Genomic DNA, 72,089 nt, shown 5'->3' with positions numbered 1-72,089 from the left:
TATAATACACATTATACACAGTACAGCTGGGTGTATCCCCGTCACTCACATATAATACACATTATACACAGTACAGCTGGGTGTATCCCTGTCACTCACATATAATACACATTATACACAGTACAGCTGGGTGTATCCCTGTCACTCACATATAATACACATTATACACAGTACAGCTGGGTGTATCCCTGTCACTCACATATAATACACATTATACACAGTACAGCTGGGTATATCCCTGTCACTCACATATAATACACATTATACACAGTACAGCTGGGTATATCCCTGTCACTCACATATAATACACATTATACACAGTACAGCTGGGTATATCCCCGTCACTCACATATAATACACATTATACACAGTACAGCTGGGTGTATCCCTGTCACATATAATACACATTATACACAGTACAGCTGGGTGTATCCCTGTCACTCACATATAATACACATTATACACAGTACAGCTGGGTATATCCCTGTCACTCACATATAATACACATTATACACAGTACAGCTGGGTATATCCCCGTCACATATAATACACATTATACACAGTACAGCTGGGTAAATCCCTGTCACTCACATATAATACACATTATACACAGTACAGCTGGGTATATCCCCGTCACATATAATACACATTATACACAGTACAGCTGGGTGTATCCCTGTCACTCACATATAATACACATTATACACAGTACAGCTGGGTGTATCCCTGTCACATATAATACACATTATACACAGTACAGCTGGGTGTATCCCTGTCACTCACATATAATACACATTATACACAGTACAGCTGGGTGTATCCCTGTCACTCACATATAATACACATTATACACAGTACAGCTGGGTATATCCCTGTAACTCACATATAATACACATTATACACAGTACAGCTGGGTGTATCCCTGTCACTCACATATAATACACATTATACACAGTACAGCTGGGTGTATCCCTGTCACTCACATATAATACACATTATACACAGTACAGCTGGGTGTATCCCTGTCACTCACATATAATACACATTATACACAGTACAGCTGGGTGTATCCCCGTCACTCACATATAATACACATTATACACAGTACAGCTGGGTGTATTCCTGTCACTCACATATAATACACATTATACACAGTACAGCTGGGTATATCCCTGTCACTCACATATAATACACATTATACACAGTACAGCTGGGTATATCCCCGTCACTCACATATAATACACATTATACACAGTACAGCTGGGTGTATCCCTGTCACTCACATATAATACACATTATACACAGTACAACTGGGTGTATCCCTGTCACTCACATATAATACACATTATACACAGTACAGCTGGGTGTATCCCTGTCACTCACATATAATACACATTATACACAGTACAGCTGGGTGTATTCCTGTCACTCACATATAATACACATTATACACAGTACAGCTGGGTATATCCCTGTCACTCACATATAATACACATTATACACAGTACAGCTGGGTATATCCCCGTCACTCACATATAATACACATTATACACAGTACAGCTGGGTGTATCCCTGTCACTCACATATAATACACATTATACACAGTACAACTGGGTGTATCCCTGTCACTCACATATAATACACATTATACACAGTACAGCTGGGTGTATCCCTGTCACATATAATACACATTATACACAGTACAGCTGGGTATATCCCTGTCACATATAATACACATTATACACAGTACAGCTGGGTATATCCCTGTCACTCACATATAATACACATTATACACAGTACAGCTGGGTATATCCCCGTCACTCACATATAATACACATTATACACAGTACAGCTGGGTGTATCCCTGTCACTCACATATAATACACATTATACACAGTACAGCTGGGTGTATCCCTGTCACTCACATATAATACACATTATACACAGTACAGCTGGGTGTATCCCTGTCACATATAATACACATTATACACAGTACAGCTGGGTATATCCCTGTCACATATAATACAAATTATACACAGTACAGCTGGGTATATCCCTGTCACTCACATATAATACACATTATACACAGTACAGCTGGGTATATCCCCGTCACTCACATATAATACACATTATACACAGTACAGCTGGGTGTATCCCTGTCACTCACATATAATACACATTATACACAGTACAGCTGGGTGTATCCCTGTCACATATAATACACATTATACACAGTACAGCTGGGTGTATCCCCGTCACTCACATATAATACACATTATACACAGTACAGCTGGGTGTATCCCTGTCACATATAATACACATTATACACAGTACAGCTGGGTGTATCCCTGTCACTCACATATAATACACATTATACACAGTACAGCTGGGTATATCCCTGTCACTCACATATAATACACATTATACACAGTACAGCTGGGTGTATCCCTGTCACATATAATACACATTATACACAGTACAGCTGGGTATATCCCCGTCACTCACATATAATACACATTATACACAGTACAGCTGGGTATATCCCTGTCACTCACATATAATACACATTATACACAGTACAGCTGGGTGTATCCCTGTCACATATAATACACATTATACACAGTACAGCTGGGTGTATCCCCGTCACTCACATATAATACACATTATACACAGTACAGCTGGGTGTATCCCTGTCACTCACATATAATACACATTATACACAGTACAGCTGGGTATATCCCCGTCACATATAATACACATTATACACAGTACAGCTGGGTATATCCCTGTCACTCACATATAATACACATTATACACAGTACAGCTGGGTATATCCCTGTCACATATAATACACATTATACACAGTACAGCTGGGTGTATCCCTGTCACTCACATATAATACACATTATACACAGTACAGCTGGGTGTATCCCTGTCACTCACATATAATACACATTATACACAGTACAGCTGGGTGTATCCCTGTCACTCACATATAATACACATTATACACAGTACAGCTGGGTGTATCCCTGTCACATATAATACACATTATACACAGTACAGCTGGGTGTATCCCTGTCACTCACATATAATACACATTATACACAGTACAGCTGGGTGTATCCCTGTCACTCACATATTATACACATTATACACAGTACAGCTGGGTGTATTCCTGTCACATATAATACACATTATACACAGTACAGCTGGGTATATCCCCGTCACTCACATATAATACACATTATACACAGTACAGCTGGGTATATCCCTGTCACTCACATATAATACACATTATACACAGTACAGCTGGGTATATCCCTGTCACTCACATATAATACACATTATACACAGTACAGCTGGGTATATCCCTGTCACTCACATATAATACACATTATACACAGTACAGCTGGGTGTATCCCTGTCACATATAATACACATTATACACAGTACAGCTGGGTGTATCCCTGTCACTCACATATAATACACATTATACACAGTACAGCTGGGTATATCCCCGTCACTCACATATAATACACATTATACACAGTACAGCTGGGTGTATCCCCGTCACTCACATATAATACACATTATACACAGTACAGCTGGGTGTATCCCTGTCACTCACATATAATACACATTATACACAGTACAGCTGGGTATATCCCCGTCACATATAATACACATTATACACAGTACAGCTGGGTATATCCCTGTCACTCACATATAATACACATTATACACAGTACAGCTGGGTATATCCCTGTCACATATAATACACATTATACACAGTACAGCTGGGTGTATCCCTGTCACTCACATATAATACACATTATACACAGTACAGCTGGGTGTATCCCTGTCACTCACATATTATACACATTATACACAGTACAGCTGGGTGTATTCCTGTCACATATAATACACATTATACACAGTACAGCTGGGTATATCCCCGTCACTCACATATAATACACATTATACACAGTACAGCTGGGTATATCCCTGTCACTCACATATAATACACATTATACACAGTACAGCTGGGTATATCCCTGTCACTCACATATAATACACATTATACACAGTACAGCTGGGTATATCCCTGTCACTCACATATAATACACATTATACACAGTACAGCTGGGTGTATCCCTGTCACTCACATATAATACACATTATACACAGTACAGCTGGGTGTATCCCCGTCACATATAATACACATTATACACAGTACAGCTGGGTGTATCCCTGTCACTCACATATAATACACATTATACACAGTACAGCTGGGTGTATCCCTGTCACTCACATATTATACACATTATACACAGTACAGCTGGGTGTATTCCTGTCACATATAATACACATTATACACAGTACAGCTGGGTATATCCCCGTCACTCACATATAATACACATTATACACAGTACAGCTGGGTATATCCCTGTCACTCACATATAATACACATTATACACAGTACAGCTGGGTATATCCCTGTCACTCACATATAATACACATTATACACAGTACAGCTGGGTATATCCCTGTCACTCACATATAATACACATTATACACAGTACAGCTGGGTGTATCCCTGTCACTCACATATAATACACATTATACACAGTACAGCTGGGTATATCCCCGTCACTCACATATAATACACATTATACACAGTACAGCTGGGTGTATCCCTGTCACATATAATACACATTATACACAGTACAGCTGGGTGTATCCCTGTCACTCACATATAATACACATTATACACAGTACAGCTGGGTGTATCCCTGTCACATATAATACACATTATACACAGTACAGCTGGGTGTATCCCTGTCACTCACATATAATACACATTATACACAGTACAGCTGGGTGTATCCCTGTCACTCACATATAATACACATTATACACAGTACAGCTGGGTGTATCCCCGTCACATATAATACACATTATACACAGTACAGCTGGGTGTATCCCCGTCACATATAATACACATTATACACAGTACAGCTGGGTGTATCCCTGTCACATATAATACACATTATACACAGTACAGCTGGGTGTATCCCTGTCACTCACATATAATACACATTATACACAGTACAGCTGGGTGTATCCCTGTCACTCACATATAATACACATTATACACAGTACAGCTGGGTATATCCCCGTCACTCACATATAATACACATTATACACAGTACAGCTGGGTGTATCCCTGTCACTCACATATAATACACATTATACACAGTACAGCTGGGTATATCCCTGTCACATATAATACACATTATACACAGTACAGCTGGGTGTATCCCTGTCACTCACATATAATACACATTATACACAGTACAGCTGGGTGTATCCCTGTCACTCACATATAATACACATTATACACAGTACAGCTGGGTATATCCCTGTCACATATAATACACATTATACACAGTACAGCTGGGTGTATCCCTGTCACATATAATACACATTATACACAGTACAGCTGGTTATATCCCCGTCACTCACATATAATACACATTATACACAGTACAGCTGGGTATATCCCTGTCACATATAATACACATTATACACAGTACAGCTGGGTGTATCCCTGTCACATATAATACACATTATACACAGTACAGCTGGGTGTATCCCTGTCACTCACATATAATACACATTATACACAGTACAGCTGGGTGTATCCCTGTCACTCACATATAATACACATTATACACAGTACAGCTGGGTATATCCCTGTCACATATAATACACATTATACACAGTACAGCTGGCTATATCCCTGTCACTCACATATAATACACATTATACACAGTACAGCTGGGTATATCCCTGTCACATATAATACACATTATACACAGTACAGCTGGGTGTATCCCTGTCACTCACATATAATACACATTATACACAGTACAGCTGGGTGTATCCCTGTCACATATAATACACATTATACACAGTACAGCTGGGTGTATCCCTGTCACTCACATATAATACACATTATACACAGTACAGCTGGGTATATCCCTGTCACATATAATACACATTATACACAGTACAGCTGGGTATATCCCTGTCACTCACATATAATACACATTATACACAGTACAGCTGGGTGTATCCCTGTCACATATAATACACATTATACACAGTACAGCTGGGTGTATCCCTGTCACTCACATATAATACACATTATACACAGTACAGCTGGGTATATCCCTGTCACTAACATATAATACACATTATACACAGTACAGCTGGGTATATCCCTGTCACTCACATATAATACACATTATACACAGTACAGCTGGGTGTATCCCTGTCACATATAATACACATTATACACAGTACAGCTGGGTATATCCCTGTCACTCACATATAATACACACTATACACAGTACAGCTGGGTATATCCCTGTCACTCACATATAATACACATTATACACAGTACAGCTGGGTATATCCCTGTCACATATAATACAGATTATACACAGTACAGCTGGTTATATCCCCGTCACTCACATATAATACACATTATACACAGTACAGCTGGGTATATCCCCGTCACTCACATATAATACACATTATACACAGTACAGCTGGGTATATCCCTGTCACTCACATATAATACACATTATACACAGTACAGCTGGGTGTATCCCTGTCACATATACTACACATTATACACAGTACAGCTGGTTATATCCCCGTCACTCACATATAATACACATTATACACAGTACAGCTGGGTATATCCCCGTCACTCACATATAATACACATTATACACAGTACAGCTGGGTATATCCCTGTCACTCACATATAATACACATTATACACAGTACAGCTGGGTGTATCCCTGTCACATGTAATACACATTATACACAGTACAGCTGGGTATATCCCTGTCACTCACATATAATACACATTATACACAGTACAGCTGGGTGTATCCCTGTCACTCACATATAATACACATTATACACAGTACAGCTGGGTATATCCCTGTCACTCACATATAATACACATTATACACAGTACAGCTGGGTGTATCCCTGTCACTCACATATAATACACATTATACACAGTACAGCTGGGTATATCCCTGTCACTCACATATAATACACATTATACACAGTACAGCTGGGTGTATCCCTGTCACTCACATATAATACACATTATACACAGTACAGCTGGGTGTATCCCTGTCACTCACATATAATACACATTATACACAGTACAGCTGGGTGTATCCCTGTCACTCACATATAATACACATTATACACAGTACAGCTGGGTGTATCCCCGTCACTCACATATAATACACATTATACACAGTACAGCTGGGTGTATCCCTGTCACTCACATATAATACACATTATACACAGTACAGCTGGGTGTATCCCTGTCACTCACATATAATACACATTATACACAGTACAGCTGGGTGTATCCCTGTCACATATAATACACATTATACACAGTACAGCTGGGTGTATCCCTGTCACATATAATACACATTATACACAGTACAGCTGGGTATATCCCTGTCACATATAATACACATTATACACAGTACAGCTGGGTGTATCCCTGTCACTCACATATAATACACATTATACACAGTACAGCTGGGTGTATCCCTGTCACTCACATATAATACACATTATACACAGTACAGCTGGGTGTATCCCTGTCACATATAATACACATTATACACAGTACAGCTGGGTATATCCCTGTCACTCACATATAATACACATTATACACAGTACAGCTGGGTATATCCCTGTCACTCACATATAATACACATTATACACAGTACAGCTGGGTATATCCCCGTCACTCACATATAATACACATTATACACAGTACAGCTGGGTATATCCCCGTCACTCACATATAATACACATTATACACAGTACAGCTGGGTGTATCCCCGTCACTCACATATAATACACATTATACACAGTACAGCTGGGTATATCCCTGTCACATATAATACACATTATACACAGTACAGCTGGGTATATCCCCATCACTCACATATAATACACATTATACACAGCACAGCTGGGTGTATCCCTGTCACATATAATACACATTATACACAGTACAGCTGGGTATATCCCTGTCACATATAATACACATTATACACAGTACAGCTGGGTATATCCCCGTCACTCACATATAATACACATTATACACAGTACAGCTGGGTATATCCCTGTCACATATAATACACATTATACACAGTACAGCTGGGTATATCCCCGTCACTCACATATAATACACATTATACACAGTACAGCTGGGTATATCCCTGTCACATATAATACACATTATACACAGTACAGCTGGGTGTATCCCTGTCACATATAATACACATTATACACAGTACAGCTGGGTGTATCCCTGTCACTCACATATAATACACATTATACACAGTACAGCTGGGTGTATCCCTGTCACATATAATACACATTATACACAGTACAGCTGGGTGTATCCCCGTCACTCACATATAATACACATTATACACAGTACAGCTGGGTGTATCCCTGTCACATATAATACACATTATACACAGTACAGCTGGGTGTATCCCTGTCACTCACATATAATACACATTATACACAGTACAGCTGGGTATATCCCTGTCACACATATAATACACATTATACACAGTACAGCTGGGTGTATCCCTGTCACATATAATACACATTATACACAGTACAGCTGGGTATATCCCCGTCACTCACATATAATACACATTATACACAGTACAGCTGGGTGTATCCCTGTCACTCACATATAATACACATTATACACAGTACAGCTGGGTATATCCCTGTCACATACAATACACATTATACACAGTACAGCTGGGTATATCCCTGTCACTCACATACAATACACATTATACACAGTACAGCTGGGTATATCCCTGTCACTCACATATAATACACATTATACACAGTACAGCTGGGTGTATCCCTGTCACATATAATACACATTATACACAGTACAGCTGGGTGTATCCCTGTCACTCACATATAATACACATTATACACAGTACAGCTGGGTATATCCCCGTCACTCACATATAATACACATTATACACAGTACAGCTGGGTGTATCCCCGTCACTCACATATAATACACATTATACACAGTACAGCTGGGTGTATCCCTGTCACTCACATATAATACACATTATACACAGTACAGCTGGGTGTATCCCCGTCACTCACATATAATACACATTATACACAGTACAGCTGGGTGTATCCCTGTCACTCACATATAATACACATTATACACAGTACAGCTGGGTATATCCCCGTCACATATAATACACATTATACACAGTACAGCTGGGTATATCCCTGTCACTCACATATAATACACATTATACACAGTACAGCTGGGTGTATACCTGTCACTCACATATAATACACATTATACACAGTACAGCTGGGTATATCCCTGTCACATATAATACACATTATACACAGTACAGCTGGGTGTATCCCTGTCACTCACATATAATACACATTATACACAGTACAGCTGGGTGTATCCCTGTCACTCACATATAATACACATTATACACAGTACAGCTGGGTGTATCCCTGTCACTCACATATAATACACATTATACACAGTACAGCTGGGTGTATCCCTGTCACATATAATACACATTATACACAGTACAGCTGGGTGTATCCCTGTCACTCACATATAATACACATTATACACAGTACAGCTGGGTGTATTCCTGTCACATATAATACACATTATACACAGTACAGCTGGGTATATCCCCGTCACTCACATATAATACACATTATACACAGTACAGCTGGGTGTATCCCTGTCACTCACATATTATACACATTATACACAGTACAGCTGGGTGTATTCCTGTCACATATAATACACATTATACACAGTACAGCTGGGTATATCCCCGTCACTCACATATAATACACATTATACACAGTACAGCTGGGTATATCCCTGTCACTCACATATAATACACATTATACACAGTACAGCTGGGTATATCCCTGTCACATATAATACACATTATACACAGTACAGCTGGGTATATCCCTGTCACTCACATATAATACACATTATACACAGTACAGCTGGGTGTATCCCCGTCACATATAATACACATTATACACAGTACAGCTGGGTGTATCCCTGTCACATATAATACACATTATACACAGTACAGCTGGGTGTATCCCTGTCACTCACATATAATACACATTATACACAGTACAGCTGGGTGTATCCCTGTCACTCACATATAATACACATTATACACAGTACAGCTGGGTATATTCCTGTCACTCACATATAATACACATTATACACAGTACAGCTGGGTGTATCCCCGTCACATATAATACACATTATACACAGTACAGCTGGGTGTATCCCTGTCACTCACATATAATACACATTATACACAGTACAGCTGGGTGTATCCCCGTCACATATAATACACATTATACACAGTACAGCTGGGTATATCCCTGTCACTCACATATAATACACATTATACACAGTACAGCTGGGTGTATCCCCGTCACTCACATATAATACACATTATACACAGTACAGCTGGTTATATCCCCGTCACTCACATATAATACACATTATACACAGTACAGCTGGGTATATCCCTGTCACATATAATACACATTATACACAGTACAGCTGGGTGTATCCCTGTCACTCACATATAATACACATTATACACAGTACAGCTGGGTATATCCCTGTCACATATAATACACATTATACACAGTACAGCTGGGTGTATCCCTGTCACTCACATATAATACACATTATACACAGTACAGCTGGGTATATCCCTGTCACTCACATATAATACACATTATACACAGTACAGCTGGGTGTATCCCTGTCACTCACATATAATACACATTATACACAGTACAGCTGGGTGTATCCCTGTCACTCACATATAATACACATTATACACAGTACAGCTGGGTGTATCCCTGTCACTCACATATAATACACATTATACACAGTACAGCTGGGTGTATCCCTGTCACATATAATACACATTATACACAGTACAGCTGGGTATATCCCTGTCACTCACATATAATACACATTATACACAGTACAGCTGGGTGTATCCCCGTCACTCACATATAATACACATTATACACAGTACAGCTGGGTGTATCCCTGTCACTCACATATAATACACATTATACACAGTACAGCTGGGTGTATCCCTGTCACTCACATATAATACACATTATACACAGTACAGCTGGGTGTATCCCTGTCACTCACATATAATACACATTATACACAGTACAGCTGGGTATATCCCTGTCACTCACATATAATACACATTATACACAGTACAGCTGGGTATATCCCTGTCACTCACATATAATACACATTATACACAGTACAGCTGGGTATATCCCCGTCACTCACATATAATACACATTATACACAGTACAGCTGGGTGTATCCCTGTCACATATAATACACATTATACACAGTACAGCTGGGTGTATCCCTGTCACTCACATATAATACACATTATACACAGTACAGCTGGGTATATCCCTGTCACTCACATATAATACACATTATACACAGTACAGCTGGGTATATCCCCGTCACATATAATACACATTATACACAGTACAGCTGGGTAAATCCCTGTCACTCACATATAATACACATTATACACAGTACAGCTGGGTATATCCCCGTCACATATAATACACATTATACACAGTACAGCTGGGTGTATCCCTGTCACTCACATATAATACACATTATACACAGTACAGCTGGGTGTATCCCTGTCACATATAATACACATTATACACAGTACAGCTGGGTGTATCCCTGTCACTCACATATAATACACATTATACACAGTACAGCTGGGTGTATCCCTGTCACTCACATATAATACACATTATACACAGTACAGCTGGGTATATCCCTGTAACTCACATATAATACACATTATACACAGTACAGCTGGGTGTATCCCTGTCACTCACATATAATACACATTATACACAGTACAGCTGGGTGTATCCCTGTCACTCACATATAATACACATTATACACAGTACAGCTGGGTGTATCCCTGTCACTCACATATAATACACATTATACACAGTACAGCTGGGTGTATCCCCGTCACTCACATATAATACACATTATACACAGTACAGCTGGGTGTATTCCTGTCACTCACATATAATACACATTATACACAGTACAGCTGGGTATATCCCTGTCACTCACATATAATACACATTATACACAGTACAGCTGGGTATATCCCCGTCACTCACATATAATACACATTATACACAGTACAGCTGGGTGTATCCCTGTCACTCACATATAATACACATTATACACAGTACAGCTGGGTGTATCCCTGTCACTCACATATAATACACATTATACACAGTACAGCTGGGTGTATCCCTGTCACATATAATACACATTATACACAGTACAGCTGGGTATATCCCTGTCACTCACATATAATACACATTATACACAGTACAGCTGGGTATATCCCTGTCACTCACATATAATACACATTATACACAGTACAGCTGGGTATATCCCCGTCACTCACATATAATACACATTATACACAGTACAGCTGGGTGTATCCCTGTCACTCACATATAATACACATTATACACAGTACAGCTGGGTGTATCCCTGTCACTCACATATAATACACATTATACACAGTACAGCTGGGTGTATCCCCGTCACTCACATATAATACACATTATACACAGTACAGCTGGGTGTATCCCTGTCACATATAATACACATTATACACAGTACAGCTGGGTATATCCCTGTCACATATAATACACATTATACACAGTACAGCTGGGTATATCCCTGTCACTCACATATAATACACATTATACACAGTACAGCTGGGTATATCCCCGTCACTCACATATAATACACATTATACACAGTACAGCTGGGTGTATCCCTGTCACTCACATATAATACACATTATACACAGTACAGCTGGGTGTATCCCTGTCACATATAATACACATTATACACAGTACAGCTGGGTGTATCCCCGTCACTCACATATAATACACATTATACACAGTACAGCTGGGTGTATCCCTGTCACATATAATACACATTATACACAGTACAGCTGGGTGTATCCCTGTCACTCACATATAATACACATTATACACAGTACAGCTGGGTGTATCCCTGTCACTCACATATAATACACATTATACACAGTACAGCTGGGTGTATCCCTGTCACTCACATATAATACACATTATACACAGTACAGCTGGGTATATCCCTGTCACTCACATATAATACACATTATACACAGTACAGCTGGGTGTATCCCTGTCACATATAATACACATTATACACAGTACAGCTGGGTATATCCCTGTCACTCACATATAATACACATTATACACAGTACAGCTGGGTATATCCCTGTCACTCACATATAATACACATTATACACAGTACAGCTGGGTGTATCCCTGTCACATATAATACACATTATACACAGTACAGCTGGGTATATCCCCGTCACTCACATATAATACACATTATACACAGTACAGCTGGGTGTATCCCTGTCACTCACATATAATACACATTATACACAGTACAGCTGGGTATATCCCTGTCACATACAATACACATTATACACAGTACAGCTGGGTATATCCCTGTCACTCACATACAATACACATTATACACAGTACAGCTGGGTATATCCCTGTCACTCACATATAATACACATTATACACAGTACAGCTGGGTGTATCCCTGTCACATATAATACACATTATACACAGTACAGCTGGGTGTATCCCCGTCACTCACATATAATACACATTATACACAGTACAGCTGGGTGTATCCCTGTCACTCACATATAATACACATTATACACAGTACAGCTGGGTGTATCCCCGTCACATATAATACACATTATACACAGTACAGCTGGGTATATCCCTGTCACTCACATATAATACACATTATACACAGTACAGCTGGGTATATCCCCGTCACATATAATACACATTATACACAGTACAGCTGGGTATATCCCTGTCACTCACATATAATACACATTATACACAGTACAGCTGGGTATATCCCTGTCACATATAATACACATTATACACAGTACAGCTGGGTGTATCCCTGTCACTCACATATAATACACATTATACACAGTACAGCTGGGTGTATCCCTGTCACTCACATATAATACACATTATACACAGTACAGCTGGGTGTATCCCTGTCACTCACATATAATACACATTATACACAGTACAGCTGGGTGTATCCCTGTCACATATAATACACATTATACACAGTACAGCTGGGTGTATCCCTGTCACTCACATATAATACACATTATACACAGTACAGCTGGGTGTATCCCTGTCACTCACATATTATACACATTATACACAGTACAGCTGGGTGTATTCCTGTCACATATAATACACATTATACACAGTACAGCTGGGTATATCCCCGTCACTCACATATAATACACATTATACACAGTACAGCTGGGTATATCCCTGTCACTCACATATAATACACATTATACACAGTACAGCTGGGTATATCCCTGTCACTCACATATAATACACATTATACACAGTACAGCTGGGTATATCCCTGTCACTCACATATAATACACATTATACACAGTACAGCTGGGTGTATCCCTGTCACATATAATACACATTATACACAGTACAGCTGGGTGTATCCCTGTCACTCACATATAATACACATTATACACAGTACAGCTGGGTATATCCCCGTCACTCACATATAATACACATTATACACAGTACAGCTGGGTGTATCCCCGTCACTCACATATAATACACATTATACACAGTACAGCTGGGTGTATCCCTGTCACTCACATATAATACACATTATACACAGTACAGCTGGGTATATCCCCGTCACATATAATACACATTATACACAGTACAGCTGGGTATATCCCTGTCACTCACATATAATACACATTATACACAGTACAGCTGGGTATATCCCTGTCACATATAATACACATTATACACAGTACAGCTGGGTGTATCCCTGTCACTCACATATAATACACATTATACACAGTACAGCTGGGTGTATCCCTGTCACTCACATATAATACACATTATACACAGTACAGCTGGGTGTATCCCTGTCACTCACATATAATACACATTATACACAGTACAGCTGGGTGTATCCCTGTCACATATAATACACATTATACACAGTACAGCTGGGTGTATCCCTGTCACTCACATATAATACACATTATACACAGTACAGCTGGGTGTATCCCTGTCACTCACATATTATACACATTATACACAGTACAGCTGGGTGTATTCCTGTCACATATAATACACATTATACACAGTACAGCTGGGTATATCCCCATCACTCACATATAATACACATTATACACAGTACAGCTGGGTATATCCCTGTCACTCACATATAATACACATTATACACAGTACAGCTGGGTATATCCCTGTCACTCACATATAATACACATTATACACAGTACAGCTGGGTATATCCCTGTCACTCACATATAATACACATTATACACAGTACAGCTGGGTGTATCCCTGTCACTCACATATAATACACATTATACACAGTACAGCTGGGTATATCCCTGTCACTCACATATAATACACATTATACACAGTACAGCTGGGTATATCCCTGTCACTCACATATAATACACATTATACACAGTACAGCTGGGTGTATCCCTGTCACTCACATATAATACACATTATACACAGTACAGCTGGGTGTATCCCCGTCACATATAATACACATTATACACAGTACAGCTGGGTGTATCCCTGTCACATATAATACACATTATACACAGTACAGCTGGGTGTATCCCTGTCACTCACATATAATACACATTATACACAGTACAGCTGGGTGTATCCCTGTCACTCACATATAATACACATTATACACAGTACAGCTGGGTGTATCCCCGTCACATATAATACACATTATACACAGTACAGCTGGGTGTATCCCCGTCACATATAATACACATTATACACAGTACAGCTGGGTGTATCCCTGTCACTCACATATAATACACATTATACACAGTACAGCTGGGTGTATCCCCGTCACATATAATACACATTATACACAGTACAGCTGGGTATATCCCTGTCACTCACATATAATACACATTATACACAGTACAGCTGGGTGTATCCCCGTCACTCACATATAATACACATTATACACAGTACAGCTGGTTATATCCCTGTCACTCACATATAATAACATTATACACAGTACAGCTGGTTATATCCCCGTCACTCACATATAATACACATTATACACAGTACAGCTGGTTATATCCCCGTCACTCACATATAATACACATTATACACAGTACAGCTGGGTATATCCCTGTCACATATAATACACATTATACACAGTACAGCTGGGTGTATCCCTGTCACTCACATATAATACACATTATACACAGTACAGCTGGGTATATCCCTGTCACATATAATACACATTATACACAGTACAGCTGGGTGTATCCCTGTCACTCACATATAATACACATTATACACAGTACAGCTGGGTATATCCCTGTCACTCACATATAATACACATTATACACAGTACAGCTGGGTGTATCCCTGTCACATATAATACACATTATACACAGTACAGCTGGGTGTATCCCTGTCACATATAATACACATTATACACAGTACAGCTGGGTATATCCCTGTCACTCCCATATAATACACATTATACACAGTACAGCTGGGTGTATCCCTGTCACTCACATATAATACACATTATACACAGTACAGCTGGGTATATCCCCGTCACTCACATATAATACACATTATACACAGTACAGCTGGGTGTATCCCTGTCACTCACATATAATACACATTATACACAGTACAGCTGGGTGTATCCCTGTCACTCACATATAATACACATTATACACAGTACAGCTGGGTATATCCCTGTCACTCACATATAATACACATTATACACAGTACAGCTGGGTGTATCCCTGTCACTCACATATAATACACATTATACACAGTACAGCTGGGTATATCCCCGTCACTCACATATAATACACATTATACACAGTACAGCTGGGTGTATCCCTGTCACATATAATACACATTATACACAGTACAGCTGGGTGTATCCCTGTCACATATAATACACATTATACACAGTACAGCTGGGTGTATCCCTGTCACATATAATACACATTATACACAGTACAGCTGGGTGTATCCCCGTCACTCACATATAATACACATTATACACAGTACAGCTGGGTATATCCCTGTCACTCACATATAATACACATTATACACAGTACAGCTGGGTATATTCCCTGTCACTCACATATAATACACATTATACACAGTACAGCTGGGTGTATCCCTGTAACTCACATATAATACACATTATACACAGTACAGCTGGGTGTATCCCTGTCACATATAATACACATTATACACAGTACAGCTGGGTGTATCCCTGTCACATATAATACACATTATACACAGTACAGCTGGGTGTATCCCTGTCACTCACATATAATACACATTATACACAGTACAGCTGGGTATATCCCTGTCACATATAATACACATTATACACAGTACAGCTGGGTATATCCCTGTCACTCACATATAATACACATTATACACAGTACAGCTGGGTGTATCGCTGTCACTCACATATAATACACATTATACACAGTACAGCTGGGTGTATCCCTGTCACATATAATACACACTATACACAGTACAGCTGGGTGTATCCCTGTCACATATAATACACATTATACACAGTACAGCTGGGTGTATCCCTGTCACTCACATATAATACACATTATACACAGTACAGCTGGGTGTATCCCTGTCACATATAATACACATTATACACAGTACAGCTGGGTGTATCCCTGTCACATATAATACACATTATACACAGTACAGCTGGGTATATCCCTGTCACTCCCATATAATACACATTATACACAGTACAGCTGGGTGTATCCCTGTCACTCACATATAATACACATTATACACAGTACAGCTGGGTATATCCCCGTCACTCACATATAATACACATTATACACAGTACAGCTGGGTGTATCCCTGTCACTCACATATAATACACATTATACACAGTACAGCTGGGTGTATCCCTGTCACATATAATACACATTATACACAGTACAGCTGGGTGTATCCCTGTCACATATAATACACATTATACACAGTACAGCTGGGTGTATCCCTGTCACTCACATATAATACACATTATACACAGTACAGCTGGGTATATCCCTGTCACATATAATACACATTATACACAGTACAGCTGGGTATATCCCTGTCACTCACATATAATACACATTATACACAGTACAGCTGGGTGTATCCCTGTCACTCACATATAATACACATTATACACAGTACAGCTGGGTATATCCCTGTCACATATAATACACATTATACACAGTACAGCTGGGTATATCCCTGTCACTCACATATAATACACATTATACACAGTACAGCTGGGTGTATCCCTGTCACTCACATATAATACACATTATACACAGTACAGCTGGGTGTATCCCTGTCACATATAATACACACTATACACAGTACAGCTGGGTGTATCCCTGTCACATATAATACACATTATACACAGTACAGCTGGGTGTATCCCTGTCACATATAATACACATTATACACAGTACAGCTGGGTGTATCCCTGTCACATATAATACACATTATACACAGTACAGCTGGGTGTATCCCTGTCACATATAATACACATTATACACAGTACAGCTGGGTGTATCCCTGTCACATATAATACACATTATACACAGTACAGCTGGGTATATCCCTGTCACTCCCATATAATACACATTATACACAGTACAGCTGGGTGTATCCCTGTCACTCACATATAATACACATTATACACAGTACAGCTGGGTATATCCCCGTCACTCACATATAATACACATTATACACAGTACAGCTGGGTGTATCCCTGTCACTCACATATAATACACATTATACACAGTACAGCTGGGTGTATCCCTGTCACATATAATACACATTATACACAGTACAGCTGGGTGTATCCCTGTCACATATAATACACATTATACACAGTACAGCTGGGTGTATCCCTGTCACTCACATATAATACACATTATACACAGTACAGCTGGGTATATCCCTGTCACATATAATACACATTATACACAGTACGTGTATCCCTGTCACATATAATACACATTATACACAGTACAGCTGGGTATATCCCTGTCACTCCCATATAATACACATTATACACAGTACAGCTTGGTGTATCCCTGTCACTCACATATAATACACATTATACACAGTACAGCTGGGTGCGTCACTCACATATAATACACATTATACACAGTACAGCTGGGTGTATCCCTGTCACATATAATACACATTATACACAGTACAGCTGGGTATATCCCTGTCACATATAATACACATTATACACAGTACAGCTGGGTATATCCCTGTCACTCACATATAATACACATTATACACAGTACAGCTGGGTATATCCCGTCACTCACATATAATACACATTATACACAGTACAGCTGGGTGTATCCCTGTCACATATAATACACATTATACACAGTACAGCTGGGTGTATCCCTGTCACATATAATACACATTATACACAGTACAGCTGGGTGTATCCCCGTCACTCACATATAATACACATTATACACAGTACAGCTGGGTGTATCCCTGTCACATATAATACACATTATACACAGTACAGCTGGGTATATCCCTGTCACTCACATATAATACACATTATACACAGTACAGCTGGGTATATCCCGTCACTCACATATAATACACATTATACACAGTACAGCTGGGTGTATCCCTGTCACATATAATACACATTATACATAGTACAGCTGGGTGTATCCCTGTCACATATAATACACATTATACACAGTACAGCTGGGTATATCCCTGTCACTCACATATAATACACATTATACACAGTACAGCTGGGTATATCCCCGTCACTCACATATAATACACATTATACACAGTACAGCTGGGTGTATCCCTGTCACTCACATATAATACACATTATACACAGTACAGCTGGGTATATCCCGTCACTCACATATAATACACATTATACACAGTACAGCTGGGAATATCCCTGTCACTCACATATAATACACATTATACACAGTACAGCTGGGTGTATCCCTGTCACTCACATATAATACACATTATACACAGTACAGCTGGGTATATCCCTGTCACATATAATACACATTATACACAGTACAGCTGGGTATATCCCTGTCACATATAATACACATTATACACAGTACAGCTGGGTGTATCCCTGTCACTCACATATAATACACATTATACACAGTACAGCTGGGTATATCCCCGTCACTCACATATAATACACATTATACACAGTACAGCTGGGTATATCCCCGTCACTCACATATAATACACATTATACACAGTACAGCTGGGTATATCCCTGTCACATATAATACACATTATACACAGTACAGCTGGGTGTATCCCTGTCACTCACATATAATACACATTATACACAGTACAGCTGGGTGTATCCCTGTCACTCACATATAATACACATTATACACAGTACAGCTGGGTATATCCCCGTCACTCACATATAATACACATTATACACAGTACAGCTGGGTGTATCCCTGTCACTCACATATAATACACATTATACACAGTACAGCTGGGTGTATCCCTGTCACTCACATATAATACACATTATACACAGTACAGCTGGGTGTATCCCTGTCACTCACATATAATACACATTATACATAGTACAGCTGGGTGTATCCCTGTCACATATAATACACATTATACACAGTACAGCTGGGTGTATCCCTGTCACTCACATATAATACACATTATACACAGTACAGCTGGGTGTATCCCCGTCACTCACATATAATACACATTATACACAGTACAGCTGGGTGTATCCCTGTCACTCACATATAATACACATTATACACAGTACAGCTGGGTATATCCCTGTCACATATAATACACATTATACACAGTACAGCTGGGTGTATCCCCGTCACTCACATATAATATACATTATACACAGTACAGCTGGGTGTATCCCTGTCACTCACATATAATACACATTATACACAGTACAGCTGGGAATATCCCTGTCACTCACATATAATACACATTATACACAGTACAGCTGGGTGTATCCCTGTCACTCACATATAATACACATTATACACAGTACAGCTGGGTGTATCCCTGTCACATATAATACACATTATACACAGTACAGCTGGGTGTATCCCTGTCACATATAATACACATTATACACAGTACAGCTGGGTGTATCCCTGTCACATATAATACACATTATACACAGTACAGCTGGGTGTATCCCCGTCACATATAATACACATTATACACAGTACAGCTGGGTGTATCCCTGTCACATATAATACACATTATACACAGTACAGCTGGGTATATCCCTGTCACATATAATACACATTATACACAGTACAGCTGGGTGTATCCCTGTCACATATAATACACATTATACACAGTACAGCTGGGTATATCCCGTCACTCACATATAATACACATTATACACAGTACAGCTGGGTATATCCCGTCACTCACATATAATACACATTATACACAGTACAGCTGGGTATATCCCTGTCACTCACATATAATACACATTATACACAGTACAGCTGGGTGTATCCCTGTCACATATAATACACATTATACACAGTACAGCTGGGTGTATCCCTGTCACTCACATATAATACACATTATACACAGTACAGCTGGGTATATCCCCGTCACTCACATATAATACACATTATACACATTACAGCTGGGTGTATCCCTGTCACTCACATATAATACACATTATACACAGTACAGCTGGGTGTATCCCTGTCACATATAATACACATTATACACAGTACAGCTGGGTATATCCCCGTCACTCACATATAATACACATTATACACAGTACAGCTGGGTGTATCCCTGTCACTCACATATAATACACATTATACACAGTACAGCTGGGTGTATCCCCGTCACTCACATATAATACACATTATACACAGTACAGCTGGGTATATCCCTGTCACTCACATATAATACACATTATACACAGTACAGCTGGGTATATCCCTGTCACTCACATATAATACACATTATACACAGTACAGCTGGGTGTATCCCTGTCACTCACATATAATACACATTATACACAGTACAGCTGGGTGTATCCCTGTCACTCACATATAATACACATTATACACAGTACAGCTGGGTGTATCCCCGTCACTCACATATAATACACATTATACACAGTACAGCTGGGTATATCCCTGTCACTCACATATAATACACATTATACACAGTACAGCTGGGTATATCCCTGTCACTCACATATAATACACATTATACACAGTACAGCTGGGTATATCCCTGTCACTCACATATAATACACATTATACACAGTACAGCTGGGTATATCCCTGTCACTCACATATAATACACATTATACACAGTACAGCTGGGTGTATCCCTGTCACATATAATACACATTATACACAGTACAGCTGGGTATATCCCTGTCACTCACATATAATACACATTATACACAGTACAGCTGGGTATATCCCTGTCACATATAATACACATTATACACAGTACAGCTGGGTATATCCCTGTCACTCACATATAATACACATTATACACAGTACAGCTGGGTGTATCCCTGTCACATATAATACACATTATACACAGTACAGCTGGGTATATCCCTGTCACATATAATACACATTATACACAGTACAGCTGGGTGTATCCCCGTCACTCACATATAATACACATTATACACAGTACAGCTGGGTATATCCCTGTCACTCACATATAATACACATTATACACAGTACAGCTGGGTGTATCCCCGTCACATATAATACACATTATACACAGTACAGCTGGGTGTATCCCTGTCACTCACATATAATACACATTATACACAGTACAGCTGGGTGTATCCCTGTCACTCACATATAATACACATTATACACAGTACAGCTGGGTATATCCCTGTCACATATAATACACATTATACACAGTACAGCTGGGTGTATCCCTGTCACTCACATATAATACACATTATACACAGTACAGCTGGGTGTATCCCCGTCACATATAATACACATTATACACAGTACAGCTGGGTGTATCCCTGTCACTCACATATAATACACATTATACACAGTACAGCTGGGTATATCCCTGTCACATATACTACACATTATACACAGTACAGCTGGGTATATCCCTGTCACTCACATATAATACACATTATACACAGTACAGCAGGGTGTATCCCTGTCACATATAATACACATTATACACAGTACAGCTGGGTGTATCCCTGTCACTCACATATAATACACATTATACACAGTACAGCTGGGTGTATTCCTGTCACTCACATATAATACACATTATACACAGTACAGCTGGGTGTATCCCTGTCACATATAATACACATTATACACAGTACAGCTGGGTATATCCCTGTCACATATAATACACATTATACACAGTACAGCTGGGTATATCCCTGTCACATATAATACACATTATACACAGTACAGCTGGGTATATCCCTGTCACTCACATATAATACACATTATACACAGTACAGCTGGGTATATCCCTGTCACATATAATACACATTATACACAGTACAGCTGGGTGTATCCCTGTCACATATAATACACATTATACACAGTACAGCTGGGTGTATCCCGTCACATATAATACACATTATACACAGTACAGCTGGGTGTATCCCGTCACATATAATACACATTATACACAGTACAGCTGGGTGTATTCCTGTCACTCACATATAATACACATTATACACAGTACAGCTGGGTGTATTCCCTGTCACTCACATATAATACACATTATACACAGTACAGCTGGGTGTATCCCTGTCACATATAATACACATTATACACAGTACAGCTGGGTATATACCTGTCACTCACATATAATACACATTATACACAGTACAGCTGGGTGTATCCCTGTCACATATAATACACATTATACACAGTACAGCTGGGTGTATCCCTGTCACTCACATATAATACACATTATACACAGTACAGCTGGGTATATACCTGTCACTCACATATAATACACATTATACACAGTACAGCTGGGTATATCCCTGTCACTCACATATAATACACATTATACACAGTACAGCTGGGTATATCCCTGTCACATATAATACACATTATACACAGTACAGCTGGGTATATCCCTGTCACATATAATACACATTATACACAGTACAGCTGGGTGTATCCCTGTCACTCACATATAATACACATTATACACAGTACAGCTGGGTATATCCCCGTCACTCACATATAATACACATTATACACAGTACAGCTGGGTGTATCCCTGTCACTCACATATAATACACATTATACACAGTACAGCTGGGTATATCCCTGTCACATATAATACACATTATACACAGTACAGCTGGGTATATCCCTGTCACACTCACATATAATACACATTATACACAGTACAGCTGGGTATATCCCTGTCACATATAATACACATTATACACAGTACAGCTGGGTGTATCCCCGTCACTCACATATAATACACATTATACACAGTACAGCTGGGTGTATCCCTGTCACATATAATACACATTATACACAGTACAGCTGGGTGTATCCCTGTCACTCACATATAATACACATTATACACAGTACAGCTGGGTGTATCCCTGTCACATATAATACACATTATACACAGTACAGCTGGGTGTATCCCTGTCACTCACATATAATACACATTATACACAGTACAGCTGGGTGTATCCCTGTCACATATAATACACATTATACACAGTACAGCTGGGTATATCCCTGTCACTCACATATAATACACATTATACACAGTACAGCTGGGTGTATCCCTGTCACTCACATATAATACACATTATACACAGTACAGCTGGGTGTATCCCTGTCACATATAATACACATTATACACAGTACAGCTGGGTATATCCCTGTCACATATAATACACATTATACACAGTACAGCTGGGTGTATCCCTGTCACTCACATATAATACACATTATACACAGTACAGCTGGGTATATCCCTGTCACATATAATACACATTATACACAGTACAGCTGGGTATATCCCTGTCACATATAATACACATTATACACAGTACAGCTGGGTGTATCCCTGTCACTCACATATAATACACATTATACACAGTACAGCTGGGTGTATCCCTGTCACATATAATACACATTATACACAGTACAGCTGGGTGTATCCCTGTCACATATAATACACATTATACACAGTACAGCTGGGTGTATCCCTGTCACTCACATATAATACACATTATACACAGTACAGCTGGGTATATCCCTGTCACATATAATACACATTATACACAGTACAGCTGGGTGTATCCCTGTCACTCACATATAATACACATTATACACAGTACAGCTGGGTGTATCCCTGTCACATATAATACACATTATACACAGTACAGCTGGGTGTATCCCCGTCACTCACATATAATACACATTATACACAGTACAGCTGGGTATATCCCTGTCAGTCACATATAATACACATTATACACAGTACAGCTGGGTATATCCCTGTCAGTCACATATAATACACATTATACACAGTACAGCTGGGTATATCCCTGTCACTCACATATAATACACATTATACACAGTACAGCTGGGTGTATCCCTGTCACTCACATATAATACACATTATACACAGTACAGCTGGGTGTATCCCTGTCACTCACATATAATACACATTATACACAGTACAGCTGGGTGTATCCCTGTCACATATAATACACATTATACACAGTACAGCTGGGTATATCCCTGTCACATATAATACACATTATACACAGTACAGCTGGGTGTATCCCTGTCACATATAATACACATTATACACAGTACAGCTGGGTGTATCCCTGTCACTCACATATAATACACATTATACACAGTACAGCTGGGTGTATTCCCTGTCACTCACATATAATACACATTATACACAGTACAGCTGGGTGTATCCCTGTCACATATAATACACATTATACACAGTACAGCTGGGTGTATCCCCGTCACTCACATATAATACACATTATACACAGTACAGCTGGGTATATCCCTGTCACATATAATACACATTATACACAGTACAGCTGGGTGTATCCCTGTCACTCACATATAATACACATTATACACAGTACAGCTGGGTGTATCCCTGTCACTCACATATAATACACATTATACACAGTACAGCTGGGTATATCCCTGTCACATATAATACACATTATACACAGTACAGCTGGGTGTATCCCTGTCACATATAATACACATTATACACAGTACAGCTGGGTATATCCCTGTCAGTCACATATAATACACATTATACACAGTACAGCTGGGTGTATCCCTGTCACTCACATATAATACACATTATACACAGTACAGCTGGGTGTATCCCTGTCACTCACATATAATACACATTATACACAGTACAGCTGGGTGTATCCCCGTCACATATAATACACATTATACACAGTACAGCTGGGTGTATCCCTGTCACATATAATACACATTATACACAGTACAGCTGGGTATATCCCTGTCACATATAATACACATTATACACAGTACAGCTGGGTGTATCCCTGTCACTCACATATAATACACATTATACACAGTACAGCTGGGTATATCCCTGTCACATATAATACACATTATACACAGTACAGCTGGGTATATACCTGTCACTCACATATAATACACATTATACACAGTACAGCTGGGTGTATCCCTGTCACTCACATATAATACACATTATACACAGTACAGCTGGGTGTATTCCTGTCACATATAATACACATTATACACAGTACAGCTGGGTGTATCCCTGTCACATATAATACACATTATACACAGTACAGCTGGGTATATCCCTGTCACTCACATATAATACACATTATACACAGTACAGCTGGGTATATCCCTGTCACTCACATATAATACACATTATACACAGTACAGCTGGGTATATCCCTGTCACATATAATACACATTATACACAGTACAGCTGGGTGTATCCCTGTCACATATAATACACATTATACACAGTACAGCTGGGTGTATCCCTGTCACATATAATACACATTATACACAGTACAGCTGGGTATATCCCTGTCACTCACATATAATACACATTATACACAGTACAGCTGGGTGTATCCCTGTCACATATAATACACATTATACACAGTACAGCTGGGTATATCCCTGTCACTCACATATAATACACATTATACACAGTACAGCTGGGTATATCCCTGTCACTCACATATAATACACATTATACACAGTACAGCTGGGTATATCCCTGTCACTCACATATAATACACATTATACACAGTACCGCTGGGTGTATCCCTGTCACTCACATATAATACACATTATACACAGTACAGCTGGGTGTATCCCTGTCACTCACATATAATACACATTATACATAGTACAGCTGGGTATATCCCTGTCACTCACATATAATACACATTATACACAGTACAGCTGGGTATATCCCCGTCACATATAATACACATTATACACAGTACAGCTGGGTGTATCCCCGTCACTCACATATAATACACATTATACACAGTACAGCTGGGTATATCCCTGTCACATATAATACACATTATACACAGTACAGCTGGGTGTATCCCTGTCACATATAATACACATTATACACAGTACAGCTGGGTGTATCCCCGTCACATATAATACACATTATACACAGTACAGCTGGGTATATCCCTGTCACATATAATACACATTATACACAGTACAGCTGGGTGTATCCCTGTCACATATAATACACATTATACACAGTACAGCTGGGTGTATCCCTGTCACATATAATACACATTATACACAGTACAGCTGGGTATATCCCTGTCACTCACATATAATACACATTATACACAGTACAGCTGGGTGTATCTCTGTCACTCACATATAATACACATTATACACAGTACAGCTGGGTGTATCCCTGTCACATATAATACACATTATACACAGTACAGCTGGGTGTATTCCTGTCACTCACATATAATACACATTATACACAGTACAGCTGGGTGTATCCCTGTCACTCACATATAATACACATTATACACAGTACAGCTGGGTGTATCCCTGTCACTCACATATAATACACATTATACACAGTACAGCTGGGTGTATCCCTGTCACTCACATATAATACACATTATACACAGTACAGCTGGGTGTATTCCTGTCACTCACATATAATACACATTATACACAGTACAGCTGGGTGTATCCCTGTCACTCACATATAATACACATTATACACAGTACAGCTGGGTATATCCCTGTCACTCACATATAATACACATTATACACAGTACAGCTGGGTGTATCCCTGTCACATATAATACACATTATACACAGTACAGCTGGGTATATCCCTGTCACATATAATACACATTATACACAGTACAGCTGGGTATATCCCTGTCACTCACATATAATACACATTATACACAGTACAGCTGGGTGTATCCCTGTCACTCACATATAATACACATTATACACAGTACAGCTGGGTATATCCCTGTCACATATAATACACATTATACACAGCACAGCTGGGTGTATCCCCGTCACTCACATATAATACACATTATACACAGTACAGCTGGGTGTATCCCTGTCACATATAATACACATTATACACAGTACAGCTGGGTGTATCCCTGTCACATATAATACACATTATACACAGTACAGCTGGGTGTATCCCTGTCACATATAATACACATTATACACAGTACAGCTGGGTGTATCCCTGTCACTCACATATAATACACATTATACACAGTACAGCTGGGTATATCCCTGTCACTCACATATAATACACATTATACACAGTACAGCTGGGTATATCCCCGTCACTCACATATAATACACATTATACACAGTACAGCTGGGTGTATCCCCGTCACATATAATACACATTATACACAGTACAGCTGGGTGTATCCCTGTCACATATAATACACATTATACACAGTACAGCTGGGTATATCCCTGTCACTCACATATAATACACATTATACACAGTACAGCTGGGTGTATCCCTGTCACTCACATATAATACACATTATACACAGTACAGCTGGGTATATCCCTGTCACTCACATATAATACACATTATACACAGTACAGCTGGGTATATCCCTGTCACATATAATACACATTATACACAGTACAGCTGGGTGTATCCCCGTCACATATAATACACATTATACACAGTACAGCTGGGTGTATCCCTGTCACATATAATACACATTATACACAGTACAGCTGGGTGTATCCCTGTCACATATAATACACATTATACACAGTACAGCTGGGTGTATCCCTGTCACTCACATATAATACACATTATACACAGTACAGCTGGGTGTATCCCTGTCACTCACATATAATACACATTATACACAGTACAGCTGGGTATATCCCTGTCACATATAATACACATTATACACAGTACAGCTGGGTGTATCCCTGTCACATATAATACACATTATACACAGTACAGCTGGGTGTATCCCTGTCACATATAATACACATTATACACAGTACAGCTGGGTGTATCCCTGTCACTCACATATAATACACATTATACACAGTACAGCTGGGTGTATCCCCGTCACTCACATATAATACACATTATACACAGTACAGCTGGGTGTATCCCTGTCACATATAATACACATTATACACAGTACAGCTGGGTGTATCCCTGTCACATATAATACACATTATACACAGTACAGCTGGGTGTATCCCTGTCACATATAATACACATTATACACAGTACAGCTGGGTGTATCCCTCTCACTCACATATAATACACATTATACACAGTACAGCTGGGTATATCCCTGTCACTCACATATAATACACATTATACACAGTACAGCTGGGTATATCCCCGTCACTCACATATAATACACATTATACACAGTACAGCTGGGTGTATCCCCGTCACATATAATACACATTATACACAGTACAGCTGGGTGTATCCCTGTCACATATAATACACATTATACACAGTACAGCTGGGTATATCCCTGTCACTCACATATAATACACATTATACACAGTACAGCTGGGTGTATCCCTGTCACTCACATATAATACACATTATACACAGTACAGCTGGGTATATCCCTGTCACTCACATATAATACACATTATACACAGTACAGCTGGGTATATCCCTGTCACATATAATACACATTATACACAGTACAGCTGGGTGTATCCCCGTCACATATAATACACATTATACACAGTACAGCTGGGTGTATCCCTGTCACATATAATACACATTATACACAGTACAGCTGGGTGTATCCCTGTCACATATAATACACATTATACACAGTACAGCTGGGTGTATCCCTGTCACTCACATATAATACACATTATACACAGTACAGCTGGGTATATCCCTGTCACTCACATATAATACACATTATACACAGTACAGCTGGGTATATCCCCGTCACTCACATATAATACACATTATACACAGTACAGCTGGGTGTATCCCCGTCACATATAATACACATTATACACAGTACAGCTGGGTGTATCCCTGTCACATATAATACACATTATACACAGTACAGCTGGGTATATCCCTGTCACTCACATATAATACACATTATACACAGTACAGCTGGGTGTATCCCTGTCACTCACATATAATACACATTATACACAGTACAGCTGGGTATATCCCTGTCACTCACATATAATACACATTATACACAGTACAGCTGGGTATATCCCTGTCACATATAATACACATTATACACAGTACAGCTGGGTGTATCCCCGTCACATATAATACACATTATACACAGTACAGCTGGGTGTATCCCTGTCACATATAATACACATTTTCTACTTCAGGGTCCATAGGGGGTCCACAGGGTTGACCTTGGGGTATAGCTGGATCTGGATCCACGGGCACCACGCAGTTAAAGCTTTGCTGCTCCCAGGATGCACTTGGGTCCGTCCTCCTCTATACCCCGCCCCGGCCACAGGCACCTCAGTTTTAGTTGGTGCCCGGCCGGAGTCGGGTCACCCTGTCGCAGTGGGGCTGCAGGAGCAGCCCCATAGCTTTATTTTAAAAGAGAAATTTTTTATTTTTTTCTTCTTTTTTTACACTTTTAGAGCGGCAGCATCAGACTGTCCTTTAGGACGTCCACGCTGCCGCTCCTTCTCCCCGTTGGCGCCGCGACGCCAGTACAGCTCTGGGGATCGCGGCGGGACCCCAGAGCCTGTACTAGCCGGGCTCTGGGGACTCCCTTGACTGCTGCCGGACGCGACGGGGATCAGGTAAGCCGCGGGTCGCCGCGTGCGGCGGCCCGCGGATACTTCAATGCAGTCAGGAGCCTCCGGTCTCTGGGGACAGACCGGAGGCGCTAGCGGCTGCGGCGGGCTCCCCCTCAATTGAGGAATACCCCGCGTGTCCGCTAGACCACCAGGGTATCAGGCTGGTAGCGGGACCGGCAACCCGGGGGTTAATTGCTAGCCAGGGGAGGCAGCCTTCCCTGTCTAGCGGCTCCTCCCCTCAGCTCAGCGCGCCTTTCAACAAGCAGTCTGGCGTCGCTGAGCTGCTCTTATCTCTCGGCCACTCCTCCTCTGAGGTCTCCGGCGGCCATCTTTACTGGCACATCGCAGACTCCCAGGCGGTATCAAGTGGACCGGTCCCCCTGTGTACCTCTCCCCTGCTAAAGGACAGTGTACACAGCGCTATAGCCCTCCCAGACACTGAATCTGGGCGGTTGATTGTAGCGGAAGGTGCAGTGAGTATAACTTTTCTGCATTGTATGTGACTATTGCTAGTGCTGCCTGTCTGTGACTTATTCTCCTTACTGTCAGCTTATAACTATCCCTTTCCTTCTCCTACGGCCCGGCAGGTGTGTGGGGGAAGGGCGTTTTTCTGAGACCCTCACATATATAAAACACGTATTTGTGGGGTCAGTCACATACTGTTGTGTGCTACACAGTACCATATCTGGGCTGTTGTTTCGCATACTGGTGAGTGCGCGGGTGTTAAAACCGTAATTCCTCTGGTGATACCTATTTCTTGTGTATCTACGGTATCATGTCGGATGAGGAGACTGAGCGCTCTGTGGCTCCTGTGCTATTTTCCTGCAGACGCTGTGCTGCTGGAGTTGATGGGGAGGACTTATCTCAGGATGGTCTGTGCGGGCGGTGCCAGCTGGTACCGGGCCCCTCCAACCCCCCTGTATCACAGGACCCTCCTTGGGCGATGTTTTCACAGGTGCTGGCGTCTATTGCGGACCGGTTATCGGTCCCATCAGCGGTCCCTTCTAGGGCGTTACCGCAGCCCACCATCCCCCATTCCCCGAGGGTTCCACAAATGTTGCGGTCTTCCCCCGGGGCCCAGACTGTGGGTCCTTACTCGGGACTGCCTGTGTATGTGCAGTCTTCCCCAGGGACGTGTCAGTCTGTAGTGCCTTTGCAGAGTGTTGCTCCGACGGCTCCTCCGCCTTGGGTGGATGTTCTATCCAGCTCCGTACAGAGTCTGGCGGCTTCATCCTCGGCGTTTCAGTCTATGTTGCAAGGTGATGTGCCACCAAGGGTGTCTAAACGTCCGGTTGTGAGTTCACTAGCTGCGCAGTTGTCGGACTCGGAAGTGTCCTCAGATGATGGAGAAATCCATGAGGACTCTGACTCTGATGTCATGGGGCAGGAGGTGGAAGCTAAGTCCTCCATTAATGTTCCAGCCTTAGTTAGGGCGGTGCGGGCTATCCTACATGTTGAGGATGATGCGCCGGCTCCTAGGTCGAAGTTTCCTAATTTTAAAAAGGCCAAGGTGACCTCAACTGTGTTCCCCCTGTCTGATCAATTATCGGATCATATGGCGGCGGCCTGGCAATTACCTAGTAAGAGGTTCCATCCACAGAAGAGGTTGGCGGCGAACTATCCTTTTCCTGAAGCTCATTGCAGGAAATGGGAAACTCCGCCGGCGGTGGATTCCCACGTTACCCGCTTGATCAAAAGCGCGACGTTGCCATTGCCGTCTATCTCCTCTTTGAAGGATCCCACGGACAGGAAGGTGGAGACTTGTTTAAAGTCCATTTATTCTCTTTCCGGGGCGGTGGCTCGCCCGTCCATGGCTATCTCCTGGGTGGCTAAAGCCATTGAGGCATGGGCCAATGCCTTGGAGGATACCTTTCCTGATGAGGCTCCGGATATCCAGAGAGCGTTAGTGGGACAGATGCGGGATGCAGCTTCCTATATTGGGGAAGCGTCTTTGGATGCCAGCCTGCTCACTTCTAGGGTGTCGGCTGCAGCGGTATCTGCTCGGCGCTCCCTGTGGCTGAGGTCCTGGAGGGCTGATGCAGATTCAAAAAAGGGTCTGGAGGCCTTGCCTTTTAATGGTGATTTACTATTTGGTCCGGATTTGGACAGAATAGTGGATACTTTGGCTAAGTCCAAGTCGGCTTTTCTCCCTTCGGCCTCTGCGCCGGCTAAAGTGAGGAGCTCTGCCTTTCGGTCCTTTCGGGTTCAGGGTAAGGCCAAGGGCCAGTCCTTCCCGAGACATTCGGCGACCAAGGCCGCACCCAAGCCCAAGAAGCAGGCATGGAGTGCTCGGCGCCCTTCTTCCAAGCAGGAGGATAAGCCTGCTGCCTGATGGGACGGGCCTCTCTCTGGGGGACCCCAGAGTGGGAGGCCGACTTCTCCAATTCGCCCAGTGTTGGCACAATACCACCACGGATGCCTGGGTTCGAGAAGTAGTCTCTCAGGGGTACGCCCTGTCTTTTCGGTTCAGGCCGCCCCACCAGTTTTTTTGTACGAGTCCTTCTCTGGACAAGACCAAAGCTGGTCAGATTCAGGTAGCTATAGAATCCTTGCTACAAGCAGGGGTCATTGTTCCCGTTCCGCAGTCTCAGCGCGGGACGGGGTACTATTCTACTCTGTTTCTGGTACAGAAACCCAATGGTTCTCATCGCCCTATCCTGAATTTGAAGTCTCTGAACAGATACCTCAGAGTTCCCAGGTTCAGGATGGAAACGTTACGTTCCATCATTCTGGCGATGGAACCCGGGGATTATATGGTCTCCCTCGATATCCAGGACGCCTATCTCCATGTGCCCATAGCACCGGCACATCAGCGGTATCTGAGGTTTGCTATCCTGAACCATCACTACCAATTTCGGGCGTTGCCTTTTGGCCTTTCCACGGCTCCGAGGGTGTTCACCAAGGTGATGGCGGTTATGGCTGCCCACCTTCGGGGTCAGGGTCTACGTCTGTTGCCGTACCTGGACGATCTTCTGCTGCTGGCGAGCTCCCCGGAGGTGCTTCTTCGACATCTCCACCTGACCATTGCTTGTCTTCAAGCACACGGGTGGTTGATAAACTGGAAGAAGTCCTCCCTGATTCCATCACAGCGGATGGTTCATTTGGGAGCCCTGCTGGATTCTCGTCAGCAGCGGATTTTCCTGACTCCAGAGAAGGTCTCCTCCCTGCAGCTGCGGATACACAGTTGCCTGAGCAGTTGCCGCCTGTCGGTCCATTCAGCTATGAGAGTTCTGGGGTCCATGGTGTCGACATTCGACATGGTGGAATTTGCCCAGTTCCATTCCCGGCCCCTGCAGGGGCTGATTCTATCGGAATGGAACGGGTTACCTCACCGGATCCGCTCTCAGATGCTGGTGTTGTCCGCGGAGGTTCGGCAGTCTTTGGCTTGGTGGCTTCAGACGGTGCATCTGGTCGAGGGGCGCCCCTTTTGGATCCCGGACTGGGTCCTGCTCACGACGGATGCCAGTCTTCGGGGTTGGGGGGCAGTGACCGGCTCATTATCGCTTCAGGGTCGTTGGTCCGCGGAAGAAGCACTTCTCCCCATCAACATCCTGGAACTGCGGGCTGTGTACAGGGCCCTGCAGTCGTCCGGCCCCGCTCTTCACGGAAGGGCGGTTCAGGTGCAGTCCGACAACGCCACCACGGTGGCGTACATCAACCACCAAGGGGGAACTCGCAGTCGGGCAGCAATGTCGGAGGTGTCTCGCATTCTTGCTTGGGCGGAGTGTCACGTTCCAGCGATCTCGGCAGTCTTCATTCCCGGAGTCCTCAATTGGGAGGCGGACTTCCTCAGCCGTCACGATGTGCATCCCGGGGAATGGTCGCTTCACCCAGAGGTGTTTCAGCTACTCGTGGACAGGTGGGGGCTGCCGGAGCTGGACTTGATGGCCTCCCGTCACAATCACAAGTTGCCCGTTTACGGGTCAAGGACAAGAGACGCAGGCGCCTGTCTGGTAGACGCTCTGTCGGTGAAATGGACGTTTCACCTGGCGTATCTGTTTCCTCCGATATCCTTACTTCCTCGGGTTCTGCGGAAATTCAAGCAGGACGGCGGCACGCTCGTGTTGGTGGCTCCGGCGTGGCCCAGACGTCCTTGGTACTCCGATCTGAGGTGCCTCTCCATCGACGCTCCGTACCTTCTTCCTCAGCGTCGGGACCTGTTGTCTCAGGGGCCCTGCCTTTACCCGGATCTGGGTCGGCTGTCTTTGACGGCGTGGCTCTTGAGACAGCCGTCTTGAGGTCTAGGGGTTTCTCCAGTTCAGTGATTGGTACCATGCTTAGGGCACGCAAGCCTGCCTCCGCGCGGATTTACCACAGGGTGTGGCGCACTTATTTTCAGTGGTGTGAATCCAGAAACTATGATCCGCAGGTGTTCCGGGTTTCCAGAATCTTGGAATTTCTTCAATCGGGTTTGGACCTCGGCTTACGCCTGGCCTCTCTGAAGGTTCATGTGTCTGCTTTGTCCGTGTGGTTTCAGCGACGGATTGCTACACTGCCAGATGTTTACACCTTTTTCCAAGGTGTTCTCAGGATCCAGCCTCCCTTCGTGCCTCCGGTGGCTCCGTGGGACTTGACGGTGGTACTGAGGGTCTTGCAGGGTCCTCCTTTTGAGCCGCTTGAGTCGGTGGAGCTCAAGTGGCTGACGTTTAAGACCATTTTTCTCCTGGCAATTGCTTCGGCCAGGAGGGTTTCAGAATTGGGGGCGCTTTCCTGTCGCCCTCCTTTTCTGATTTTTCACCAGGACAGGGCAGTGCTCCGCACGCGTCCTGAGTTTTTGCCCAAAGTGGTTTCAAAGTTCCACATTAATCAGGAACTTGTTGTGCCAGCTTTTCAGTCACCTGATCTTTCGGCTGGTGAGGCTTCCTTGGATGTGGTCCGGGCACTTAGAATCTATGTGGACCGGACTGCTTCGGTTAGGAAGTCGGATTCTTTGTTTGTCCTCTTTGGTTTTCACAAGAGGGGTTGGCCTGCCAACAAGCAAACGATAGCCCGTTGGCTTCGTTCAGTTATTTGTGAGGCTTATGCGCAGGAGGGTTTACCTGTGCCAGCCTCTGTTAAGGCTCATTCCACTCGTTCTGTGGGTCCCTCTTGGGCTGCTAGACGTGGCGCCTCCGCTGTTCAGCTGTGTAAGGCGGCTACTTGGTCTTCAATTCGGACGTTTTTGAGGTTTTATGCGTTTGACACCTTCGCCTCTCAGGATGCATCCTTTGGGCGCCGGGTACTCCTTTCAGCACAGGAGCGTCCCCGCCCTTAGTTGAACTGCTTTGGGACATCCCCAAGGTCAACCCTGTGGACCCCCTATGGACCCTGAAGTAGAAAACAAGAGATATGGTAAGAACTTACCTTTGTTATCTCTGTTTCTACGAAGTCCATAGGGTCCACAGGGCGCCCGCCCTGACGCACCTGGCTTCAAATGGGCTGTGTGGCTGGTCACCGGTTTTCCGTCTCCCATTTCTGTGAGTATGGTTTCTTGTGTGTTCCAGTCTTCCTTCTCTCTGTTTAGTCTCCTCCTCCGGCCTTAGCTGCTTACCAACTGAGGTGCCTGTGGCCGGGGCGGGGTATAGAGGAGGACGGACCCAAGTGCATCCTGGGAGCAGCAAAGCTTTAACTGCGTGGTGCCCGTGGATCCAGATCCAGCTATACCCCAAGGTCAACCCTGTGGACCCTATGGACTTCGTAGAAACAGAGATAACAAAGGTAAGTTCTTACCATATCTCTTGTTATACACAGTACAGCTGGTTATATCCCTGTCACTCACATATAATACACATTATACACATTACAGCTGGGTGTATCCCTGTCACATATAATACACATTATACACAGTACAGCTGGTTATATCCCTGTCACTCACATATAATACACATTATACACAGTACAGCTGGGTGTATCCCTGTCACTCACATATAATACACATTATACACAGTACAGCTGGGTGTATCCCTGTCACTCACATATAATACACATTATACACAGTACAGCTGGGTGTATTCCTGTCACTCACATATAATACACATTATACACAGTACAGCTGGGTATATCCCTGTCACTCACATATAATACACATTATACACAGTACAGCTGGGTGTATCCCTGTCACTCACATATAATACACATTATACACAGTACAGCTGGGTATATCCCTGTCACTCACATATAATACACATTATACACAGTACAGCTGGGTGTATCCCTGTCACTCACATATAATACACATTATACACAGTACAGCTGGGTGTATTCCTGTCACTCACATATAATACACATTATACACAGTACAGCTGGGTGTATCCCTGTCACTCACATATAATACACATTATACACAGTACAGCTGGGTGTATCCCTGTCACTCACATATAATACACATTATACACAGTACAGCTGGGTGTATTCCTGTCACTCACATATAATACACATTATACACAGTACAGCTGGGTATATCCCTGTCACTCACATATAATACACATTATACACAGTACAGCTGGGTGTATCCCTGTCACTCACATATAATACACATTATACACAGTACAGCTGGGTATATCCCTGTCACTCACATATAATACACATTATACACAGTACAGCTGGGTATATCCCTGTCACTCACATATAATACACATTATACACAGTACAGCTGGGTGTATCCCTGTCACTCACATATTATACACATTATACACAGTACAGCTGGGTGTATCCCTGTCACTCACATATTATACACATTATACACAGTACAGCTGGGTATATCCCTGTCACTCACATATAATACACATTATACACAGTACAGCTGGGTGTATCCCTGTCACTCACATATAATACACATTATACACAGTACAGCTGGGTATATCCCTGTCACTCACATATAATACACATTATACACAGTACAGCTGGGTATATCCCCGTCACTCACATATAATACACATTATACACAGTACAGCTGGGTGTATCCCTGTCACTCACATATAATACACATTATACACAGTACAGCTGGGTGTATCCCTGTCACATATAATACACATTATACACAGCACAGCTGGGTGTATCCCTGTCACTCACATATAATACACATTATACACAGTACAGCTGGGTGTATCCCTGTCACATATAATACACATTATACACAGTACAGCTGGGTGTATCCCTGTCACATATAATACACATTATACACAGTACAGCTGGGTGTATCCCTGTCACTCACATATAATACACATTATACACAGTACAGCTGGGTGTATCCCCGTCACATATAATGCACATTATACACAGTACAGCTGGGTGTATCCCTGTCACATATAATACACATTATACACAGTACAGCTGGGTGTATCCCTGTCACATATAATACACATTATACACAGTACAGCTGGGTATATCCCTGTCACATATAATACACATTATACACAGTACAGCTGGGTATATCCCTGTCACTCACATATAATACACATTATACACAGTACAGCTGGGTGTATCCCTGTCACTCACATATAATACACATTATACACAGTACAGCTGGGTGTATCCCCGTCACTCACATATAATACACATTATACACAGTACAGCTGGGTATATCCCTGTCACTCACATATAATACACATTATACACAGTACAGCTGGGTGTATCCCTGTCACTCACATATAATACACATTATACACAGTACAGCTGGGTATATCCCTGTCACTCACATATAATACACATTATACACAGTACAGCTGGGTATATCCCTGTCACTCACATATAATACACATTATACACAGTACAGCTGGGTGTATCCCTGTCACTCACATATAATACACATTATACACAGTACAGCTGGGTATATCCCTGTCACTCACATATAATACACATTATACACAGTACAGCTGGGTGTATCCCTGTCACTCACATATAATACACATTATACACAGTACAGCTGGGTATATCCCTGTCACTCACATATAATACACATTATACACAGTACAGCTGGGTGTATCCCTGTCACTCACATATAATACACATTATACACAGTACAGCTGGGTGTATCCCCGTCACTCACATATAATACACATTATACACAGTACAGCTGGGTGTATCCCTGTCACATATAATACACATTATACACAGTACAGCTGGGTATATCCCTGTCACTCACATATAATACACATTATACACAGTACAGCTGGGTGTATCCCCGTCACTCACATATAATACACATTATACACAGTACAGCTGGGTGTATCCCTGTCACTCACATATAATACACATTATACACAGTACAGCTGGGTGTATCCCCGTCACTCACATATAATACACATTATACACAGTACAGCTGGGTATATCCCCGTCACTCACATATAATACACATTATACACAGTACAGCTGGGTATATCCCTGTCACTCACATATAATACACATTATACACAGTACAGCTGGGTGTATCCCCGTCACTCACATATAATACACATTATACACAGTACAGCTGGGTGTATCCCTGTCACATATAATACACATTATACACAGTACAGCTGGGTGTATCCCTGTCACTCACATATAATACACATTATACACAGTACAGCTGGGTATATCCCCGTCACTCACATATAATACACATTATACACAGTACAGCTGGGTGTATTCCTGTCAGTCACATATAATACACATTATACACAGTACAGCTGGGTATATCCCTGTCACATATAATACACATTATACACAGTACAGCTGGGTATATCCCTGTCACATATAATACACATTATACACAGTACAGCTGGGTGTATCCCTGTCACTCACATATAATACACATTATACACAGTACAGCTGGGTGTATCCCTGTCACTCACATATAATACACATTATACACAGTACAGCTGGGTGTATCCCTGTCACTCACATATAATACACATTATACACAGTACAGCTGGGTGTATCCCTGTCACATATAATACACATTATACACAGTACAGCTGGGTATATCCCCGTCACTCACATATAATACACATTATACACAGTACAGCTGGGTGTATCCCTGTCACATATAATACACATTATACACAGTACAGCTGGGTATATCCCTGTCACTCACATATAATACACATTATACACAGTACAGCTGGGTGTATCCCTGTCACTCACATATAATACACATTATACACAGTACAGCTGGGTATATCCCTGTCACTCACATATAATACACATTATACACAGTACAGCTGGGTGTATCCCTGTCACATATAATACACATTATACACAGTACAGCTGGGTGTATCCCTGTCACTCACATATAATACACATTATACACAGTACAGCTGGGTATATCCCTGTCACTCACATATAATACACATTATACACAGTACAGCTGGGTGTATCCCTGTCACTCACATATAATACACATTATACACAGTACAGCTGGGTGTATCCCTGTCACATATAATACACATTATACACAGTACAGCTGGGTGTATCCCTGTCACATATAATACACATTATACACAGTACAGCTGGGTATATCCCTGTCACTCACATATAATACACATTATACACAGTACAGCTGGGTATATCCCCGTCACTCACATATAATACACATTATACACAGTACAGCTGGGTGTATCCCCGTCACTCACATATAATACACATTATACACAGTACAGCTGGGTGTATCCCTGTCACATATAATACACATTATACACAGTACAGCTGGGTATATCCCTGTCACATATAATACACATTATACACAGTACAGCTGGGTGTATCCCTGTCACATATAATACACATTATACACAGTACAGCTGGGTGTATCCCTGTCACATATAATACACATTATACACAGTACAGCTGGGTATATCCCTGTCACATATAATACACATTATACACAGTACAGCTGGGTGTATCCCTGTAACTCACATATAATACACATTATACACAGTACAGCTGGGTATATCCCTGTCACATATAATACACATTATACACAGTACGTGTATCCCTGTCACTCACATATAATACACATTATACACAGTACGTGTATCCCTGTCACTCACATATAATACACATTATACACAGTACAGCTGGGTGTATCCCTGTCACATATAATACACATTATACACAGTACAGCTGGGTGTATCCCTGTCACATATAATACACATTATACACAGTACAGCTGGGTGTATCCCTGTCACTCACATATAATACACATTATACACAGTACAGCTGGGTGTATCCCTGTCACATATAATACACATTATACACAGTACAGCTGGGTATATCCCTGTCACTCACATATAATACACATTATACACAGTACAGCTGGGTATATCCCTGTCACATATAATACACATTATACACAGTACAGCTGGGTATATCCCTGTCACTCACATATAATACACATTATACACAGTACAGCTGGGTGTATCCCTGTCACTCACATATAATACACATTATACACAGTACAGCTGGGTATATCCCCGTCACTCACATATAATACACATTATACACAGTACAGCTGGGTATATCCCTGTCACTCACATATAATACACATTATACACAGTACAGCTGGGTGTATCCCTGTCACATATAATACACATTATACACAGTACAGCTGGGTGTATCCCTGTCACTCACATATAATACACATTATACACAGTACAGCTGGGTATATCCCTGTCACTCACATATAATACACATTATACACAGTACAGCTGGGTATATCCCTGTCACTCACATATAATACACATTATACACAGTACAGCTGGGTGTATCCCTGTCACTCACATATAATACACATTATACACAGTACAGCTGGGTATATCCCTGTCACTCACATATAATACACATTATACACAGTACAGCTGGGTGTATCCCTGTCACATATAATACACATTATACACAGTACAGCTGGGTGTATCCCCGTCACTCACATATAATACACATTATACACAGTACAGCTGGGTGTATCCCTGTCACTCACATATAATACACATTATACACAGTACAGCTGGGTGTATCCCTGTCACATATAATACACATTATACACAGTACAGCTGGGTGTATCCCTGTCACTCACATATAATACACATTATACACAGTACAGCTGGGTATATCCCTGTCACATATAATACACATTATACACAGTACAGCTGGGTGTATCCCTGTCACATATAATACACATTATACATAGTACAGCTGGGTGTATCCCTGTCACTCACATATAATACACATTATACACAGTACAGCTGGGTATATCCCTGTCACTCACATATAATACACATTATACACAGTACAGCTGGGTATATCCCTGTCACTCACATATAATACACATTATACACAGTACAGCTGGGTATATCCCCGTCACTCACATATAATACACATTATACACAGTACAGCTGGGTGTATCCCTGTCACTCACATATAATACACATTATACACAGTACAGCTGGGTGTATCCCTGTCACTCACATATAATACACATTATACACAGTACAGCTGGGTATATCCCCGTCACTCACATATAATACACATTATACACAGTACAGCTGGGTGTATCCCTGTCACATATAATACACATTATACACAGTACAGCTGGGTGTATCCCTGTCACATATAATACACATTATACACAGTACAGCTGGGTATATCCCCGTCACTCACATATAATACACATTATACACAGTACAGCTGGGTGTATCCCTGTCACATATAATACACATTATACACAGTACAGCTGGGTATATCCCCGTCACATATAATACACATTATACACAGTACAGCTGGGTGTATCCCTGTCACATATAATACACATTATACACAGTACAGCTGGGTATATCCCCGTCACTCACATATAATACACATTATACACAGTACAGCTGGGTATATCCCCGTCACATATAATACACATTATACACAGTACAGCTGGGTGTATCCCTGTCACATATAATACACATTATACACAGTACAGCTGGGTATATCCCCGTCACTCACATATAATACACATTATACACAGTACAGCTGGGTATATCCCCGTCACTCACATATAATACACATTATACACAGTACAGCTGGGTGTATCCCCGTCACTCACATATAATACACATTATACACAGTACAGCTGGGTGTATCCCCGTCACTCACATATAATACACATTATACACAGTACAGCTGGGTATATCCCCGTCACTCACATATAATACACATTATACACAGTACAGCTGGGTGTATCCCTGTCACTCACATATAATACACATTATACACAGTACAGCTGGGTGTATCCCCGTCACTCACATATAATACACATTATACACAGTACAGCTGGGTGTATCCCTGTCACTCACATATAATACACATTATACACAGTACAGCTGGGTATATACCTGTCACTCACATATAATACACATTATACACAGTACAGCTGGGTGTATCCCTGTCACTCACATATAATACACATTATACACAGTACAGCTGGGTGTATCCCTGTCACTCACATATAATACACATTATACACAGTACAGCTGGGTGTATTCCTGTCACATATAATACACATTATACACAGTACAGCTGGGTGTATCCCTGTCACATATAATACACATTATACACAGTACAGCTGGGTATATCCCTGTCACTCACATATAATACACATTATACACAGTACAGCTGGGTATATCCCTGTCACTCACATATAATACACATTATACACAGTACAGCTGGGTATATCCCTGTCACTCACATATAATACACATTATACACAGTACAGCTGGGTGTATCCCTGTCACTCACATATAATACACATTATACACAGTACAGCTGGGTATATCCCCGTCACTCACATATAATACACATTATACACAGTACAGCTGGGTATATCCCTGTCACTCACATATAATACACATTATACACAGTACAGCTGGGTGTATCCCTGTCACTCACATATAATACACATTATACACAGTACAGCTGGGTATATCCCTGTCACATATAATACACATTATACACAGTACAGCTGGGTGTATCCCTGTCACTCACATATAATACACATTGTACACAGTACAGCTGGGTATATCCCTGTCACATATAATACACATTATACACAGTACAGCTGGGTGTATCCCTGTCACATATAATACACATTATACATAGTACAGCTGGGTGTATCCCTGTCACTCACATATAATACACATTATACACAGTACAGCTGGGTATATCCCTGTCACTCACATATAATACACATTATACACAGTACAGCTGGGTGTATCCCTGTCACTCACATATAATACACATTATACACAGTACAGCTGGGTATATCCCTGTCACATATAATACACATTATACACAGTACAGCTGGGTGTATCCCTGTCACATATAATACACATTATACACAGTACAGCTGGGTATATCCCTGTCACTCACATATAATACACATTATACACAGTACAGCTGGGTATATCCCTGTCACTCACATATAATACACATTATACACAGTACAGCTGGGTATATCCCTGTCACTCACATATAATACACATTATACACAGTACAGCTGGGTATATCCCTGTCACTCACATATAATACACATTATACACAGTACAGCTGGGTGTATCCCTGTCACATATAATACACATTATACACAGTACAGCTGGGTGTATCCCTGTCACATATAATACACATTATACACAGTACAGCTGGGTATATCCCTGTCACATATAATACACATTATACACAGTACAGCTGGGTGTATCCCTGTCACATATAATACACATTATACATAGTACAGCTGGGTGTATCCCTGTCACTCACATATAATACACATTATACACAGTACAGCTGGGTATATCCCTGTCACTCACATATAATACACATTATACACAGTACAGCTGGGTATATCGCTGTCACTCACATATAATACACATTATACACATTACAGCTGGGTGTATCCCTGTCACTCACATATACAATGCCTTGCAAAAGTATTCACACCCCCTTGCATTTTTCATGTTTTGTTGCCTCACAACCTGGAATTAAATTAGATTGTGTGAAGGTGTGCATCATTTCATTCACAGAACATGCATACAACTGTTGTGGTTTTTTTTATATTGTGAATCAAACAACATTTAGGACAACATAACAGAAAACTTCAGCATGCATAACTATTCACCCCCCTAAAGTCAGTACTTTTTCGAGCCACCTTTTGTGGCAATTACAGCTGCAAGTCGCTTTGGATAAGTCTCTATGAGCTTGCCACATCTTGCCCCTGGGATTTGTGCCCATTCCTCAAGGCAAAACTGTTCCAGCTCCTTCATGTTGGGTGGTTTCCTCTTGGGAACAGCAATCTTCAAGTCTGACCACAGATTCTCAATTGGATTGAGATCTGGGCTTTGACTAGGCCATTCCAACACATTTAAATGTTTCCCCAAACCACTCGAGTGTTGCTTTAGCAGTATGCTTTGGGTCATTAGGACAACCTCCGTCCCAGTCTCAAATCACAGGCAGACTGAAACAGGTTTTGCTCAAGAATATCCCTGTATTTAGCACCATCCATCTTTACCTCGACTCGAATCAGTTTCCCAGTCCCTGCTGCTGAAAAAACATCCCCACAGCATGATGCTGCCACCACCAAGTTTCACTGTGGGGATGGTGTTCTTGGGGTGATGGGATGTGTTGGGTTTGCGCCAGACATAGCGTTTTCCTTGGTGGCCGAAAAGTTCAATTTTAGTCTCATCTGACCAGAGCACCTTCCTCCATACATTTGGGGAGTCGCCCACATGCCTTTTGGCAAACTCAAATTGTGTCTTCTTATTTTTATCACGAAGTAATGGTTTTTTTCTGGCCACTCTTCCATAAAGCCCATCTCTATGGAGTGTGCGGCTTATTGTGGTCACATTCACAGATACACCAGTCTCTGCTGTGGAACTCTGCGGCTCCTTCAGGGTTACCTTTGGTCTCTGTGCTGCCTCTCTGATTAATGCCCTCCTTGCCCGGTCTGTGAGTTTTGGTGGGCGGCCCTCTCTTGGCAGGTTTGTTGTGGTACCATGTTCTTTCCATTTGATGATGATGGATTTGATGGTGCTCCGGGGGATCATCAAAGATTTGGATATTTTTATAGAACCCAACCCAGAATTGTACTTCTCAACAACTTTGTCCCTGACTTGTTTGGAGAGCTCCTTGGTCTTCATGGTGTGATGCCTCTTGCTTAGTGGTGTTGCAGCCTCGGGGGCCTTTCAGAGAAGGTGTGCTTATACTGACAGATCATGTGACACTTAGATTTCACACAGGTGGACTTCATTTCACTAATTATGTGACTTCTGAAGGTAATTGGTTGCACCAGAACCTTTGGAGGAGCTTCATAGCAAAGGGGGTGATTACATATGCACGTACCAATTTTAAGAATTGTATTTATAAAGATTCTTTTTTATATATATATATTTCTCATTTCACTTCACCAAATTATACTATTTTGTGCAGATCCATCACATAAAATTCAGATTAAAAAAAAAAAAATTACAGGTTGTAATGTAGCAAAAAAGGTAAGAAGCCAAGGGGGGTGAATACTTTTGCAAGGCACTATATAGCGCAAACATATTCCGCAGTGCTTTACATATTATGTTTGAGTAATTTACATCAGTTCTTATCCCATATTTCCTATCACATGGAAAAACATACACGCTAGGGTTAATTGTATATGTTGTTTTTGTGTTGCCAGAAGACATGTAACCTGCCAGTAGCCCACGCAAACACATGGGGAACATCTCATGATCTCAGGGCTGTGAGGCAGTAATGCTAAGCTCTGCACCACCCTGCTGACCCACATATAATACACATTGGAGCTGGTTATATTCTTGTCAGTCACATACTAGTGTTTGCTTCATTTTTTGGTGAAAATAAAAATTAGTGCTATATTTCTGTGCTGTTAAAAAGATTATAACAGTTTATTGATTTTTTTGCTGTGTGGTGTTTACGTTCGATAACCCTAATCTTTATCCCTTTTGAAAATGTGTCTACTGTAGGGAGCAGAATAGTAAGTGCCCCCCAAAGAGGGCCGTGCCGTGGCGGTGAAACCCTTCTATAGGGGAAAAGTGGCATTTAGATCACCATACCAGAGGATGGAAAAGGACCGGAGTTGCGTAGCTGAGAGAATATTAAATCTCACGCTGGAGATCATCTACCTGCTGACTGGGGAGGTGAGGGAGTCTGGGAGTGTCACAGTGACATCACTATTATCTCTATTACTAACACAGGGACCAGACTGGGGAGGTGAGGGAGTCTGGGAGTGTCACAGTGACATCACTATTATCTCTATTACTAACACAGGGACCTGACTGGGGAGGTGAGGGAGTCTGGGAGTGTCACAGTGACATCACTATTATCTCTATTACTAACACAGGGACCAGACTGGGGAGATGAGGGAGTCTGGGAGTGTCACAGTGACATCACTATTATCTCTATTACTAACACAAGGACCTGACTGGGGAGGTGAGGGAGTCTGGGAGTGTCACAGTGACATCACTATTATCTCTATTACTAACACAAGGACCTGACTGGGGAGGTGAGGGAGTCTGGGAGTGTCACAGTGACATCACTCTTATCTCTATTACTAACACAGGGACATGACTGGGGAGGTGAGGGAGTCTGGGAGTGTCACAGTGACATCACTATTATCTCTATTACTAACACAGGGACCAGACTGGGGAGGTGAGGGAGTCTGGGAGTGTCACAGTGACATCACTATTATCTCTATTACTAACACAGGGACCTGACTGGGGAGGTGAGGGAGTCTGGGAGTGTCACAGTGACATCACTATTATCTCTATTACTAACACAGGGACCAGACTGGGGAGATGAGGGAGTCTGGGAGTGTCACAGTGACATCACTATTATCTCTATTACTAACACAAGGACCTGACTGGGGAGGTGAGGGAGTCTGGGAGTGTCACAGTGACATCACTATTATCTCTATTACTAACACAAGGACCTGACTGGGGAGGTGAGGGAGTCTGGGAGTGTCACAGTGACATCACTATTATCTCTATTACTAACACAGGGACCTGACTGGGGAGGTGAGGGAGTCTGGGAGTGTCACAGTGACATCACTATTATCTCTATTACTAACACAGGGACCTGACTGGGGAGGTGAGGGAGTCTGGGAGTGTCACAGTGACATCACTCTTATCTCTATTACTAACACAGGGACCTGACTGGGGAGGTGAGGGAGTCTGGGAGTGTCACAGTGACATCACTATTATCAGTGACATGACTGGTATGTTTGTTAAATATATATGATTATGTCAAAATCTCTGCTAAATGTATCCTTAACTTGTTTGAAAATTTTCCCTGTGGTATTATGTAAAGTAAACTTACAGAGATGAATGTTTGGTAATATTTTTACAGGGCTTTACCTGACTTCTTTAAAGGTTTACAGATCTTAATGTATTCCTTAAGTCAGTCATGCTCATGCAGGATACTTGCCTACCAGTACAGCTTGGCCGCATGGCCTCGTAATCACTATTTAGAGTGACAGTACTTTATTCTCTCCCCCTCTCCCCCTCTCCCCCTCCGCCTCTTCCCCCCCCTCCTTAGCCCCCTCACCTTCCCCCTCTCCCCCTTTCTCCCTCCCCCTCTCTCTCTATGTCTTTGTATTGTATATTGTATTTAGAAAGATGCATCAAGTTCTAATTCATGAAAATATAGCAGAGTGTTAGCGAATTGAGGACAGAAGTCTCTGCAGTATTCAGTTCTCCCTCTCATCATTGGAGGCTGACGTTGGAAGGCACGCAGAATCCACCTACCGTAACTCTCGATAAAATGTGAACCGTGTGTATGTACAACATGTGTACAGAGGCCCTGATTCAGAGCCGGACGCTCTGACAGAGCGCTCGCTCTGAATCAGGGCCGTCCCTCTTAGTTTTTAGAGCGACCTCCTGGCCGCTCGCATAGCTGCGGGTGACCACCCACAGCTATAGCGAGCGGCCAAAGAGATGGTCGCGATGGTCAAGAACATCGCGACCATCGGGCTTGCGACGAGACCCTTGCGGTAGGGTCTCGTTGCCGCAAGCCCTGGAGTGCTTTTGGCTCTATCAGAGCCGAAAGCACTCCCACTGACATCACTAGTGATGTCAGTGGGGCCAGACCCAGACGGTAGGCGTTCCCATGGGAACGCCTCCGTCTGGGCTGCCACGCCCCCGGCACGCCCACCAAAGGGGGCGTGCTGTCACTCACCATCGACAGCACGCCCCCTTTGGTGCGAGACCCATAGCGACGGCTTGACCGTCGTTATTCGGGTCTTGCGCATGTGCACGACGGAGCCACCTCCGTCGTGCGCATGCGCACTTGGCCAACATCGACCTGCTTGCGAGCGGGTCTGAATTAGGCCCAGAGTTCAGTTTGCTGGGAAAACTTCTCAGGGGGTGATTCAATTGTTTTGTGGGCGACGATAATTAATGGGCGCCCAGTGGTGAACTTCAATTGTTCTGGATGCCCCTTTAATTATCGTGATCATCGTTCCCAATACACATTAGACTAGGGGTGGGCAATAAGCGTCCCCCCCCCCTTAGATGTTGTAAAACTACACATCCCAGCATGCCCTTCCACAGTTTTCCTATTTGGCTATACTAAAAATATTGCAATGCATACTAGGATTTGTAGTTCAACAACAGCTGGAGTGCCGCTGATTGCCCACCCCTGCTTTAGACGATCCGGTGCCTGACCGCCCAATATGTCGGCCCCCGCCGCATCCCGCTGCTTGGTGTCATCAGTCGCATCGTTAGGTTGAGCTGCATGTGGGGCCGACCTGACGACCAAAACGGGAGCGCGCAACAGCCGACATAGTATGTACTTGCTAGGCGTTGGAATCGGCCATCTTGTCCGAGAAATCATATAGTGTGTACCAGGCTTAAGGGTTAAACGATGCATGCTATGGTTCCTGTCTGTAAGCCTCTTGAAAGACACTGCAGCCAATCTCTCTGGGGGGCATTCAATTGCTGACAATGTAACGCTGGACATCACCGCGATGTTCGGTTGCGCACATTTCCGCCTATTACGGTAACTCATCATCGCTACTGTCCCTGCGCAGCCCCCTGGGATGCGAGGAACCACTAGCTGTGTCCGGGTCTTGATGGCACATCGCGGCCAAAGTGGCAAATTGAATGCCCCCCTAGGTATCTGGAGAGAACACTAGCTTTCAGTCAGATGCAGATAATATGAGTGTTGGTCGTCGTTTTGTTAATAGACCTGTATGTTAGATAAAATGATTGTATAATGGATTCAGGCTATTAATGTAGTGACCTAATGCATTTTATTTTCTTTATTGCAACCATACGGCTATCCTGCAACTTGTGCTGCCCCACGGCCTGATTCCCTCACAGCTTCCATGTATCTGGTTTTCGTCTCTCTCATTTCTACAAATGGCTTCTGCCGGTTAAGATGAAAACCACGTGGAACTGATGATTCTGTGGGCTTTACGCTCTTCGTATGTTGTTTATTTTGTTCTGTGTTTTGCTTTATTGTATTTACCCATTATGGATCTCCATGAATGGCTTACCCTGCCCATGTCCACCTATGTACAGCCCCTAAAATGGCTGCCTCACTTGTGGCTAGGACGAACCATCCGTGGATCTGAAGATCCTGTTTGCATCGGCTTTGTAGAATCTCATTTCCTGTGTCTCGTAGTCCCTCCAATGTGTACCACGTCTCCTAGTGTTGCTAACCCACTCCAGCATGACCTATGTAGCATGCCCAAAATGTCCGACTCGTCTGGCGCTTTTCTGGGTAGGATGAAGAGCCCATGATGATTCTGCGAGCATCCAGTTGGTCGTATGTTGTGTTTTGCCCTTGGTATCTCCCCAAAGAGTTATCCTGCCTTCAACTCTTGTAGCCAATGTAGCGGGCTCAATATGGTTGCCTTGCCCGGTACTTGGCGGGTGAGCTGAACAATCCACAAAACTGATGATTCTTTGTTTATCCTGTATCTTGTAACAAATTTTTATTGTATTTTAGATTTTGTATTCACTCACTGTGACCATTGTAGTGCGTTCAAGATGGCCGCCTGCCATGTAATATGGTTTCCCTCCTGCTACTGTAAAGTGCTTTGAGTCCTTTTGAAGAAAAGCGCTATATAAATAAAAATTATTATTATTCTTCTGTCTTTTACTCATAGCTAATTAGGACTCCACATAATACAGAGCAGGGTAATAAGTTGCTACTTTGCAAATAATAATTAATTATAGGGTATGCACTTTGGCCAGTAAATTGTCTGGTACTTTCTGATTTATTTAAGGCTCCTGTCGAGGTGCTCTTTCCGTTCTTGAGCTTTCATCTTGTCAAAGGAACATATCAAAGAAATAATAAATATTTTAAATCCTGATGTTGATGTGTCGTAGGGCTATATAATAGCGAGGAAGACGCCTGGAGACTGTGAGACTCCCAGCAGCCATCCCCGTGTGTCAGGAGGACGGAGCAGGACCAAGAGCCCCATCACGGTGCCTCCACCTCACTCACTGATACATGAGAGACACAATGACCAGAAGATCTTGGAACTCACCAACAAGATCATTCAGCTGCTGACTGGAGAGGTGACTGCTGGGAATGGGACATTATACAGTAACACCAGGGGATGTATCTGGGTGATGACTGGGGAGGTGACTGCTGGGAATGGGACATTATACAGTAACACCGGGGGATGTGTCTGGGTGATGACTGGGGAGGTGACTGCTGGGAATGGGACATTATACAGTAACACCAGGGGATGTGTCTGGGTGATGACTGGAGAGGTGACTGCTGGGAATGGGACATTATACAGTAACACCAGGGGATGTGTCTGGGTGATGACTGGAGAGGTGACTGCTGGGAATGGGACATTATACAGTAACACCAGGGAGTGTGTCTGGGTGATGACTGGAGAGGTGACTGCTGGGAATGGGACATTATACAGTAACACCAGGGGATGTGTCTGGGTGATGACTGGGGAGGTGACTGCTGGGAATGGGGCATTATACAGTAACACCGGGGGATGTATCTGGGTGATGACTGGGGAGGTGACTGCTGGGAATGGGACATTATACAGTAACACCGGGGGATGTGTCTGGGTGATGACTGGGGAGGTGACTGCTGGGAATGGGACATTATACAGTAACACCGGGGGATGTGTCTGGGTGATGACTGGGGAGGTGACTGCTGGGAATGGGACATTATACAGTAACACCGGGGGATGTGTCTGGGTGATGACTGGAGAGGTGACTGCTGGGAATGGGACATTATACAGTAACACCGGGGGATGTGTCTGGGTGATGACTGGAGAGGTGACTGCTGGGAATGGGACATTATACAGTAACACCGGGGGATGTGTCTGGGTGATGACTGGAGAGGTGACTGCTGAGAATGGGACATTATACAGTAACACCGGGGGATGTGTCTGGGTGATGACTGGAGAGGTGACTGCTGGGAAGGGGACATTATACAGTAACACCGGGGGATGTGTCTGGGTGATGACTGGGGAGGTGACTGTTGGGAATGGGACATTATACAGTAACACCGGGGGATGTGTCTGGGTGATCTGGAGAGGTGACTGCTGGGAATGGGACATTATACAGTAACACCGGGGGATGTGTCTGGGTGATGACTGGGGAGGTGACTGCTGGGAATGGGACATTATACAGTAACACCGGGGGATGTGTCTGGGTGATGACTGGAGAGAGGTGACTGCTGGGAATGGGACATTATACAGTAACACCGGGGGATGTGTCTGGGTGATGACTGGAGAGGTGACTGCTGGGAATGGGACATTATACAGTAACACCGGGGGATGTGTCTGGGTGATGACTGGAGAGGTGACTGCTGAGAATGGGACATTATACAGTAACACCGGGGGATGTGTCTGGGTGATGACTGGAGAGGTGACTGCTGGGAATGGGACATTATACAGTAACACCGGGGGATGTGTCTGGGTGATGACTGGAGAGGTGACTGCTGGGAATGAGACATTATACAGTAACACCGGGGGATGTGTCTGGGTGATGACTGGAGAGGTGACTGCTGGGAATGGGACATTATACAGTAACACCGGGGGATGTGTCTGGGTGATGACTGGAGAGGTGACTGCTGGGAATGAGACATTATACAGTAACACCGGGGGATGTGTCTGGGTGATGACTGGAGAGGTGACTGCTGGGAATGGGACATTATACAGTAACACCGGGGGATGTGTCTGGGTGATGACTGGAGAGGTGACTGCTGGGAATGGGACATTATACAGTAACACCGGGGGATGTGTCTGGGTGATGACTGTATCATTGTGTGTGTCAGGTTCCTATAAGGTGAGAGGACGTCACTGTCTGTGTTTATTTACAGGAGTGTTTAAAAGGAGATGTGAATCTCAAGCAGGTGATGATGGAGAATGACCAACCTCGCAAATCACAGGGTAAGTGGAAATTTAATCCCGATCATAAAGATAAGAGGTGCAATCTCAGGCGTGGACAAGTGCACGTGATACACTGTGCTGACAGCCGTAGCTGGGTTCCATGTGTGCAGTGTCCTCAGATCCCCAGGATTTCTTCTGTTCCAATGGAATTATATGGTACTTCGCATTGCTATAGCTGTGAGCTCCACACCAGTCCCAACCTTGTCTGTCTTGACGTCCGGTGACTACACTCGGCCTGTGCCTAGCAAATCTTAGCTATATTCAGCGCTATTTGTCACAACGAATATTGTTATTTATGAAAGCAGATAATGTAGGTAAAAATCACTTTTCTCTACGTTATCTGCAAACATCTAACGAAATCTTTCCGCTGTTATTAAAAAACGATAAATGCCCTTTTGTGGCTTATCAATTTTCACATATCGGCAGGATGTACATGCAGTGGCATCCCCTGGGAAGTCTGGCTCCATGCGAGATCTCGCAATTTTTCCATGCGCAGTGGGACCGGCCAGGAGGTAAGACACAGCAGATCATAGCGCTAGGCTGATGCGCTGTGGGTCTTGCAGGACTTTCCAGAGGCGGCCAAGATGTTAATACATCTCACCGTTCTTGCTCCCTGCTGTGCCTCGATAAGAGGCAAGGCGGGAAGAGCTGCACTTTTGTAAACTCGGACTCCATTATGTTGTCCCCATGCTTAAAACCATATATTCTTCTAGTCTGTCCATTTTTATCCCTCAAACCCTTAGACATTATTAAAATCCTTAGTTTGTTCTGGTCACATTTCAGATCATCTTGTGTCTTAAATTCCCTTACTATATTTGCCTCTACTCATACCAGTCTGGGAGATGAGGGAGTCTGGTGTCACAGTGACATCACTATTATCCCTATTGCTAACACAGGGACCTGACTGGGGAGGTGAGGGGGTCTGGGAGTGTCACAGTGACATCACTATTATCTCTATTACTAACACAGGGACCTGACTGGGGAGGTGAGGGGGTCTGGGAGTGTCACAGTGACATCACTATTATCTCTATTACTAACACAGGGACCTGACTGGGGAGGTGAGGGAGTCTGGGAGTGTCACAGTGACATCACTATAATCTCTATTACTAACACAGGGACCTGACTGGGGAGGTGAGGGAGTCTGGGAGTGTCACAGTGACATCACTATTATCTCTATTACTAACACAGGACCTGACTGGGGAGGTGAGGGATTCTGGGAGTGTCACAGTGACATCACTATTATCTCTATTACTAACACAAGGACCTGACTGGGGAGGTGAGGGGGTCTGGGAGTGTCACAGTGACATCACTATTATCTCTATTACTAACACAGGACCTGACTGGGGAGGTGAGGGAGTCTGGGAGTGTCACAGTGACATCACTATTATCTCTATTACTAACACAGGGACCTGACTGGGGAGGTGAGGGAGTCTGGGAGTGTCACAGTGACATCACTATTATCTCTATTACTAACACAGGGACCTGACTGGGGAGGTGAGGGAGTCTGGGAGTGTCACAGTGACATCACTATTATCTCTATTACTAACACAGGGACCTGACTGGGGAGGTGAGGGAGTCTGGGAGTGTCACAGTGACATCACTATTATCTCTATTACTAACACAGGACCTGACTGGGGAGGTGAGGGAGTCTGGGAGTGTCACAGTGACATCACTATTATCTCTATTACTAACACAGGAACCTGACTGGGGAGGAGAGGGAGTCTGGGAGTGTCACAGCGACATCACTCTTATCTCTATTACTAACACAGGGACCTGACTGGGGAGGTGAGGGAGTCTGGGAGTGTCACAGTGACATCACTATTATCTCTATTACTAACACAGGGACCTGACTGGGGAGGTGAGGGGGTCTGGGAGTGTCACAGTGACATCACTATTATCTCTATTACTAACACAGGGACATGACTGGGGAGGTGAGGGGGTCTGGGAGTGTCACAGTGACATCACTATTATCTCTATTACTAACACAGGACCTGACTGGGGAGGTGAGGGAGTCTGGGAGTGTCACAGTGACATCACTATTATCTCTATTACTAACACAGGACCTGACTGGGGAGGTGAGGGAGTCTGGGAGTGTCACAGTGACATCACTATTATCTCTATTACTAACACAGGAACCTGACTGGGGAGGAGAGGGAGTCTGGGAGTGTCACAGCGACATCACTCTTATCTCTATTACTAACACAGGGACCTGACTGGGGAGGTGAGGGAGTCTGGGAGTGTCACAGTGACATCACTATTATCTCTATTACTAACACAGGGACCTGACTGGGGAGGTGAGGGGGTCTGGGAGTGTCACAGTGACATCACTATTATCTCTATTACTAACACAGGGACATGACTGGGGAGGTGAGGGGGTCTGGGAGTGTCACAGTGACATCACTATTATCTCTATTACTAACACAGGGACCTGACTGGGGAGGTGAGGGAGTCTGGGAGTGTCACAGTGACATCACTATTATCTCTATTACTAACACAGGGACCTGACTGGGGAGGTGAGGGGGTCTGGGAGTGTCACAGTGACATCACTATTATCTCTATTACTAACACAGGGACCTGACTGGGGAGGTGAGGGAGTCTGGGAGTGTCACAGTGACATCACTATAATCTCTATTACTAACACAGGGACCTGACTGGGGAGGTGAGGGAGTCTGGGAGTGTCACAGTGACATCACTATTATCTCTATTACTAACACAGGACCTGACTGGGGAGGTGAGGGATTCTGGGAGTGTCACAGTGACATCACTATTATCTCTATTACTAACACAAGGACCTGACTGGGGAGGTGAGGGGGTCTGGGAGTGTCACAGTGACATCACTATTATCTCTATTACTAACACAGGACCTGACTGGGGAGGTGAGGGAGTCTGGGAGTGTCACAGTGACATCACTATTATCTCTATTACTAACACAGGGACCTGACTGGGGAGGTGAGGGAGTCTGGGAGTGTCACAGTGACATCACTATTATCTCTATTACTAACACAGGGACCTGACTGGGGAGGTGAGGGAGTCTGGGAGTGTCACAGTGACATCACTATTATCTCTATTACTAACACAGGGACCTGACTGGGGAGGTGAGGGAGTCTGGGAGTGTCACAGTGACATCACTATTATCTCTATTACTAACACAGGACCTGACTGGGGAGGTGAGGGAGTCTGGGAGTGTCACAGTGACATCACTATTATCTCTATTACTAACACAGGAACCTGACTGGGGAGGAGAGGGAGTCTGGGAGTGTCACAGCGACATCACTCTTATCTCTATTACTAACACAGGGACCTGACTGGGGAGGTGAGGGAGTCTGGGAGTGTCACAGTGACATCACTCTTATCTCTATTACTAACACAGGGACCTGACTGGGGAGGTGAGGGAGCCTGGGAGTGTCACAGTGACATCACTATTATCTCTATTACTAACACAGGGACCTGACTGGGGAGGTGGGGGAGTCTGGGAGTGTCACAGTGACATCACTATTATCTCTATTACTAACACAGGACCTGACTGGGGAGGTGAGGGAGTCTGGGAGTGTCACAGTGACATCACTATAATCTCTATTACTAACACAGGGACCTGACTGGGGAGGTGAGGGAGTCTGGGAGTGTCACAGTGACATCACTATTATCTCTATTACTAACACAGGGACCTGACTGGGGAGATGAGGGAGTCTGGTGTCACAGTGACATCACTATTATCCCTATTGCTAACACAGGGACCTGACTGGGGAGGTGAGGGGGTCTGGGAGTGTCACAGTGACATCACTATTATCTCTATTACTAACACAGGGACCTGACTGGGGAGGTGAGGGAGTCTGGGAGTGTCACAGTGACATCACTATTATCTCTATTACTAACACAGGGACCTGACTGGGGAGGTGAGGGGGTCTGGGAGTGTCACAGTGACATCACTATTATCTCTATTACTAACACAGGGACCTGACTGGGGAGGTGAGGGAGTCTGGGAGTGTCACAGTGACATCACTATAATCTCTATTACTAACACAGGGACCTGACTGGGGAGGTGAGGGAGTCTGGGAGTGTCACAGTGACATCACTATTATCTCTATTACTAACACAGGACCTGACTGGGGAGGTGAGGGATTCTGGGAGTGTCACAGTGACATCACTATTATCTCTATTACTAACACAAGGACCTGACTGGGGAGGTGAGGGGGTCTGGGAGTGTCACAGTGACATCACTATTATCTCTATTACTAACACAGGACCTGACTGGGGAGGTGAGGGAGTCTGGGAGTGTCACAGTGACATCACTATTATCTCTATTACTAACACAGGGACCTGACTGGGGAGGTGAGGGAGTCTGGGAGTGTCACAGTGACATCACTATTATCTCTATTACTAACACAGGGACCTGACTGGGGAGGTGAGGGAGTCTGGGAGTGTCACAGTGACATCACTATTATCTCTATTACTAACACAGGGACCTGACTGGGGAGGTGAGGGAGTCTGGGAGTGTCACAGTGACATCACTATTATCTCTATTACTAACACAGGACCTGACTGGGGAGGTGAGGGAGTCTGGGAGTGTCACAGTGACATCACTATTATCTCTATTACTAACACAGGAACCTGACTGGGGAGGAGAGGGAGTCTGGGAGTGTCACAGCGACATCACTCTTATCTCTATTACTAACACAGGGACCTGACTGGGGAGGTGAGGGAGTCTGGGAGTGTCACAGTGACATCACTCTTATCTCTATTACTAACACAGGGACCTGACTGGGGAGGTGAGGGAGCCTGGGAGTGTCACAGTGACATCACTATTATCTCTATTACTAACACAGGGACCTGACTGGGGAGGTGGGGGAGTCTGGGAGTGTCACAGTGACATCACTATTATCTCTATTACTAACACAGGACCTGACTGGGGAGGTGAGGGAGTCTGGGAGTGTCACAGTGACATCACTATAATCTCTATTACTAACACAGGGACCTGACTGGGGAGGTGAGGGAGTCTGGGAGTGTCACAGTGACATCACTATTATCTCTATTACTAACACAGGGACCTGACTGGGGAGGTGAGGGGGTCTGGGAGTGTCACAGTGACATCACTATTATCTCTATTACTAACACAGGGACCTGACTGGGGAGGTGAGGGGGTCTGGGAGTGTCACAGTGACATCACTATTATCTCTATTACTAACACAGGGACCTGACTGGGGAGGTGAGGGAGTCTGGGAGTGTCACAGTGACATCACTATAATCTCTATTACTAACACAGGGACCTGACTGGGGAGGTGAGGGAGTCTGGGAGTGTCACAGTGACATCACTATTATCTCTATTACTAACACAGGACCTGACTGGGGAGGTGAGGGATTCTGGGAGTGTCACAGTGACATCACTATTATCTCTATTACTAACACAAGGACCTGACTGGGGAGGTGAGGGGGTCTGGGAGTGTCACAGTGACATCACTATTATCTCTATTACTAACACAAGGACCTGACTGGGGAGGTGAGGGGGTCTGGGAGTGTCACAGTGACATCACTATTATCTCTATTACTAACACAGGACCTGACTGGGGAGGTGAGGGAGTCTGGGAGTGTCACAGTGACATCACTATTATCTCTATTACTAACACAGGGACCTGACTGGGGAGGTGAGGGAGTCTGGGAGTGTCACAGTGACATCACTATTATCTCTATTACTAACACAGGGACCTGACTGGGGAGGTGAGGGGGTCTGGGAGTGTCACAGTGACATCACTATTATCTCTATTACTAACACAGGGACCTGACTGGGGAGGTGAGGGGGTCTGGGAGTGTCACAGTGACATCACTATTATCTCTATTACTAACACAGGGACCTGACTGGGGAGGTGAGGGAGTCTGGGAGTGTCACAGTGACATCACTATAATCTCTATTACTAACACAGGGACCTGACTGGGGAGGTGAGGGAGTCTGGGAGTGTCACAGTGACATCACTATTATCTCTATTACTAACACAGGACCTGACTGGGGAGGTGAGGGATTCTGGGAGTGTCACAGTGACATCACTATTATCTCTATTACTAACACAAGGACCTGACTGGGGAGGTGAGGGGGTCTGGGAGTGTCACAGTGACATCACTATTATCTCTATTACTAACACAGGACCTGACTGGGGAGGTGAGGGAGTCTGGGAGTGTCACAGTGACATCACTATTATCTCTATTACTATCACAGGGACCTGACTGGGGAGGTGAGGGAGTCTGGGAGTGTCACAGTGACATCACTATTATCTCTATTACTAACACAGGGACCTGACTGGGGAGGTGAGGGAGTCTGGGAGTGTCACAGTGACATCACTATTATCTCTATTACTAACACAGGGACCTGACTGGGGAGGTGAGGGAGTCTGGGAGTGTCACAGTGACATCACTATTATCTCTATTACTAACACAGGACCTGACTGGGGAGGTGAGGGAGTCTGGGAGTGTCACAGTGACATCACTATTATCTCTATTACTAACACAGGAACCTGCCTGGGGAGGAGAGGGAGTCTGGGAGTGTCACAGCGACATCACTCTTATCTCTATTACTAACACAGGGACCTGACTGGGGAGGTGAGGGAGTCTGGGAGTGTCACAGTGACATCACTCTTATCTCTATTACTAACACAGGGACCTGACTGGGGAGGTGAGGGAGCCTGGGAGTGTCACAGTGACATCACTATTATCTCTATTACTAACACAGGGACCTGACTGGGGAGGTGGGGGAGTCTGGGAGTGTCACAGTGACATCACTATTATCTCTATTACTAACACAGGACCTGACTGGGGAGGTGAGGGAGTCTGGGAGTGTCACAGTGACATCACTATAATCTCTATTACTAACACAGGGACCTGACTGGGGAGGTGAGGGAGTCTGGGAGTGTCACAGTGACATCACTATTATCTCTATTACTAACACAGGGACCTGACTGGGGAGGTGAGGGGGTCTGGGAGTGTCACAGTGACATCACTATTATCTCTATTACTAACACAGGGACCTGACTGGGGAGGTGAGGGGGTCTGGGAGTGTCACAGTGACATCACTATTATCTCTATTACTAACACAGGGACCTGACTGGGGAGGTGAGGGAGTCTGGGAGTGTCACAGTGACATCACTATAATCTCTATTACTATCACAGGGACCTGACTGGGGAGGTGAGGGAGTCTGGGAGTGTCACAGTGACATCACTATTATCTCTATTACTAACACAGGACCTGACTGGGGAGGTGAGGGATTCTGGGAGTGTCACAGTGACATCACTATTATCTCTATTACTAACACAAGGACCTGACTGGGGAGGTGAGGGGGTCTGGGAGTGTCACAGTGACATCACTATTATCTCTATTACTAACACAAGGACCTGACTGGGGAGGTGAGGGGGTCTGGGAGTGTCACAGTGACATCACTATTATCTCTATTACTAACACAGGACCTGACTGGGGAGGTGAGGGAGTCTGGGAGTGTCACAGTGACATCACTATTATCTCTATTACTAACACAGGGACCTGACTGGGGAGGTGAGGGAGTCTGGGAGTGTCACAGTGACATCACTATTATCTCTATTACTAACACAGGGACCTGACTGGGGAGGTGAGGGGGTCTGGGAGTGTCACAGTGACATCACTATTATCTCTATTACTAACACAGGGACCTGACTGGGGAGGTGAGGGGGTCTGGGAGTGTCACAGTGACATCACTATTATCTCTATTACTAACACAGGGACCTGACTGGGGAGGTGAGGGAGTCTGGGAGTGTCACAGTGACATCACTATAATCTCTATTACTAACACAGGGACCTGACTGGGGAGGTGAGGGAGTCTGGGAGTGTCACAGTGACATCACTATTATCTCTATTACTAACACAGGACCTGACTGGGGAGGTGAGGGATTCTGGGAGTGTCACAGTGACATCACTATTATCTCTATTACTAACACAAGGACCTGACTGGGGAGGTGAGGGGGTCTGGGAGTGTCACAGTGACATCACTATTATCTCTATTACTAACACAGGACCTGACTGGGGAGGTGAGGGAGTCTGGGAGTGTCACAGTGACATCACTATTATCTCTATTACTAACACAGGGACCTGACTGGGGAGGTGAGGGAGTCTGGGAGTGTCACAGTGACATCACTATTATCTCTATTACTAACACAGGGACCTGACTGGGGAGGTGAGGGAGTCTGGGAGTGTCACAGTGACATCACTATTATCTCTATTACTAACACAGGGACCTGACTGGGGAGGTGAGGGAGTCTGGGAGTGTCACAGTGACATCACTATTATCTCTATTACTAACACAGGACCTGACTGGGGAGGTGAGGGAGTCTGGGAGTGTCACAGTGACATCACTATTATCTCTATTACTAACACAGGAACCTGACTGGGGAGGAGAGGGAGTCTGGGAGTGTCACAGCGACATCACTCTTATCTCTATTACTAACACAGGGACCTGACTGGGGAGGTGAGGGAGTCTGGGAGTGTCACAGTGACATCACTCTTATCTCTATTACTAACACAGGGACCTGACTGGGGAGGTGAGGGAGCCTGGGAGTGTCACAGTGACATCACTATTATCTCTATTACTAACACAGGGACCTGACTGGGGAGGTGGGGGAGTCTGGGAGTGTCACAGTGACATCACTATTATCTCTATTACTAACACAGGACCTGACTGGGGAGGTGAGGGAGTCTGGGAGTGTCACAGTGACATCACTATAATCTCTATTACTAACACAGGGACCTGACTGGGGAGGTGAGGGAGTCTGGGAGTGTCACAGTGACATCACTATTATCTCTATTACTAACACAGGACCTGACTGGGGAGGTGAGGGATTCTGGGAGTGTCACAGTGACATCACTATTATCTCTATTACTAACACAAGGACCTGACTGGGGAGGTGAGGGGGTCTGGGAGTGTCACAGTGACATCACTATTATCTCTATTACTAACACAGGACCTGACTGGGGAGGTGAGGGAGTCTGGGAGTGTCACAGTGACATCACTATTATCTCTATTACTAACACAGGGACCTGACTGGGGAGGTGAGGGAGTCTGGGAGTGTCACAGTGACATCACTATTATCTCTATTACTAACACAGGGACCTGACTGGGGAGGTGAGGGGGTCTGGGAGTGTCACAGTGACATCACTATTATCTCTATTACTAACACAGGGACCTTACTGGGGAGGTGAGGGAGTCTGGGAGTGTCACAGTGACATCACTATTATCTCTATTACTAACACAGGGACCTGACTGGGGAGGTGAGGGAGTCTGGGAGTGTCACAGTGACATCACTATTATCTCTATTACTAACACAGGGACCTGACTGGGGAGGTGAGGGAGTCTGGGAGTGTCACAGTGACATCACTATTATCTCTATTACTAACACAGGACCTGACTGGGGAGGTGAGGGAGTCTGGGAGTGTCACAGTGACATCACTATTATCTCTATTACTAACACAGGAACCTGACTGGGGAGGTGAGGGAGTCTGGTAGTGTCACAGCGACATCACTCTTATCTCTATTACTAACACAGGGACCTGACTGGGGAGGTGAGGGAGTCTGGGAGTGTCACAGTGACATCACTCTTATCTCTATTACTAACACAGGGACCTGACTGGGGAGGTGAGGGAGCCTGGAAGTGTCACAGTGACATCACTATTATCTCTATTACTAACACAGGGACCTGACTGGGGAGGTGGGGGAGTCTGGGAGTGTCACAGTGACATCACTATTATCTCTATTACTAACACAGGACCTGACTGGGGAGGTGAGGGAGTCTGGGAGTGTCACAGTGACATCACTATTATCTCTATAACTAACACAGGAACCTGACTGGGGAGGTGAGGGAGTCTGGGAGTGTCACAGCGACATCACTCTTATCTCTATTACTAACACAGGGACCTGACTGGGGAGGTGAGGGAGTCTGGGAGTGTCACAGTGACATCACTATTATCTCTATTACTAACACAGGGACCTGACTGGGGAGGTGAGGGAGTCTGGGAGTGTCACAGCGACATCACTATTATCTCTATTACTAACACAGGGACCTGACTGGGGAGGTGAGGGAGTCTGGGAGTGTCACAGCGATATTACTATTATCTCTATTACTAACACAGGGACCTGACTGGGGTGGTGAGGGAGTCTGGGAGTGTCACAGTGACATCACTATTATCTCTATTACTAACACAGGGACCTGACTGGGGAGGTGAGGGAGTCTGGGAGTGTCACAGTGACATCACTATTATCTCTATTACTAACACAGGGACCTGACTGGGGAGGTGAGGGAGTCTAGGAGTGTCACAGTGACATCACTATTATCTCTTACTAACACAGGACCTGACTGGGGAGGTGAGGGAGTCTGGGAGTGTCACAGCGACATTACTATTATCTCTATTACTAACACAGGGACCTGACTGGGGTGGTGTGGGAGTCTGGGAGTGTCACAGCGACATCACTATTATATCTCTATTACTAACACAGGGACCTGACTGGGGAGGTGAGGGAGTCTGGGAGTGTCACAGCGACATCACTCTTATCTCTATTACTAACACAGGGACCTGACGGGGGAGGTGAGGGAGTCTGGGAGTGTCACAGCGACATCACTCTTATCTCTATTACTAACACAGGGACCTGACTGGGGAGGTGAGGGAGTCTGGGAGTGTCACAGCGACATCACTATTATCTCTATTACTAACACAGGAACCTGACTGGGGAGGTGAGGGGGTCTGGGAGTGTCACAGTGACATCACTATTATCTCTATTACTAACACAGGAACCTGACTGGGGAGGTGAGGGGGTCTGGGAGTGTCACAGTGACATCACTATTATCTCTATTACTAACACAGGGACCTGACTGGGGAGGTGAGGGGGTCTGGGCGTGTCACAGTGACATCACTATTATCTCTATTACTAACACAGGGACCTGACTGGGGAGGTGAGGGGGTCTGGGAGTGTCACAGTGACATCACTATTATCTCTATTACTAACACAGGGACCTGACTGGGGAGGTGAGGGAGTCTGGGAGTGTCACAGTGACATCACTATTATCTCTATTACTAACACAGGACCTGACTGGGGAGGTGAGGGAGTCTGGGAGTGTCACAGTGACATCACCATTATCTCTATTACTAACACAGGACCTGACTGGGGAGGTGAGGGAGTCTGGGAGTGTCACAGTGACATCACTATTACCTCTATTACTAACACAGGACCTGACTGGGGAGGTGAGGGAGTCTGGGAGTGTCACAGTGACATCACTATTACCTCTATTACTAACACAGGCACCTGACTGGGGAGGTGAGGGAGTCTGGGAGTGTCACAGTGACATCACTATTATCTCTATTACTAACACAGGGACCTGACTGGGGAGGTGAGGGAGTCTGGGAGTGTCACAGTGACATCACTATTATCTCTATTACTAACACAGGGACCTGACTGGGGAGGTGAGGGAGTCTGGGAGTGTCACAGTGACATCACTATTATCTCTATTACTAACACAGGGACCTGACTGGGGAGGTGAGGGAGTCTGGGAGTGTCACAGTGACATCACTATTATCTCTATTACTAACACAGGGACCTGACTGGGGAGGTGAGGGAGTCTGGGAGTGTCACAGTGACATCGCTATTATCTCTATTACTAACACAGGGACCTGACTGGGGAGGTGAGGGAGTCTGGGAGTGTCACAGCGACATTACTATTATCTCTATTACTAACACAGGGACCTGACTGGGGAGGTGAGGGAGTCTGGGAGTGTCACAGCGACATCACTATTATCTCTATTACTAACACAGGGACCTGACTGGGGAGGTGAGGGAGTCTGGGAGTGTCACAGCGACATCACTATTATCTCTATTACTAACACAGGGACCTGACTGGGGAAGTGAGGGAGTCTGGGAGTGTCACAGTGACATCACTATTATCTCTATTACTAACACAGGGACCTGACTGGAGAGGTGAGGGAGTCTGGGAGTGTCACAGTGACATCACTATTATCTCTATTACTAACACAGGGACCTGACTGGGGAGGTGAGGGAGTCTGGGAGTGTCACAGTGACATCACTATTATCTCTATTATTAACACAGGGACCTGACTGGGGAGGTGAGGGAGTCTGGGAGTGTCACAGTGACATCACTATTATCTCTATTATTAACACAGGGACCTGACTGGGGAGGTGAGGGAGTCTGGGAGTGTCACAGTGACATCACTATTATCTCTATTACTAACACAGGGACCTGACTGGGGAGGTGAGGGGGTCTGGGAGTGTCACAGTGACATCACTCTTATCTCTATTATTAACACAGGGACCTGACTGGGGAGGTGAGGGAGTCTGGGAGTGTCACAGTGACATCACTATTATCTCTATTACTAACAGAGGGACCTGACTGGAGAGGTGAGGTCCACTTATCTACTACCCTTTTATTGTTGTAATTCATTACTCAAATTTCCCGTTTTTATGTTCTAATACATCTGTTCCTGTATAATGGTTGCCTCCTCCTCTTCTTGTTACCACCCTATTACGTTTTTAAGCATTTTCATATCCAACCCCCTTATCCTGCTCCTAGCTTAACATGTTGAGGTCTCTCCTGGTAAATTGTGATATGTAGAGGAGTTTTAGAAGCCATCCTTTGCACAGCCTCTAATTTAAGTCGTCCATACACTGCGCGATATTCCATAAAACCAGCCGACCAAACGACTGGTTTGAACAATTATCGATAAGTATGTGGCACTGACCGATAATCGTTTGCTGAAAAATGGCCTAGAGAGCGTACAGTTTGGTTCAATCCACCCAACTGTTGTTTAGCCAACTTCTGACTGTGAATGGAGGTGGCCTACATACATCGTGCAGTATATACAGGTGCCCCGGACTATCCGGCAGCCTTCTCCTCCCCTGTCCCTGCCAGCTGGTAGGTGCAGCGTATGCTCAGCATTACTTATGTCGTTCGGGTGACATGAACTCCAGGGCTGGGCACAGTGACCCAGGTGCCGTCTTTAATTTGCACTTTGCCGCAAAATACACAGAGAAGCAGTTAACTTGCGCTATTGTTGGTACAATACAATGTAAAGTGACATATCTGGGGAACAACACGCAGGGACTAGTTAGGCCGAGGACAAGGGGAAACGCGCTGTATCTTGTAGTGGCTAGGACCAAAAGGCATATTGTCGCTCGATGAGCCTGTACGCAAGGCAAGGGTGAGCGCACAGTATCAGAGCCACTGAACGGACGTGGAGACTGCTGGCAGCTGCCATTTGTGTACTGTTAGTACTATATTCAGCATTTTAATTTTTGAGACCCAATGGGACGATTTTGCCTTTCCTTGCCATTAACCTGTGGTTGCCGCACTTTCAACCTTGATTTTAATATATACCTGGATCATCAGTCATTTTGGTCAGCCCCTCTGGTGCGTCTCTCCTATATAGATTATATATGTTATATTTAGGGATGTGCAGGCTCGGATTAGTTCGGATATTCCCGCCAAATTCTGATATATATTTTTTCCCGCCAAAAAACGGGTCTCAGAAAGAGGCAAAACGTCATCTTTCATGGACAAACATCATCATTCCTGGACAAAAGTCCATGAAAGATGATGTTTGTCCATGAAAGATGACGTTTTGCCTCTTTCTGAGACCCGATTTTTGGCGGGAAAAATCTGAATTTGGCGGGAAAGTCAGAACTAATCCGAGCCTGCACATCCCTAGTTATAAATAGTTATGTTATTGTGCTAAAGTGTATCCGTACTTATAGTAATTTTCTCTCCCGCAGAGAGGTCTGAGCGTGCAAAGCCCAAACTTCCATCTGATATTACGAAGGAGATATCGGATCGCGAGGAAGGAGATCTCAGTGACGCAGACACGAATACGGCCGCTGACAGCGCAGAGAGAGAGTACACGTTAGTGAGAATCAAGGAGGAGTCAGACTCTAGTTATGGCGGAAACTTGAGCGACACTGACACCGCAGACCGTCCATCTACTCACATTAAGGGGGAATCTGTCTCATGCGAGGAAGAGGATCTTACAGACGCCGACATTTATCCGCCCGCCGGTCATGCGCAATCCACGCCTACTCATACAAAGGAGGAATCCGTTTCTGGCGACGAAGATATCGAGACCGGTTACATTACCATTCACATCAAAGAGGAATCCGTCTCGGAAGAGGAGGGAAACTTAACCGACCCCGACCTGAACGCGCCAGCGGATTCTGCCTCACCTCATACAGAGGACGGCAGTGCTCAGAAAGGGGGCAGGAGTCCCGCAGCGAGGTCCAGGGAGGGCGGCCAGCGACTAAGTCACCCGACCTCGACTCCCTGCCCAGCGTCGCAGGGCGCCGAGAAGACGTACAGCTGCCCCGAGTGCAAGAGGAGCTTCACCAAGAGCTCCGAGTTTCTAAAGCACCAGCTCATCTACAAAGGGCCGCACTCGCTGGCCTGCCCGGAATGCGGCAAGTGTTTTGCGAAAAAGACGCAGCTGGTCAAGCACCAGCGCATCCACACCAGACCGAAGCCTTACACCTGCCCCGAATGCGAGAAGTCTTTCCCCCTGAGGTCGCTGCTGATAACGCATCAGAGGATCCACACCGGAGAGAAGCCCTTTTCTTGCACAGATTGCGGCAAGTGTTTCACCCAGCAGTCCTCGCTCATTAAACACCTGAGGTCTCACTCGGGGGAGAAGCCCTACTCCTGCGCCACCTGCGGGAAGAACTTCAGCAGCAGCACAAACCTCATCCTGCACCACAGAATCCACACGGGCGAGAAGCCCTTCGTCTGCTCCGAGTGCGGGAAAGGCTTTGGGCAGAAGTCGCTTCTGATTATCCACCAGAGGAGCCACACGGGAGAGAAGCCCTACTTCTGCAGCGAATGCGGCAAGTTCTTCACCAGCAAGTCCCCCTTCGTCAGACACCAGAGGATCCACACCGGGGAGAAGCCTTTCTCCTGCTCGGAGTGCGGGAAGTGTTTCAACCAGAAGTCGCTGCTCATCAAGCACGAGAGAGTTCACACGGGAGAGAAGCCGTTCTCCTGCCCCGAGTGCGGGAAGTGCTTCGCCCAGAAGACGTCGCTGGTGAAACACGCGAGGACCCACTCGGGGGAAAAGCCGTACGCCTGCTCCGAGTGCGGCAAGTGCTTCTCCCGTAGCTCGCATCTCACCGTGCACCAGAGAATCCATTCCGGGGAGAAGCCCTTCACCTGTTCTGAATGCGGGAAATCTTTTAACCAGAAGTCCGTCCTCATCACTCATCAGAGGACCCACACGGGCAAGAGGCCCTATCCCTGCTCTGAATGCGGGAAATGCTTTACCCGTAGCACTCACCTTCTTCTACATCAGAGGGTACACTCATTAGAGAGCTCATTGACTCATTGATGGACCCTTGACTATGGTCCAGACTGAATACTCGCTCGATGACTATTTAATTATCGGCCAATAGATACATTGGGCCTGACTGGAAAGTCCATAAAAACTCACGCATGGCACCAGAAATGTCTTGGAAAATTGCTGGGCGTTCTTGGGCGGTGGCTGGACAGACGCTCAGAGATGGTCGTGTTGGTCTTGTGTGCGTGTTCTGGGGGGTGTCGCTGAAGGGTTTGCGCACACAGATCGCTCACAATGGAGGCCATACTCGGACGGAAAATCTGCACCTACCACCGGGCCGATGCGACTGATGGGTATTACAGAGCGTCTACAGAAGCTGACAGTGGGCTCCTCATTCCTGGCACATTCGAACACAAGGACATACGCCAGGAAAGGGCTTTGTAGTGGCATTCGCATAATGTCGCAGACAGGCAACCGCCAACCGCCGTAGCCGTTTCTGCGTCCACCAATGAATAAGCCCCTTTCTCTCTTATTCTCTTATGGAAACTTTTTTTCTTCCTGTGAATGTTTTGTACATATTACCTGATTCAGCAGAGGATGCAGGAGCTATCGAAGCTGCTAACTCATATGATAGCAGCTGCGATAGCTGAAATATGGTAATGCAGCAGGAGGCGTCCTGCCTCCTGCATGGATCACTGGGCCTGATTCAGACCCGGTCGCAAGCACTGAGCGCTCGCAACCGGGTCGATGGTGGCCCAGAGCGCGTGCGCAAGACGGAGGTGGCTCCGTCGTGCGCTTGCGCGAGACCCGGATAGCGACGGGCACTCCCTCGCTCCGGGTCTTGCACCAAAGGGGGCGTGCTGTCGATGTTGAGTGACAGCACGCCCCCTTTGGTGGACGGGTCGGTGGGGTGGCTGCCCAGACGGAGACGTTCCCATGGGAACGCCTACCGTTTGGGGGCGGCCCCACTGACATCACAAGTGATGTCAGTTGGAGAGCTTTCGGCTCTGTTTGAGCCGAAAGCTCTCTGGGGCTTGCGGCCACGAGACCCTACCACAAGGGTCTCGTCGCAAGCCCGATGGTCTTGACCATCGCGACCATCATCCTGGCCGCTCGCATTAGCTGTGGGTGGCAACCCACAGCAATGCGAGCGGCCAGGAGGCCTCTCCATAGAAAAAAAAGATGCCCTGATTCAGAGCGAGCGCTCTGTCAGAGCGTCCGGCTCTGAATCAGAGCCACTGTTCCGAGCTGCGGTCTAGAACGCAATGTCGGATTATCTGCAATGACCATTGGCCGGCTAAGTGACCCCTGGGGTCATGCAAGTCGGGCCGCCGCAGATGCTGAAAAGAGGCCAGGAAATCTCCGCAGGATTTTTTGGGAAACGGAGGCCGTCGCCCGCCCCTTCCCTGTCCCAAAACGGCAGCAAACTGTCAATCACTGACCGTCTGCTGCCAAACTGCGAGCGATACCGCAGAACCACACCGCGCACGGGCAAATTCCCGAATATCTTCCCTGCAACCTCTGGTGAATCAGGCCTATAGCCAGGATGGATAATGCTCTAAGTGGACACTAATAACACACCTTCATGTTTCATTACATTACATCAAAATTCATGTATAATTTGCCCTCTCTGTAACTAAACTTGTGTTGTTATTATTATATTTACAATAAACCGCCTCTAAAAATGTCTTCTGTTCAGAGTCCTCAGTGGTTTTGTAGATCTGCCTAGGGCTGTATTGTGGCGTTACTTGGCCGAGTTTTGAGGTTTTAAAGGATTCAGCGCCTTGGGAGGACCCCTCATTCCTGCCGCAGGCCATTTCTCTTATGGGGGGGGAGAATCACTGAGAAGGATCTGTTTGTTACGCCAAGTTGTTAGAGAGAGGAACGTTATCCACAGAAGGTGCAAAGTGTTGTCTGTTGAATAAGGTGTTAGGCTTTACCATTATACCAACAGCATGGACATTTTTTTAAAGAAAGGACGGGTTTTAGTTTTTAAAAGAAATGAAATATGTTATTACAATTCGCATTTAGGCTTCGGTGCCAGTTTCAAGTAGCTGCAAGTGTCACTCCGCTGACTTCTTAGTGGTGCAGGATGATGGGCTCGTTTATAATGTACAGCCGTCATGGCTTTACTTTGGCACCATAGAAGCTGTCGGCGTAGTCAACCTATTCACATAAGCATCAAGCGATTGTCCACGTGGGAATAATAGTGATCTAGTAGAAGACCACATCCGTCAGCCTTTCCGATGCCACTGCCTTCATCCGGTGTTCACCTACTGCGTGACCGTTTTCTGCAGCAGAGATTTGGACCTGGGAAGTCTTCTTTTGTCAGCCTGTAGGCTCGAGAGGGGGTGATGTGCCGACTCTGGCCTCCGCACTAGCTAATTAGCCAAGGGGATGAGGGCTAGGTGTAATTACCAATGAAAGCTATGTGTAACTAGCAGACATTTTAATGTAAGATTAACAAGTTTAACGCAGGAAGCAGTTCCTGCAATGAAACCTTAATCCG

General features: G+C 44.2%; 1 protein-coding gene across 1 annotated transcript; it reads left to right on the top strand.

Moving 5' to 3' along the window:
- Positions 1-37,535: 37,535 nt before the first annotated feature.
- LOC148431342 (uncharacterized) lies at positions 37,536-71,265 on the top strand. Its single transcript, XM_088466082.1, has 5 exons — positions 37,536-37,598; positions 47,855-48,028; positions 52,223-52,414; positions 54,189-54,258; positions 68,040-71,265. The coding sequence occupies exons 2-5, from the start codon at positions 47,951-47,953 to the stop codon at positions 69,629-69,631; spliced, it is 1,932 nt and encodes a 643-aa protein (XP_088322208.1). The 5' UTR covers positions 37,536-37,598; positions 47,855-47,950; the 3' UTR covers positions 69,632-71,265.
- The last annotated feature ends 824 nt before the right edge of the window (positions 71,266-72,089 follow it).

The sequence above is a fragment of the Taudactylus pleione genome, unplaced genomic scaffold, assembly GCF_031769625.1.
Source record: "Taudactylus pleione unplaced genomic scaffold, aTauple2 ptg002435l, whole genome shotgun sequence".
Lineage (NCBI taxonomy): Eukaryota > Metazoa > Chordata > Amphibia > Anura > Myobatrachidae > Taudactylus > Taudactylus pleione.
This window is presented reverse-complemented; position numbering and strand designations above follow the sequence as displayed.

Bases quoted from the DNA above. Each gene is read 5' to 3' on its own strand.
- LOC148431342 (XM_088466082.1), top strand. From the start codon at position 47,951: ATGGAAAAGGACCGGAGTTGCGTAGCTGAGAGAATATTAAATCTCACG. The intron at 48,029-52,222 runs GTGAGGGAGTCT...GATGTGTCGTAG, and splicing joins TCTACCTGCTGACTGGGGAG to GGCTATATAATAGCGAGGAA. The intron at 52,415-54,188 runs GTGACTGCTGGG...GTTTATTTACAG, and splicing joins TTCAGCTGCTGACTGGAGAG to GAGTGTTTAAAAGGAGATGT.